The sequence below is a fragment of the Gadus chalcogrammus genome, chromosome 12, assembly GCF_026213295.1.
Source record: "Gadus chalcogrammus isolate NIFS_2021 chromosome 12, NIFS_Gcha_1.0, whole genome shotgun sequence".
Classification (NCBI taxonomy): Eukaryota; Metazoa; Chordata; class Actinopteri; order Gadiformes; family Gadidae; genus Gadus; species Gadus chalcogrammus.
In genome coordinates, this window is record NC_079423.1 from 21,423,097 (window position 1) to 21,490,596 (window position 67,500).

Here is a 67,500-nt window from a genome sequence, read left to right on the forward strand (position 1 = left end):
CGCTGATACCACGGAGCGGCGGCAAACGTCTCCGTGGTAACAGCGGGCTCGCTCAAACAATATCCTTTTCTGAAGAACAGGTTGTTGTGATGATGACGAAAGTGGGGAGAAAGGGAGACATGAAATCTTTTCAGAAATCAGGAGAATTGCGGGAGATTTTTAACAGCGGGAGGAAAACGGGAGAGGATAGTGAATATCGGGAGTCTCCCGGGAAAATCGGGAGGGTTGGCAAGTATGGACACACACACACACACACACACACACACACACACACACACACATAATGCATTTCGCTGCTAAAACAACAACTTGGGCTGCTTCTAGGACATTTGGGTGGATTTGGAACGGTATGTGGGCAGGACGATTTTTGCAGGCAGGACCTGGCAACCCTGCGCTGTTGCCCGAGGTGCAGAAATGCTCTGGAACAGATCTGGATCCACCATGGCCAAAATAATTGTCATGAATAGCATGAATAGATTCATGCATTATCATTCAACTTGAACATGTGTTTTTACAGTTTATAGTGGTGGAGGGATGACGTACGCCAACCCGGAAGTGGGCGTCGACCTGGGTTTCCCTTGACAAAAACTGAAAATAAATAAATAAATAAAAATAACTGTGCTCCAAAGAACGAAATGTAAACCAATGCATTCTGAATGGGAGTGTTTCTCCGATTTTTCCATGCTACACAGAACGAAATGTAAACCCATGCAAATAAAGACTTCATGGTCATAATAATTTAAATATCATTATTCTCCTCAGTGTGTAGGGTGGTATTCTATTTTTTTCAACGGGGTTGCATCCAGTCACTTGACCGTCATGGTTGCTATGGTGGTTGCTATCGACCCGCCCCTCTAATCCTTACATGGCTCTAAAAACCACGCGGCAAAGGAGCTGCCGTCCATTGTGTTGTTTTTGTCGTAAAATAGGGTCCGATGGTTAAAAAATAGACAGATATTCCAAGGTATCCTTAAAAGGCAGCTTGGTTGTTTTTATTTTCTGCAGTTTAGACTTCTTCTATAACCTATTTTTGAAAGCAAAACACCAAGCTCAATGATTTAACGAGGCAGGGTTATTTGAAACAATTTATTAAATATATATTTGTGAGAGGTCATTCCTTCTCCTGAGTTTTCTTCCTATTTATGTCTAGTGTACAACCCTACTGTCCACAAGCATCACCCCCCCCCTCCCCATATGGATTTGGAGAATTGTTGCCACGTCCCAGTGGTGGAGGTATCATATATATGAAGGAGGGCATTCAATTATACTACAATGATCAATTAGGAGGCCGAAGCCCGAAAGGAAGTGATGCAATAGGTGACTGCAGGTCGACAACATTTAAGTAAGCTGCACTTTGAGGTCTCTTATAGATCAAAGGGGGTCTCAAAGGACCCCCTGTCCTAGAAGCAGCCCAAGTTGTTGTTTTAGCAGCGAAATGCATTGTGTGTGTGTGTGTGTGTGTGTGTGTGTGTGTGTGTGTGTGTGTGTGTGTGTGTGTGTGTACGCTTCAACCTGTGGCTCCAGCCCTACAGGAAATGACTCAGCAAGTGCTCCATCTCGTTGCACCTGCACCCAGCGGCTCGCTTGCAAGATTTTGGCCTGAAGTTCTTCCCAGACCTACACCGTAGCCATCCAACCTGCATATCTGAGAATCAGGCCTCTCTTTAATAATGACAAAAAGTTATGAGAGAAATACACATTAACTTTTGTCTCATAAGCGGCGTGGTGCCGGCTCCTTTTGACCTTTTGACCCCAGACTTCTGGGGGAATAGCTGAATCAATTCATTAGTCAATCAGAGGCATGTAAATATCTTCCCGGTGGCGTGATGGGGCAAACAAGGTGTCCTTCAACATCTACGCTTCCAGGCGATTACAACGGTGCCACACATGAGCAGTGGCAATTTTGGTTTGGAAACTCTGGTGGGGCCCATGCAGGAAAATATTATAACGCAATCCAGAAATACCACATATTACTACCATCACAAAAAAAACAGTAGCAAGTGACAGAGGGGACCAAAATTGCAGCTGAATAATGCCATCACTCAAACGCGAATCTTACGACATATTAGCTATTATAGCAATAGCACCACCAAATGGCAGCGTTCAAGATCTCACAATATCAAAACTCAAGAAAACAACAACGTGGCAACAATAAAAACACAACGGCGCACACCCTTTACACAGCAATCAATATACAAAGCCACCACTCACAATATACCAAAAAAAGAAGAAGTATGGTTTAAGTTGCATTAAGTTTGCAGGCCACCATACTGTACAATTAACAATGAATCTAGCCTGATAGAGTGGTTGCCTATTCAGACCTGGATAATCCTGGGTGAAAATTTAAGTAAGTTTGGGCTAAGATGGTAATTACCTGTGCTTTAAGGACAGTGCTGTCTGGTCTCCCTTGTGTGGCTGAGGTGAAACACAAGCATTTTTTTCCGCTTGAACCACTCCTGGTTGAACGATCTATTCTTGTCCTTTCCCTCTTGAATAATGATTAAATCCGTCGGGCGATGTGGTCCCAAACGTTTTATCTCCAACTTCTGTTCAAGTGCTAAATCTCACATGAGACAGATGCTCAACACGATTCATCATTTAATGAATGAAACGTCCATTTGTTGTTATTTACTGTAACAGTAACTGTAACAGTAACTACGTTAGCCAGCTAGCAAGATCTGATCGGCTCCCGCCGTAAACCCCGCCCTTTCTACAAATCAGCCAATGAGAAGAGCTTTGGGGCACTAAACTTCTGGCCCCACCGCCGAAACAGAAGCGGGCGCTGCGCACGCGCTTGCTCGCGCAACAGCACCAGTTTTCTACACTGCAGCAGACGGGGCCATCTCGGCTGTGCCCCACCGAGCGGAACAGACGCGACGGAGCAACAAACTATTTTACACACAACTACTACACTACAACAATTGCGTTCATCAAATTAAAACTGCGGACATGTAATTCATTATTAACAATTAATGTATTATTAACTTATGCTCAATGACATTTTTGAAAAAAAAAGAAAAGTATAATCGTGCCCTGCTCGGCAGCGTTCTATGGTGGGGCCGTGCCCCACTGGCCCCTAATGCAAAGACGCCACTGCACATGAGCATATTCGAACATGTTTAATGGTAGTAATTAGCTGTCGAAATTGGAGGCCTTAATCAATAATGAGCAGCTATTGATTTGCTTCCCGATATAAATTTGTGAAAAATGACATGTCATTTAGCATCTACACGTTGAGCTGAGTCCAATGACACCAAGCATGACACTCTAGCAAATTGTAACATTTATTTGACATGGTACACCTATGGTCTACGACATGATCTCGGTGTGGCAAGAGGGCGAGCTTGATCTCATTGGAGTCAGCTCAACGCGTAGATGCTAAATAACATGTAATTTGTCAAAAATCTCCATCGGGAAGCAAATCTATAGCTGGTCATTATTGATAAAGGCCTCCAAAATCGACAGCTAATTGCTACCCCGAAACATATTCAAATATGATCATGTGTGGCACTCTTGCAATCGCCTCGAAACGTAGATGTCAAAGGACACCTTGTTTGCCCCGTTACGCACCGGGAAGATATCTTCATACTTCTAATGGATTGATTCATATTTTAAGGTTCTCGGAGTGAGACTTGAAGCGGCTGCAGCAGAAGTGTTGAGACGAAAGATGATATCAAGACATTTATAGAATATTCCCATTCACATTATGATTCTTCGTCATAACATCCGACCAAACATCCTTTACAGTCACCGAGCGAGGATTATGAAAGTCCAGGCCCCCCCTTCCTGCACTCGGGGTCCGACTGGGCCAAGTTTCGATGCGGGGGTCCCAGTTAGGCCTTAGAATAAGGTATTCAAATTTCAGGGCGGTAGGACGTTCCTATCTCAAAAACTGTTTTTCCACCACATTCTGAACCATTAGGTCTTGCAGGTAACACTTCTGAGGGGCTTTGTCCAAATGAGAAACTTTTTTGAGGGGCGTGACCTCCAACAGTACAGTAAATGTACATAAGACAGAGGTTAGTTTATAGTCCCCATTTTTTGTGGGATGGAGGTGTACATTTGTGGCTTAAGGTGTGTAGACACAGCTGGCCTGTGGCCACGTTTTTGAAGTCTGGGGTCAAAAGGTCAAAAGGAGCCGGCACCACGCCGCTTATGAGATAACAAAAAGTTAATGTGTATTTCTCTCGTAACTTTTGTCATTATTAAAGAGAAGCCTGATTCTCAGATATGCGTGTTGGATGGCTAGGGTGTAGGCCTGGGAAGAACTTCAGGCCAAAATCTTGCAAGCGAGCCGCTGGGTGCAGGTGCAACGAGATGGAGCACTTGTTGAGTCATTTCCTGTAGGGCTGGAGCCATAGGTTCAAGTTCAAGTTCAAGTGTACTTTATTGTAAAAAATCTATGTAACAGGGTTAGCACAGAAGTTTGAAATTGCGTTTGACCGGTCTCCAATGTGCAGTTTAACCAAAAACATTTAAATAAGACATTGACAATACTCTCACACACACACACACACACACACACACACACACACACACACACACACACACACACACACACACACACACACACACACACAGCAGCAGAAGTACAATCAGTGGTCACAAGGTGCAGCAGTAAAGTAAAGTGCAACAGTAAAGTGCCAGTGGCATGGTGAAGTGACTATGGAATGTTCATGTGGTTTTCTTCAGTGTGTTGATGAGTCTGATGGCTTGTGGAAAGAAGCTGTTACTCAGTCTGCTTGTGCGGGACCGCAGGTTGCGGTACCGCTTCCCTGATGGTAGAAGGGAGAACAGACTGTGTGCTGGATGAGTTGTGTCTTTGATGATGTTCATTGCCCGCTTGGAACAGTGTGAAGTGTACAGTTCCTGAATGGCTGGTAGGGGTGACCTGATGATCTTTTCTGCTGTCCTCACCACCCTCTGCAGTGCCTTCTTGTCTGCAGCTTGACAGCTGCCGTGCCAGACAGAGACGTTGCTGGTCAGGATGCTCTCAATAGCACCTCTGAAGAAGGTGGTGAGGGCAGAAGTGGGGAGGTCAGCTCTTCTCATCCTTCTCAGGAAGTGGAGTCGTGTCTGCGCCTTCTTGACCAGCGCGGTGGTGTTGGTAGTCCATGAGAGGTCATTCGTGATGTGCACTCCCAGGAACTTTGTGCTTTTCACAGACTCTACTGCACTGCCGTTGATGATGAGTGGGATGTGTGTTGGTTGTTTCTTCCTGAAGTCTACAGTAATTTCTTTTGTTTTGTTGACGTTGAGAAGCAGATTGTTCCTCTCACACCAGTTGATGAGTAGCTGTACCTCCTCTCTGTATGCTGAGTCATCATTGTCTTTGATGAGGCCCACCACTGTTGTGTCATCTGCAAATTTGATGATGTGATTCGTTTCAAATTTGGCACAGCAGTCGTGGGTCATCAGCGTGAACAGCAGGGGGGATAGCACACATCCTTGCGGCACCCCCGTGTTTATGATGGTGGTCGCTGAGGAGTTGTTTCCGACTCTGACTGTCTGCAGTCTGTTTGTAAGAAAGTCCAGCAGCCAGTTGCACAGTGAAGTGCTGATGCCTTGTACTCAGCTTGTCCACCAGATGTTAGGGAATGACGGTGTTGAACGCAGAGCTGAAGTCTATGAACAGCATCCGCGCGTGACTGTTTTTGTTCTCCAGATGAGCCAGGCAGAGGTGGAGTGCTGTTGCTATGGCGTCATCAGTGGAGCGCTTGGGGCGGTAGGCAAATTGGTATGGATCCAGAGTAGTGGGGAGGGTGGATGTTAGGTGGAAGCGTATGCGTCCTTTGAGACCCCCTTTGATATATGAGACCTCAAAGTACAGCTTACTTAAATGTCGTCGACCCAGTCACCTATTGCATCACTTCCTAGGGCTTCGGCCTCCTAATTGATCATTGTAGTATAATAGAATGCCCTCTTTCATATATATGATACCTCCACCACTGGGACGTGGCAACAATTCTCCAAATCCATATGGGGAGGGGGGGGGGTGATGCTTGTGGACAGTAGGGTTGTACACTAGACATAAATAGGAAGCAAACTCAGGAGAAGGAATGACCTCTCACAAATATATATTTAATAAATTGTTTCAAATAACCCTGCCTCGTTAAATCATTGAGCTTGGTGTTTTGCTTTCAAAAATAGGTTATAGAAGAAGTCTAAACTGCAGAAAATAAAAACATCCAAGCTGCCTTTTAAGGATACCTTGGAATATCTGTCTATTTTTTAACCATCGGACCCTAGTTTACGACAAAAACAACACAATGGACGGCAGCTCCTTTGCCGCGTGGTTTTTAGAGCCATGTAAGGATTAGAGGGGCTGGTAGATAGCAACCACCATAGCAACCATGACGGTCAAGTGACTGGATGCAACCCCGTTGAAAAAAATAGAATACCACCCTACACACTGAGGAGAATAATGATATTTAAATTATTATGACCATGAAGTCTTTATTTGCATGGGTTTACATTTTGTTCTGTGTAGCATGGAAAAATCTGAGAAACACTCCCATTCAGAATGCATTGGTTTACATTTCGTTCTTTGGAGCACAGTTATTTTTATTTATTTATTTATTTTCAATTTTTGTGGAGGTGCTTCAAAGATGCTAATTTTTCTGCAATAATCCAAAATCCAATGGAAAAACCCGTTGGCTTTTTGTCAAGGGAAACCCAGGTCGACGCTCACTTCCGGGTTGGCGTACGTCATCCCTCCACCACTATATACTGTAAAAACACATGTTCAAGTTGAATGATAATGCATGAATCTATTCATACTATTCATGACAATTATTTTGGCCATGGTGGATCCAGATCTGCTCCGGAGCATTTCTGCACCTCGGGCAACAGCGCAGGGTTGCCAGGTCCTGCCTGCAAAAAACGTCCTGCCCACATACCGTTCAAAATCCACCCAAAATGTCCGAGAAGCAGCCCAAGTTGTTGTTTTAGCAGCGAAAGGCATTGTGTGTGTGTGTGTGTGTGTGTGTGTGTGTGTGTGTGTGTGTGTGTGTGTGTGTGTGTGTGTGTGTGTGTGTTAGCGTGCGTGCGTGTGTGTGTGTGTGTATAGCACGCTATTTTATGTTGAAATGCGACGTAATCCAGTGTTCACAAAAACGTACACTGTCAATGTATGCTTTTGGCGACTGGGTTGGCTCTCAGATAAACGGGTTTCTAACAAGATGATATTTTAGCGTCACAGGGTTTGGGAGGAAGGGGCGGGCCTTCTGAGAGGGGGTTCCGGGCATAGTTCCGGGGGTTTCCTTCCGGGCGGGAGTTTTGGTTGTTGTAGTTTTCCGGTGGAGCTGTGCCTGCCTGTCCGATTGTGGAATCCAATAAACCTGCTATCAAGCTTACTTCGCTCAATACCTCGCCTGTGGTTATTACAATATCATTAAAAGTTACATAAAGTAACGGTTTAATAACACAAACGCAGGAAACACGTGAGCTGCTAGTTTAGCGAAAGCAGCATCCCTAGCAACCTGACGTCGTTGAAACATGCGAGCGAGACGATTCAATCTTCCTGATAACTATAAAACTAAAGATCAGACACAATCACTGACTGAAGATTATGCAAGGAAAATGTACATTTCTCGCTTGAAATGTCATTAGAAACACGTTTAATGGTGAATCGATCCTAAAATATTGCATTTCCCATTCAGATAATAAAGATCATACACATTCACTGACTGAAGATTATGCAAGGAAAATGTACATTTCTCGCTAGAAATGTCATTAGAAACACGTTTAATGGTGTATCTGTCCTAAAATATTGCATTTCCCATTCAGATAATAACGATTAATATGGCTACGCGCGTCCTGAGCAACCACGAGCGTCCACGAGCGGCCCCGAGACTTCAGAATGTCGTTATTTGCATGACCGCTAGAGGCGCTACATTTTGATACGCTCCAGTGGGTCGTAATTTGGGGCGGTACATACGACCTATGCGGTCGTATTTTCTATGAGGACAGGCTGCTGGTGTCACACCATCAGGCCCTGCTGCTTTATTGATTTTCTGATGCCGTAGCAGTCTACGGACATCATGCTCTGGGATGGAAAAGGTAGAGTGCCCATCCAACAGAGAATGTGGGAGAGAACTAGTCTGGGCACCATTGTTCTCAAAACGGCAGAAAAAGTCATTAAGTCGCTCTGGCAGGGAGGAGTCACAGTCAAGAACGTGATGTTTTGTCTTGTAGTCAGCGACCAAATGACAGTCCATTTGGGAAAACTTTTTTTCTCTAAGGGCTAGAACTCCAAATCTCGGATATGTCGTTCTCGGGGCCCCGGGAAATGTGTGTAAACATTTTAGCATCCCTAGCTATCTCGAAAACGTCGGAAAAGGGGCGTGACCTCCAACAGTACAGTAAATGTACATAAGACAGAGGTTAGTTTCTAGTCCCCATTTTTTGTGGGATGGAGGTGTACATTTGTGGCTTAAGGTGTGTAGACACAGCTGGCCTGTGGCCACGTTTTTGAAGTCTGGGGTCAAAAGGTCAAAAGGAGCCGGCACCACGCCGCTTATGAGATAACAAAAAGTTCATGTGCATTTCTCTCATAACTTTTTGTCATCATTAAAGAGAGGCCTAATTCTCAGATATGCATGTTGGATGGCTAGGGTGTAGGTCTGGGAAGAACTTCAGGCCAAAATCTTGCAAGCGAGCCGCTGGGTGAGGTGCAACGAGATGGAGCACTTGCTGAGTCATTTCCTGTAGGGCTGGAGCCACAGGTTGAAGCGTATGCATCCTTTGAGACCCCCTTTGATATATAAGAGACCCAAAGGTACAGCTTACTTAAAGGTTCTCGACTCAGTCACCTATTGCATCACTTCCTTTAGGGCTTCGGCCTCCTAATTGATCATTGTAGTATAATTGAATGCCCTCTTTCATATATATGATACCTCCACCACTGGGACGTGGCAACAATTCTCCAAATCCATATGGCGAGGGGGGGGGGGGGGGGGTGCTTGTGGACAATAGGGGTGTACACTAGCAGGGACGCAGGAAGTGGGGTGCTCCGGGTGCTGCCGCACCCCCTCTAGTGGACAACAGACGCAACTACAACACTGGAACTCAGGCAATGCCGCAGGTTTTTTTTTTTTTTGTCTCATCCGATTACATACAGCACCCCCCACTTCATATGACTTCCTGCGTCCCTGTACACTAGACATAAATAGGAAGAAAACTCAGGAGAAGGAATGACCTCTCACAAATATTTATTTAATAAATTGTTTCAAATAACCCTGCCTCGTTAAATCAATGAGCTTGGTGTTTTGCTTTCAAAAATAGGTTACACAAGAAGTCTAAACTGCAGAAAATATGCCTTTTAAGGATACCTTGGAATATCTGTCTATTTTTTAACCATCGGACCCTAGTTTACGACAAAAACAAGACAATTGACGGCAGCTCCTTTGCCGCGTGGTTTTTAGAGCCATGTAAGGATTAGAGGGGGGCGGTCGATAGCAACAACCATAGCAACCATGACGGTCAAGTGACTGGATGCAGCCCCGTTGAAAAAAATAGAATACCACCCTACACACTCAGGAGATTAATGATATTTAAATTATTATGTCCATGAAGTCTTTATTTGCATGGGTTTACATTTCGTTCTGTGTAGCATGGAAAAATCGGAGAAACACTCCCATTCAGAATGCATTGCTTTACATTTCGTTCTTTGGAGCACGGTTATTTTTATTTATTTATTTATTTTCAGTTTTTGAGGAGGTGCTTCAATGATGCAGATGTTTCTGCAATAATCCAAAATCCAATGGAAAAACCCGTTGGCTTTTTGTTGAGGGAATCCAGGGCGACGCTCATTTCTGGGTTGGCCAACATACGTCATCCCTCCACCACTCTACTGTAAAAACACATGTTCAAGTTTAATGACAATAATAATAATAATTCTGCCATAGTTTTTATTTAAGGGGGGGGGGGGGCATACAAGTCTTTTGGCCATTCGTAGTGTTGATCAGCAGAGAAATAATTTGTCCGCAAAGACGGTGACTTCGCTTAGCAACGGAAGACGCTGGGGTAGACAAGTCACCGGACTACTACCCATGCAAGTGAACGGAGTGTTCCACGGCATTGAGAAGACTCGTGTAATAAAGGCCTATAATATTTCTGTTTATGGCATAGATTTCTCCTCAGATTAGGCCAATAAACCAATGATAAAATAAAAATAAAAACGCTCGATCAAAGGCCCGGCCCGAGTATAGTGGTGGGAAATATCGGCCCGACCCGGCCCGCTTCGGGCTCGGGCTCGGGCAGAGAATCTAAACACTGACTGGAACTACTTAGCAGGTGTCTGTAGGCCTATATCAGGAGTTAATGCACGCCCTGCAGCCAATCAGAATACGAGTATTCCCCCAGACCGTGGTCTAAACAATATTAATCACGAGTTATAATCAACCCCTACATATCAATATTAATGATAACCCATTAAATACGGTCTAATTTCTAGATGTCATGGCAACGTCCGCTCGCGACACTGGACTTGCGAGGCATCGACGCAGACTTTCATTCACATTGCCAAAAACAAGAGAATAGATGGCTAGATAAAATAAACATACAATTCTAAAAAGAACAGATGAAGCAACTACCCTTTTTTCCTTCGCGGTTTGCCTACAGAGCAGCGCACCTGCATTTAATATATCCGTGTATTGTCACAATTTCTCAGAATCAAAGGTGAAAGTAGAAACGGGTGGCCAAAAGCTGTCATATTGTTAGTTATCACAGACAATTTTAAGGAGAAACGGGTGGCCAAAAGCTGTTATTTGTTAGTTATCACAGACAATTTTCAACAATGAATGATCTGTATGGAGCTCCTTAAGGGACCTTAGGGAGAACACTCCCGGACAGAACCTTAGTTTGGAAGTCGTGTTTAGTGAAACGACAAATCCTTCCAATTGAAATACAAAATTTAGAAAATACGTGTCCCTGATCACGTTTCAATAGATTAAATAACGTGACAGTGTCACGTATTTTCGTGAGACCAGGTTCGAGCGTGTGCATGGGTTGAATTGTGTGTGTCTCACGCCGAATGCATGAGACTTGAGAGCCCTGTACTTACGTGACACAAACCAGCACCGCAAACCTTCTCTCCCGCTTGAGATGACGTCTTTCTTTATAGGTTCATGCAGTGGCGGACTCAGACTGTTTGAAGGGCAGGGGCGAAGAAATAAAAAGGGCACATTCTGGACAACATGGGGCCCCACCAGCGGACACAGTGGCTTTTCTAACTTGATGGTGTTTTGTTCCCCCAACGGAGCCTTAAAGGCAGCGCTGCCTGGAAGGTCCTACCCCCTAACCTTAGCAAGCACTGCCTTGAAGGTCCCATTCGGTGCACTTGTTTCATCTCCATGTAGCACTTAAAAGAATAGTTGGGCTCATCATTTAAACGGGGGGTCTGGGGGTCCTCCCCCATAAAAAAATTGCTTCAAAGACACTGTTTCCCCTTATTCTAGCGACTTTATAAACACCAAAATGAGTTGTTCACGTCATTGTGAACTTTCACATTTTTGCCAAAGAAAGGAGGATGCCTTACTGCTTTCATCTTTACTAACATTTAAGTAAAAATTAGACTGGAGAAAATTCAATGTGCCGCTACCATACAATCTTTGACCGCGGACAGCCAGCTACGGAAACATTTAAGGAAGTTTTCCTTCATGTTGAGCTGATAGCTGACCGTTATCGTCTCTCTTGCATGAAATGACCTACACTTAAATGATCTTGAACGCTCAAAAAATGTATATACATTTTAAACGGATTATACAAACTGAAAATATTAAGTTTTTCTAACTTGGCATCTAATTGCGCTTTTCCACTATGGGTACTGACATACTCTTAATCGCTTTTTGCTTCGTTATCAAGTGGAGATTTAAGTACCACTCGATGTAGCTGTTTGTCATGGCGACGCCACATGAAAGCAACGCCTCGCATTCCCCGTTCGTCAGCTACCAAAGAGAGGAACGTCTGCACCTCAATAGCTAACCACAACATGTTTTTTTCGGTTTGCCATATTCTTGCTCCAGAGGGCACATCATCATCATCAGGGGCAACCTAGGGCACTCATTAATTTTCGTTCACGTGTAAAGGGCAGCCAATAAGGCACTTTCTCCACCATAGAGGGCACTTAAGCACACTTTTTCAACCATGGGGGCACCAGACGGGCAGAAGGGCACTAGAAGGGCACCAGACGGGCAGAAGAGCACTAGAAGGGCACTATAAGGACCAGACGAGCAGTAGGGCACCATCAGGGCACTAGAAGGGCACTAGAAGGGCACTGGAAGGGCACTGGAAGGGCACTAGAAGGACCAGACGGGCAGAAGGGCACTATCAGGGTACTAGAAGGGCACTAGAAGGGCACTAGAAGGACCAGACGGGCAGAAGGGCACTATCAGGGTACTAGAAGGGCACTGGAAGGGCACTAGAAGGACCAGACGGGCAGAAGGGCACTATCAGGGTACTAGAAGGGCACCAGATGGGCAGAAGGGCACTTGAAGGACCAGACGGGCAGAAGGGGACTATCAGGGCACTAGAAGGGCACCAGACTGGCAGAAGGGCACTATCAGGGTACTAAAGGGGGCACTAAAAGGGCACAAGACGGGCAGAAGGGGACTATAAGGGCACTTATTAAGGCACGTCATTGAATTTTCTTGTTCTAGAGGGCATAATTTATTGTATGAAGGAGCACCCTAGCGGGCACCTAATCATGTTTTGCACGTGAAAAGGGCAGCCAATAAGGCATTTTCTCTCGTTTTCGACACTCTTGAAGGGTGTCGAAAACTGCCCCCCCCCTGAGTCTGCCACTGGTAGCAATGCTATAATTACCTGCCTATTTGGTTTATTTAGGTAAAGCATTATGAAAAAAAATGTGCATGCGCAATAAAGTATACAACAAAATTTGCCGCGCGCGGACTGTCCAATTCCCTCTTGGGCTAAGCCCGGATATTTCATAAACCTAGAAACGCCCCTGCACTGGTGGTCCTTAGGTTGAGAGTTAGAATCCTGACTAGAGCATTATGAACAAGCTGAACTTGACATTCTTTCATTGCCACTCATTTAAGAAACACAACTTTGAACAGCACCTGAAATTCATCAGGCAATCAACATTCCGGCTCATAAGTTTCCAAGATTCGGACTGCAAAGACACAGTATGGCATTAAGGGGAACTTCTTCATTAACCATTTTTCCTTCATAATTAACTCTGTCATGTTTATATTTCTTCCGGTTGTGTTCTTGACTGCAAATGTTTAATTTCACATAATGTTGTGTGCTTATCAATATACATTTTGACCATGTGAATGAGGCTGCAGTTCAGGTTAACTGAAACATCTTTCTTTAAACATGACAATTGTTATATTTATATATCTTCCATTAGTGTGTTCTTGACTTTTAATTTTGCTCGGACCCCGTTAATCACCACTTGCGGATATATTTTGTATTTGAAATGCAACAGTGTTTTTGGGGAGACTACACTCAGAGCAGCTGGAACTGAACCTCAGCAAGAGGAAGAAGGAAAACGGGCTATGAAACAAAATTATTATATATTTTTTTGCTATCGCCCATGTTTGATTGTGTTGTGTTGGTTATTGAACTGTGTGCAGGACCGATCCGCGCTGTATGACCACTGTTACAATGAGCATAGGCTATTTATTTCAGGAAGCCTATTTATGCAACCGAAAAGATTTGAAAACCATGAAAGTTTGAAATCCCCCCCCAAAAAAGAAACTTTCCCAGCGCCCCCCTAGGATGTGCGAACGCCCTCGTTGAGAAACCATGTTCTAAGGAAGGGAGATGTTATTGTGTTATGCAAGCCGACTGCTCCCTCTGGTGGGCTTGGGTGTGTATGCACTTTGGTAGCCAACCCGCGTCAGTCCTGTTGTGCGCAAGCTCGGTAATAAATGTTACTAACTACTACGAGAGGCACAGCCTGACTCCGTGTATTATTCTATGCTCCTTTACTTGCAACAAATAGCGGTAGGCGAGCTTCAAAAACTTGTTTTCTAGACTAGAACTCAAATACTATGTTTGCTTGTTGGGAAAACACCATAATATGTCTCCTTTAACAATCAGAGTAAGCCTGAAAAATAATAATAATAATACAAAATAAAATACTTAAGAAATGACTCTGTAGATGTTTGGTCATACAAATTAATAATACAGTAATTAATTGTATTATAACTTATGAGCTTTTTCCTTTACGTTATTATCATAATATATTGAAGAGGCTCGGTCTGTCAAGAAGAACGCGCCGTAATTGGCTTATACGTGGCGTAAGGCCCGCCCACTCCACTTTCGGTGTAAACAAACACACACTGGGCATGCGTACGACACTGAATAATGGAGGACTATCTTTTTTACCCAGACTGATTTTTTATATTTACATGATACTAGCTTTAACTAGAAACCAATACTATTCATGCTCGTATATATAGGTAAGTCTCATTTTAGAACGGATATGTTCTTATGTATTGGCACTACTAGGGTAGATCTAAGTTTGCGAGTAATAAGTGTGGACGATATGCAACAAGGCATGTTTGCTGTAGCTTCCCAATGTTGGGTAGCTCAAGCCTCTCCGATTCCTGGCCGTTCTTACTGTTAGTTTTTGCTACAACAGTTGATCTAATACAAAGAGATCCTACTTCTATTTAGTTTAGTCACTGTTTAATGTAACTCTCGCCACATATTGGTGGTTTGCTACACTGCGTTAGCCCCGGCAGGACATGTCAACCAGTACTAGCATGTTAGCTACCTAGCTCGCTTTATTTATCATAGTACAGTGTTGTCTCTGGAGCTTACTTTTAAAAGATTGCGTTCAGTCAACATAATGTACTCATCATTTTGCTGACAATGGTAACTACGTTATCATACGGCTAATGAATTTGCTGACGTGCAGTTAATAGATCTTACTTGGTAGTCTGTTAAAAGTTAACTAATGAACCCCTTACTACCAACATAGGACTAGCCTTCGCTTGGTGTTGCCCTCTGTGTGGATCTTTTAATGAATCCTGATCTTAAATTACCGTTAACTTCAAGGAATGTCTTGCATTTTTTCTCCTATTGCTTCATGGGGGGGGGGGGGGGGGGGGGGGTAATGAAACTGTCAGTAAACCCGATTCATCAATACCAAGTTACTGCCATGGACGTTTTTGACTATAATTCCGTATAATTGAATTACTTTCTCTCTTATTTTAATTATATAAATATGTGTATATTTCTTAAAGAGTTTCCTCCTTGTGCATGCTAAAGTCACCCAAGATGACCACGGACCCAGCTCAGACAGATGGCAGCGGGATAATGACCTTTAGCCCCTCGAAGGAGGAATTTAAATACTTTAGTCGGTACATTGCCTATATGGAGTCTCAAGGGGCACACAAAGCTGGCATGGCAAGAGTAAGTATTATTTATTTTGTTTAAAACAAGATGATTTTATCAATTAATATATTAATTATTACGGCGCAGTAATTCATACATGAACTGTTGAAAGCACCACAGGACATTAGCGCATTAGTATGAAATCGCTATGGAAAATATCTTTTCCATTTTTTCCAATATTTTATTCTTACTAGGTATCAACTAGATTTTTTACAATTGTAGATTTTCACTCCATATATACAACAAGATAAACTGTTGTCATATAAGCCTTATGCATATGAATTGTGTGCAGTGTTATTGGCTGTGGATACTCTTGAGGTAACGGGGTGTAATAGATGGGTAGGACTATCCAGGTAGTATTTAAAGACTCATATTTATGTAATTAATCATGCAAACAATATACTGATTCCACAAAGTATATATTACCCAGTTGTTAAATATTGCAGAAGGTTTATTCGTTTTTTTTGTAATAAAGTGAATGAGAGCACAACATTTTCTTCATTCTCAGGTTATCCCACCGAAAGATTGGAAGCCAAGGCGGAGTTATGATGACATCGATGATTTGGTGATCCCTGCCCCCATTCAGCAGGTTGTGACAGGACAGTCGGGTCTCTTCACACAGTACAACATCCAGAAAAAGCCCATGACGGTCCGAGAGTTTCGCAAAACTTCCAATCTAGACAAGTAAGCCATGCAGCATTATTACGGTGTTAACAATAGATAATATGCCTTCATTATGCTTTTCAAGACCTCACCATGTGGATGTTTTGAAGCTCTAAATGCAGCCATGGGAAGAAGGTTGACCTTGAACAGGTCACATTTTTATATTTGAGGTTCCCAAAGTTGGCACATTCGGCAGAGTGAAAGCGCTTGGCATGGTCTGGAAGCAAGTCTATCTATCTATTCAAGGTTTAAGGGAGATGTCATTTTCTGAACTCTGCACCCTCGCTGGTTATTTTGGCGAGACATGCTTCTGGAGTAAAAATCGGCCAAGATCACTCTTCATCAGTCTATTCGTAAGGGCAGTTACAGTTGTCTTCCTATGGATGGTGTACTCTAACTGTTATCTTCTTCCTAGAGGCGTTGTGTTTGTTTTAGGATAAAAACTTGAACATTGTCTTTCCCTCTAGGTTTTGTAATCCTCGGTATGTTGACTTTGAGGAACTGGAGAGGAAGTTCTGGAAGAATCTGACTTTTAATCCCCCACTCTATGGAGCTGATGTATCTGGGACACTGTACGACCTTGTATGTAAACAAATTATTTATATGGTGGAATGTATTGTTGAAGTCTTGTATGGCATTTCATGATGCCTGATAAGCATTTGTATCTTGTTAATGATGTTGGCATTTTAAATAACAATGAAGATGACACACGACATAGTTGGAACAAGGTTATGGTAATTTTCTTATAAATGTCATTCAATAAAAAAGATGGCAAGAAAAACATAAGATGGGCTACCTACAAATATTCTGCCTACCCCTTAAATCAAGTTTGTAGTATCCTTCTTTGGTAGTGTACATAGTAAAAGTACTTGGTTGGTACTTGGTTATCTCACACATGCATTGCTAACCCAGCCAATCACCTTTTCTTTCCTTCACCATCCTTTCCTACTAAGGATGTAAGTGAGTGGAACATTGGCCATTTGAACACAATCCTAGACACGGTCGAACATGAGAGTGGTATCAAGATCAAGGGAGTCAATACACCATACCTATACTTTGGGATGTGGAAGAGTACATTTGCCTGGCACACAGAGGACATGGATCTCTACAGCATAAACTATCTCCATTTTGGAGAGCCCAAATCTTGGTAAGGTCTCCGTTTAACCTTCCCCTCCGATTTGTGCATAGCTGTCATTACCATCACTTAAACATTTTATTTGATTGATCACCCAACCTGCATGTGTGTTGGTGTATAGCTTATTGGTTAGGAATGCTCATAGGTCTTCGATTTAGGTTAATTCTTGAGATTTACTTGTCAATCTTGTTCAGTTGCCAACGTTTTTACTATCTATTGACAATTGACTGTGTTTAAAATATTGTTCGAGAATGTTGATGTATTTCTGAAATATCTGTGGGTCTTTACCGTGCACAGGTATGTTGTCCCTCCAGAACATGGCAAACGTCTAGAGCGGCTTGCAAAGGGTTTGTATATAAAATACTTTCATTAATTATTTCAGTTACCAAGGTTACTTTTACGACGACGAGTCAATTTGGTTTAATAATTGGGTCATAGTCTACATGGTCAATTTTTGTTTTGTTATATTTGTCATCACTTTGGATTAATGCGTCTGCTAAATGCCCTAAATGTAAATGTAAATGTGAATCACCGGCCACTTTATGGAAACTGATGGTCATGAAAAGAAAAAATAAGATGCAAAATTATTGATAATTATTTTTGCTTTTTTACAGGATTCTTTCCAGGAAGTGCTCAGAGCTGCGAAGCTTTTTTGCGACACAAAATGACCCTTATCTCACCATCAATCCTGAAAAAGTATGGCATACCTTTTGAGAAGGTGAGCTTGTCATCTATTATGAACAGATGTTCAACATTTATATTAATTGACATTCATTTTTGTATTATTTGTATTTAAATGGTCCATCTTTGATGTTTAGGTTACGCAAGAGGCTGGGCAGTTTATCGTGACCTTTCCGTTTGCTTATCACGCTGGTTTCAATCATGGGTTCAACTGTGCAGAGTCAACCAACTTTGCCACGCAGCGGTGGATTGATTACGGCAAACAAGCAACCCTGGTACTGTTCGCTTCACACTAAGTCCCACCACAACTTTACTCAGGGGTTGATTGCAACCAGCCACACTGAATATTCAGAATTCAGATATACATCGTCTCATTCATCAGTATGATTGTACTTTTTCAATAATAGCAGACTAATGTCAACTTGATGCCTCATAATAATTAATATAGGTCAACAATCAAAGGAACAGGCTGGCACTAAACTAGCTAGACTTTCCACAGGTTACCTCAGGTACCCCAAATAACTCAATTTTGAATAGGCAAGATAAGGAATATAATGAATGAAACAGATTTAAACGTGTACAGCATCAAGGCTTCTTCATCAACCTTTCTAGTTATTTGCAAGGTTGATAGTAGAATAACACAAGTTACAAGGGCCTCTGCCACCCATGACTTTTTTTTCAAGAATGGCTACCAAGGATTCACACACATGGACACAGTTAGACTTGCAATGCATCTGTGCTATTTTTATCAACTAGCCTAGAAAAGAATCAAGCATTACGAATTGAATAATGAAAGTAAATTCCATTGTTTTTTAATTTACCTTTCAGTGCTCCTGTAGTCAAGACATGGTGAAGATATCAATGGATGTCTTCGTGCGCAAGTATCAACCGGAGCGCTACGCGCAGTGGTTGGCCGGAAAGGACAACGCGCCGATCGATCACTCCAAACCAACACCCGAAGCAGCAGAGTTCATCCCGGGACATGAGACCCTCCAGCTGCTAGACCCCAACGCGAGTGACCTTCAAGAAGCTACAAGCACCATCCAAGAGGACAAAAGGTTGGTTTTCATGCTCACAGAAGGGAGGCATTTGCATGGCATCAGAGCCACTTCATATAGGCGGCAGTCACTCTGGAGGTTGAGCGGGTTGACTGGCAACCGGAAGGTTGCTAGTTCGATCCCTGGCTCCCTCTAGCGAGTGTCGAGGTGTCCCTGAGCAAGACACCTAACCCTAACTGCTCCAGACGAGCTGGTTGTCACCCTGCATTGTTGAAACCGCTGTCATTGTATGAATGTGTGTGTGGTTGGGTGAATGTAAGGCAATAATTGTTAAGCGTTTTGATTGGCCACCGGCAAAAGAAAAAGAAAAGAAGTGTGTGTGTGTGTGTGTATATATATACTGTATATATATATATATGCAGTCCATTTACCATCCAATGTAATGTTTTGTTCCTCAAGTTGTGTGTTAACATGCCATAGCACTTTTTTTAAGTAGCGATTTCATTTATGTCTGAAACATTAACAGTTATTTTAATGGAATTGCAATTTCATGCCTTTCATTTCCAGTTAAGTTGTTTTTTTAGGTATAGATCCCATGTGTTGTGTATCTATTCAGGTCTGTGATGTCTGGATTTCTGTTTGTTGTGGTTTTCACTTGCATAGCTTATACCCAAGGAGGACAATAACCATTAAATTCTTCCTTTCAATGCATGAGTTTTGGTTGAAAGACATGTAGGTACTACATACGTACTAGGGCTTGGTATTGCCAGGTACCTCACAATTCAATTCAATTTGATTCTTTAGGTCTTCATTCGATTCGATTTCGATATTGATCCAATTGCTTCGATATCGATTCAATAATACCTGCAGATGACAAAAATACCTAAATATTAATTATGAATTAACCATTTCATAATGAATTAACCATTTCATTGTGCTTTAACTAGCAAAAAGGGAATACACCATTGTATAGCAATGTTCCTGAGCTAAACTTGCAGCATAAAAGTAATAATCGTAACATGGACAAATGTAAAAGGGCATGTACATTTAGGCATTCTCGCTTCTAGATTACAATGACTGAGTATGCTTTTTTTTTATGGAAATAATCGATTTAAAAAAAATCAGAATCTAGAACACATAAATTGCAGTGCATTGATGAATCGATATTTTTACCCAGCCCTAATACGTACTGTATGTTCTCTCTGTACAAACACATGAATATGATGGCAATAATTAATTTTTTGCTTCAGTGCCAAGCAGGGGACAAAGCGTTTCTATGTGGACTTGGTAGTGGCTGAGGATGGCAGCTCGCCACCGATGGAAGACGACAAGAGAGAGGATGAGGTTGCCGCGGTCAAAGCATACAAGGAGGAGGAACCAGATAAAGGTACTGCACAATGCACATTTATATTTGTCTAATCGGGGGGCATATTTTGTTATTATTTATGGAATGAAAATTACCAAACATATCCTTTAAATGTATAAATGATGCCACTTTTTTGTCTGTTATCTCATCTTTAGAGGGTAGGTCTAAAATATATGGTTCATATTGGTCCTCTTGATGTATGGGAAAACGGGAAAAAAACCATTTAAGTATTTGTTGGTAAATATTGATTTTATATCTGAGTTTATTTAATAAAATAGAAATACCTTTTGTGTGCTGCTATTGGAAATGTGTTTATGAGCCGAAAAGATGCTTGTGAATTTTGAGGCAAATCTAACTATACATCATCTCTGTTCTCCTCCCGCAGACATCCAGGGCCCCAAGGACAAAGGCGTCAAATCCAAGCCCAAAGCCCAGTCTAAAGCCCATGCCAAAAAATCAGCCAGAAGAGGAAGTCCTGGGAAAAACTACAGCAACAACGGCACCCTAGACACGGACGAATCCCCAGAAAACCACCATGAGGCCGGTGAGCTCACCCTGGCCCTGAAGTCTGAGACGCTGGACGAGGAGCCCAAGCTAGCAGGCAGCTCCAGCCCGGCTCCCAGGCTCTTTCAGATGGCCCTGAGTCCAGCCGATGTCCTCCATGTCCACAGCTACGCCAAGGGGGACTACGGGGATGACGAGGTCCAGGTCAGGGAGAAGGAGGAAGGCATGAACTACAGCACAGACACAGAGACGGATGCACAGGATAAAGGGGTGAGCAGCTAAAGCGTCAATACTTTGCTTTGTGTGCTACAAATGCTGATTTATGATAAACCATCCTCGCTATTATTTGTACATAAATGCGGATTAAAAACTGCAGTTTGTTCTCTTTTTATATTGCAAGGAGCAAACTAAGTGGTTAAGTGGATTATACTGATCTAAATTTAACTTTGATTGTTTTACTACTCTAATGAGGCACCACTTCCCTGAGTAGGAAAATAACACATTTTAATTATTAATTAACCAAGCCACTTAATCTACCTTTCTCTCTCCAAGTCAGTCGTTTGTGTCATCTATCAACCATGAGGATTCTTCTTCCTTTGATTGCATTGTATTAACACATAAAGGGGGGTGATGTGCATGAAATTGAGAATTGTGAAAAAATTGGGAGTAAATAAGCAAACGAATGTCAAAAACCTAAATCAAACAAAACACAAATAACTTAAAGGTGTATGTAGAATACAGTGGCATCTAGTGATGAGGTTGCAGAGATGCAACCAACTGAATACGTATTGTTGTATAAGGCCATGGTGTTGATGTGTTGTCCTCCGTCTGGGCAGCAGTTGATTTTGATGCATGCTAGAAGGTTAAGAAGTCTGTGTGGTATGGATACTAGAGGATAACACATAAACCCCTCCTTTCTAGACGCTTTTGCTCAAAACGTATTATTAACCAAACTAAACCCTAGCTTGATTGACCCTATTAGAACTTAACCTTAGTAGCATCTAGCTATATTAAATTCTGAATCTCTCTCTCTCGATCATGGTTCACCACACTCACACTGACGACATGTTCTCCTGCAGGATGCAGATGAGATGGCAACAGATGAAGAGTATGAAAGCCACCTTGGAAAGCTGCCAAGACACCATCCACTGATCAAAGATGGCATCAGTGATGAGGGTATGGAATAACCGGACACAATACAAAATGAGAATAGAATAAGACAATTAAAAAACAGACTCGTGGATAGCTGTGTTTTATTCTTGAGAAACGTTCTAGTTATGTCGACATTTTGTTATGGAGTAAATAGGCAAGGCAAGGCAAGGCAACTTTATTTATATAGCACTTTTCATACACAAGGCAGACTCAAAGTGCAAAATAGCCGCTGTCAAAGTTATGTAGTGCAGATTTGACCCGTACCTCTTTGAAACATGAACATCCCTGTGCTTATCTGTTTTATTCTGAATGATGGATTCCAGAGGTGGCCGAGGACATGCCTCTAGAGGACGAAAGCCACGATGTGGGGGAGAGCTGGACCAAACCCTTGGCTCAGCTGTGGCAGAACAGACCTCCCAACATGAAGAAGGAGAGGGAGTACAACCGCCGCATGGGCCTGCAGCCCCCCTACTGCTCCGTCTGTACACTGTTCAGGACCTACCAGCGGGTGAGCCCTCCAACATGGGATGCACAGGGGCGCATACATATTTATGTCACATTGCAAGCACACCTCCATTACAAAAGTATAGGAGCACAGGAATTTTATTGGTAGTAATGTTGTTTTGCTCAAGCTTTAGTAATTAATCGTTAAATTATTTTTCATAATGGGGAGACATGCTGTGCTTTGAAATGGCCACGGTTTGTCATGTGAGATGTATGGCCAAGTTTTGATTGGCCTAGGGCCCTAGGCTATGCTACTATTTAAGTTTTATTAAGGATTTAATACATTTTAATATACTTACTAAAACTCTAGTGAGTCAAGCACCATACAGTGTAATCAATGAGGCGACATGGTGGGACAAATGCAGGTCATAACAGTTATAACAGGTTTAATCCTATTAATAGCAGGTCACGTAGCAGGTCACGGAGACTAAGGCCTCGTCCACAAATTTCTGAAAATGTATTTTCCTTTCCTCTCTAATGGTGTCATTGCAACTATCTCTGTCCACAAGAGAACCCAAAAACGCCGCCCTTACAATGCTAGGCAAGTAGGGGGCGATACAACTTGATGTCAAACCCAAAGGAACATGAGCAGCAAGCGCTGGGCTATGCTGCTCATAGCCCAGCTACTTCTTGAACGGCAAATAAAACAACACCTAATGAGGAAGTTAAGCTCTGTTGACCTGTAAACCTGTATTGCTCGTAGGTTTCTGGCACATGCGCAATGTGTGAAACAACAGTTGCCAATGCTTAAAATCGAGGTCACGATACCATCATTGTTTTTTTGTGTAAAACAAATTAAATGTATCCACAGTATCGAAGGGCAAGCCTGCTGGAAGAACTAAAGATTGGTGTTCTTTAACAGCCTGGGGGGAAACCTTCATTCCTCCTTCTTCTCCTCTCCAGACGGAGTGTGCCAGCGGCGGAGAGAGCCCCGTCATGGCGTCCGGCAGCCGCATGCGCACCAAGCCGCTGATCCCCGAGGCATGCTTCACCACCATCACCGAGGAGGACGCCGAGTCGGAGGAGCAGACACCCACGCCCCATCTCCACGACGACGGGACCAGCCTGCTCATCAGCTGCTCCCAGTGCAGCGTCCGCGTTCACACAAGTCAGTGCAGCAGAACACACTCCTTGTTGGATGGGGGTTTTCCATCGCACAGGTCGTAGTTTGGTTTGGTTCAGGGTCAGGGCAAACATACGAAACAGGCATGTGTCTCAATAGGAAGAGATGATTGGAGCGGATTAGAACGTCTTGCTCATCTCCATCCGTGGGACCAGGGCAGGTACACATCACGTTGTATTAAACAGGTTAGAGTACAAAATATTTTCGCTCGCACGGACACACACACACAATTGCAATCTTATGGTATTATATATCTGAACATAACTCCTTAAAGGCCGACGTGCAGGTTAACCGGAAGTTTTGATTAATGGGTACATAAAGCACTCAAAATATGTGTATAATTTATAAAATTTAAAAGCCATTCGGCGATGACGTCACGTTGGGAAGACGTGGTGGAAGGTAGCCTCAGCCTAGTACTAGAACTATGGCGTCTTAAGAGGTGGCAAGAACCACAAATAAAATGTATGACATCCATATAATTTCGAACCTGTCAGACGTGAGAGGGCGAATGAGGAATTGCCAAGAACTGATGGCGGTCAAAGTCAATTAAATGCATGGTCAGTGGAGAATGAGTGGAGAGTTGCTATCATTTAGCAACGCAGCAACGAGCGCTGGAGCTAGTCAATGAACAGCAGTACATACCAGTGTTTCCGCTAGAAGAAATTGGTGCCGGTCATATGACCGGGAAGGTTTCATTTTACCGGTCAAATTGGAAAAGAATTGGTCGGATATAATGTCCGTGTTTATTGCACTTAAAAAATTTGATAGGCAGGCTATATAAAGAATAATATCATCAAGGCATGTCGATTTATAGCCTGGTGTTTTTAATTAAAAGGTTGGCAGGTGACAGAACAATTAAACATTGCATTTTAAAGTGCAGACGAACAAAAATTATTTAGGTCTATAATGCAAGGCAAGGCATAAATAATAATAGCCTAAAACAATACAAAGTAGGCTACCTACAGTAAAACAAACTGGCGCGTAACATAAAATGCAGACTGTAATGAAAATAATTACGCTACAGTGTAACAAGAGACGGGAGTATTTTAAAGTGGATAAGAAACAGTGAATTTCCGGCCGCGACTTGAACTAGGTCTACAGCATAAAATAAATAAAAACGATATTTTACTTATTTCGATATTTGGCAGCTGTGAAGCGTGCCGCTGCTGAATTAAAGTCAAATGTATCTAGTGTGTCTCTGCTGCTTGCAATGCGCATAAGCCTTGTGACTCTTCCTTCCCCAAGGCGGCTCCGCTGAGCAGTCTTTATGCGGTTCTGCAGGGAGAAGCCTCTCTCCGCTGGCAAACTGGAGACGGGGATAACACAGGCTACCTTTGCCAGTTTGACCCACTCTGGGAAGATTTCCGCGTAATCTCTTATGAGCATCTCGCAGGCCGATGAAAAATGCAAGCCCCCGTAACTGCGGAGGGCTGTCATCATTGGGATGGCATCTCGCTTCGCGCTTGCGGCATCGATGAATGTGGTGGCTGTGGTCGAATCGTCCTCGCTTGCAATTTCTTGGCCAAAATGACCCAGCATGGTTTGGATGGCTGGTTCTGCATACTCCCGAAGTGCTGTGTCTCCAACGTTCATGTAACACTGTACAAATCAGTTTTGTTAGGCCTACATTAGCCTACTGTCTTGCTTTTCATTATTGTCTGTCAACAGCCTATTATGGCAGCACGGACGATTTTTACCACAATTTTGACGGTTACAGCATAGCCTAAAGCAGGGGTTTTCAAAGTGTGAGAGAGTGAGCCCCCCCTCAGAGAAAAAAATTCAGCTGAGCCCTCCCCCCCCCAATTTTTATTTCTAAATACCCGTGTTTTGAAAGCTATTTTAATTATTTTACACATTTCAAACATCTCCGATCATAATTTTAAAACATTTGGAACATATTTTCTAAACATATTTCTGAAACATTACAACATCTTTTTGCGTTTTTAAACGACACAATTTAACAACTTTATCTAAGCATGTTTTAGCTTAACCTTTTTTAAATACATTTGAACATCTTAATCTGTGTAAACTGCCAGTTTACAGATTCATTCAGGGTCCCAGACTCTGAATTTCGAATCAGATCTGCCTTTTCAGTCCAGAGATTCGACTATTCGGCGGGGTTTGTTTACCGGCGTTGCTATGGTGACCTAAATTATTATAAGCAACTGATAACGACGCCGGTTTGAAACTAAAACTGTGATTCTGAAAAAAGTATAAATGCTATCAAAATTCCGTGGATAGTATTGGATAGTATTGAAGATACAAGTGTGTAGATTTGTTTAATGGTTTGAACGATGGTAAACGGTTGAAAAAGGAATTAGTTACGATGTCTAGAAGTAGGTGTATCAGAATGGGCTGACGTCTTCAATGAAAACAGCTGAAAAAGAAGCGGTATGAAACTAAAACTGTGATTCTGAAGACATTTTAAATGATATCGAAATTCTGTTCTGTACAAGTGTGTAGATTTGTTAAATGGTTTGCACGAAGATAAACGGTTGAAAATTGATTTAGTTATGTTACTTCTAAAGTTGAAGTACGACTGATGATTTGAATCATCGTCTTTCAGGGGTTTTTTCGGGTTAATTTTTTTCTCACGTCGCGGCCCCCCTGAAGAACTCTGGCGCCCCCCAGGGGGGGGGCGCGCCCCACAGTTTGAAAACCACTGGCCTAAAGAACCCATTAAACTCACAACATTTGCGTATCAGACTAGCATTTAGCGGAAGTAGGCCTATAGCTCTCGATGTGCCCTTATAGTTTGCATTATGGCTCTTATTAGGCTATTGTTAGGCCTGTATTATTAGTAGTAGGCCTATGCCTATTGGTCCTATTATTATTATTGACCAGAATATGCGAGCATTGGTCATTTAAAAATAATATTCTACTTAGGCTATATGTTTTACATCATACGTAATCAAATAGGCTAGCCTACTTACTAGCTGTCTGTGGGTATCGGGAGGGATTAAGAAGGACGTCGAAGCAGATCCAGGGAATCGTCAGGGAAACGGGCGTGTAAAGCATCGATCAGGTGTTGAATGTATCTTGTTCGGGCATTTTTGAAGGCTTGAACGGACCGGTCGCCTGCATGGGTCACTCGAATGCCTTTGTACATGCCTTCTTGGGAGTCTGTTTGGTACCTCTGTTCTTCTGGACCGGGTGCATCTCGTAGATGTGTGAGGGCCGAGACGGATGCTTGAACCATTGGTCGGATTGTGGCCAGATTCACATCCTCTTTCTGGAAAACCAAATTCAGTTTGGTCATCACGGGGAGAACATCAGCCGGTGTGTGCGTCAAGGCGATGAAGCTGTATGGCTGGATTTGTCCCAGGAGGCCTTGGGCTTGGGCATTTCCTCCCACAGCTTCTTAATTTAGCTCCATCACCAAAGCAGGCCAGTTTGTTTTTAATACTCTCCACTGCCCTATGCAATGACAGCCAGCGGACAGCGCATGGCTGCTTCAGACTCGTCATGTCCTCTTCGCTCAGAGTTGCTGTTAGTTGACGGAGGCGATTGGTCCTGCTAGCTGAGTGTTTGTAGAAGGAGTACACAGCGGAAATTGTGCGCTTGTAGGCTCCTACTCGGTCCACAGCTTTAGCGGCATCTATCGCGGCCAGCGCAGTACGATGGGCAACACAGTGCACCTGGATGGAAAACACACTCTTTTTTCAGGAGAGCGCCAACTCCAGCATGCCTCCCCATCATTACGCTGGCTCCATCCGAGCCCAGTCCGATTACGCGGGACAGCTCCACATTCCTGCCGCGGAGAATCTCCGCTACTTTATCGAAAATACACTGTGCCGTCCCGGAGTGTACGTCGTAGTTTCCCACAAAGCACGTCTCCACTCTTCCACTCACTTGCAATTTTACATACAGGATCAACTTTTTGCCAACCGTTATGTTGACGGTCTCGTCAATTATGATCCCGATGTAATCACTGGCTCGTATTTTCTCATCCAATCCCTTCAACACCACATCCTCGAGAGCCATTTCCATGTCACAGATGGATTCGCTGTGCCGGTAAAGCCCCTCAGATGTGGTGAAATCCGGGGCCTGAACTGTCGGTGGCTTTCTCACATTGGCCTTTCATGGCCATTTGTAGCTGTTTTAGGTTGGCAGCCGAAATGTGATCATTGCACTGACTGCTGCTGCTACTTGGTTTGAAGAAGTGGGTGATCATATTTTGATTCGCCATGTTTAATAGATACCGGTACTCCGCAAAGCTTGCCGCCGGCTTTCGCTAGATTGCCGCCGTTTAGTTCATAAACCTACGGTAGTCTATAGCGATCTTATTTATTTTATCACACAGGCTACGCTACAATCAAAACCCTCATTGTTTTACATGAATTGGCTAAACAAATGACCACTGTAGCATATTTAAACACAATTCAAATTAACACATTCAAAAGTATTTCGGCTCAATTTAAAAGGTTGAATCTCCTCGTGACTGAATGTTCGTATAAAGCGTGCATGCTGTATGTGCGCAGGGTTGATGCGCGCATACAGCATGCATGCTTTTTTCTGTGGAGAACCAGCGCCTTGAATATTCCGCATAAAACGAAACCGGATCGTTTTCGAACGTTTCGGCTCCGCGTGGACGGGGCCTTATTTCCAATCGGTCATTCTGACCGGAGACATTTGGAATTTTCGGTCCTCCTCATTTTTTTCCGGTCAAAGGCCGGTAATTACCGGTCAACGGGAACTCTGGTGCATACAATAACTACACTTTTATTTATTTTTACTGTAGTGAATAGCACCGAGTGAAAGTAAACGTTTTCTTTTTATCTAGTGACAGCGATTATGTCGTTCAGATTAGTACAGGTAAACTTAGTCAGAAGATCTAGAAATATAAGGCATAATGCTAGCTATGGGCTAACTTAGTCTATCGGACACGCAATCAGTGCACTTGCAAATGAGTGCCTGCAAGTATAACCGATCGTGGTGTGACATTATTTAACCAGCAATCTACCGCAAATACGACCAAACAGATGTACAACACGTACACAAAGCCCATCGTCCAACCCGGCAGATGCTGACAGACAGCCCACAACAAGCCAAACATCACCATGGCGGGTGTGCTCACTCTCGCACAAAATCACTCCAACTTATCCAACTCCAAGGGTAGGCTGCTTCACTAAGACCACAACTAACTACAAGGCCTTCATAACCATGCAGTGTGCCTAAGCCGGAAAGGACACAGAACAGTCACACACACTCATCTTATGCAAAACAATCAGTTTTATCATCAACATTCAGTCACTGCAAAGATTTATAGACTAGCCTCTTACCATAAGTTAGAATGGAACCAAATTATGTGATTGATAGAGTCTGGTTTAGCTTTCGCTTGCTTTCCGTTTTAAGTATGACTTCGCAACATTACCGGCCCTATCTTGCATCCGGCGCAATTGACTTAATCACTGGCGCATGTGTCGCTGCTAGTTTGCAACTGGCGCAGAGCGTTCTTTTCCCTCCTGCGCCATGCGCCGGTAAATTAGGGAATGATCTTGTCTCCAGCGTAGCTACAACCGGCAAGCTCCACTCCTCTGCCTCCGCTGTGCTGGCTCTGTGGCTTCACCATAATCGCCTGGATCTACCGCTGGCTTACGCCGCTGCCGACTTCACAGCCTGTGGATTTTTAATCTGTTGCTCTGGATTGCGCTATGTTTGACTCTCGCATCACGAGCGCATCTCTGCCGCTCCGTTACTCGGAGATGTTACGTCTCCGGATCTCCTCAAGGACCCCCCCACCTCAGCTTGCATCCCACCATGACATTCTCAAACGACCAAAATACATCCACCGAGGCTCTGGACGGAATTTTCAGTACACTCACAACAGCAACAAAAACATCCGCTCCTTCTGGTCCACTGGGCCCCGCCCCCCTCTTCGCACAGCCCGTACGGTCAGTCCTGTCAATCACAGTGTACTGTCCCCTCTGCTCAAAGCAACCTGCTACACTCCACTCACCTGTCTGAAACTCTGCCTGCTGAACACCAGATCCCTCAGTAATAAGGCCCTTTTGATAAATGACTTTATTGTTGACCAGAGCCTAGACATCCTCTGCCTCACTGAGACCTGGCAACACCCAAATGACTTCTCCCATCTAAATGAGGCTGTCCCACCGGGTTTTTCTTTTATTAGTAAACCCCGGGTTAATGGGAGGGAGGGTGGCCTCGCTCTCCTCCACCGTGATAACATCAAAGTCATCACTGTCACAGTCCCCCATCACTCCTCCTTTGAATGTCTAGCTGTAAAACTCACAGGCCCCAAACCCACTATCATTGTCACCATTTACAGACCACCAAAACCCTCTGCTGTTTTCCTCAATGAATTCTCATCACTACTTACATCTGTATGTGCAATGTCCCCCACTGTCCTCCTTGGTGATTTCAACATCCACATTGACAACCCATCCTGTACTTTTGCTAATGACTTCACATCACTTCTGGACTGTCTTGGCATCACACAACATGTCACCCTCCCAACCCATAACAAAGGTCACATTCTGGATTGAATCTGCTGCACTGACGTCACTCCCACTAATCTTGATGTCATTGATTTCCCCATCTCCGACCACAAAGCTGTACTTTTTGACATTCATACCCAACTACACAAAACCAAGGAACAACAGACCATCTCCTTCAGAAACATCAAACATATCAACACCACAGACCTCTCCACCCTGATCAGCTCCTACCCCAACCCTCCCCCAGCTTCCTCCCTGACTGACCTGGTGACTCACTACAATAACTGCCTCTCCTCTTCCCTCACAACCCTGGCCCCCCTGAAAACCTGCTCAGTGTCATTCACCCACACTGCTCCCTGGTTCACTTCTCATCTGCGCCAGCTCAAAGCCACTGGTCGTCGACTGGAGCGACTCCAAAATAAGACTCAACTCACTGTGCACCGCCAAATGTATTCGGACCACCTCCATCACTACAAGAATGCCTCATCAACACTGGTACAGGCAACAGCAGAGTCCTCTTCTCAACAGTCAGCCACTTACTTCAGCCTCCTAAAACCCTCCCTCCAGACATTCCCACCACCCAATGCACTGCGTTCCTGGACTTCTTCAGCTCTAAAATCAACACCATTCACCAACAACTGGCCTCATCTCGCACCCCACCCTGGATGATCACCTCTGGCCAACCTCTCATCAGCTCCCTCTCTGACTTCACCCCAGTAACAGAACAGACCGTTTCAGAACTCATCCGCAAAGCCAAAACCACCACCTGTCAGCTCGATCCTCTTCCCACCTCCCTTGTCAAAGCATGTCTTCCGTCCATCTCCCCCATGATCACCAACATAATTAACTCCTCCCTCACTACTGGTACCGTACCCCCAACTCTCAAGCTGGCTGCCATCACTCCCATCCTGAAAAAACCTGGTGCTGACCCAACGGACCTTAACCATTACCGGCCCATCTCTAAAACACTTGAAAGGGTGGTTGCCGCACAACTATAGTCCCACCTTCACACAAACAATCTCCACGAACCGTTCCAATCTGGCTTCCGTCCAAAACACAGCACTGAAACAGCCCTAGTCAAAATCACCAACGACCTCCTCCGTGCAGCCGACTCTGGATTACTCACCATTCTCATCCTCCTCGATCTCAGCGCAGCATTCGACACCATCTCCCACCCTCTGCTCCTGGACCGCCTGGCTGGCATTGGGATCACTGGTGCTGCACTCTCCTGGTTTACATCCTACCTCACCGGCCGTCAACAATTTGTTCAACTAAGCAACCACAAGTCTGGGTGTTCAGGTGTCTCACTGGGAGTCCCCTAGGGGTCAGTCTTGGGTCCACTCTTGTTCACCACTTACCTTCTCCCGCTGGGCACACTCCTCCGTCACCATGGGGTCCATTTTCACTGCTACGCTGACGACACACAGGTCTACATCTCCACCAAACCCACCGCTGCCATCCCCCCCACCTCCCTCATCACGTGCCAGGAAGAGATCCGGAGCTGGTTGAGCAGGAACTTCCTGAAACTCAATGGAAACAAGACCGAGGCCCTGCTCATCGGCTCCAAATCCACCCTCACCAAATCACAACACACCCCAGCTCCACTCATAATCATCGATGGATTCCCAGTACCCTTCTCCGCCAAAGTCAAGAGCCTCGGCGTCATCCTGGACAACACCCTCTCATTCGCACCCCATATTCACAACATCACCCGGACTGCAAATTCCACCTCCGCAACATCGCCAGACTCCGCCCATCACTGACCCAATCCAGCACTGAAATCCTAGTTCACTCATTTGTCACATCACGCATAGACTACTGCAACGCCCTACTCACCGGACTCCCCACCAAACTCATCAGAACTCAGCCGCCCGGATCATCAACCGCACCAAATCATCTGACCACATCACCCCTGTCCTCATCCAACTTCACTGGCTCCCAGTACACTACCGCATCCAATACAAAACCCTACTCCTCACCTACAAAGCTCTCCACAACCTAGCCCCCAGTTACCTCTGCGACCTCCTCCAAGAATACACTCCCTCCCGCTCCCTCCGCTCAACCTCTGCTGGACTACTATGTATCCCCACATCACGACTCATTACAATGGGTGCCCGGTCATTCAGCTGTTCAGCACCCAGGCTCTGGAACTCCCTCCCCCCACACATAAAACAGTCAGACACCATTACAACCTTCAAGTCACAACTCAAAACTCACCTGTTCAAACTCGCACACAACGTCTAACTGATCACCGTCTTGATTGTTTGTTTTGTCTTGTTTTTGTTTTATTTATTTATTTATTTATTATTATTATTTTTCCACAATGTCTTGTTTTTAAACGATTTATGATAACTTTATGCTCTGTAAGGTGACCTTGGGTGACTTGAAAGGCGCCCTTTAAATTAAATTTATTATTATTATTATTATAATACAGTCCATGGCAATGTATATTAGGGGGACACATGCATATTAGGAACACAAGTCGATAACGATAATGCATACAATACTGATAAGAAACGATGTTTATAATGTATTGCGTATCATTAAATAGAACCACAGTTACTGCATATCATATGTTATATCATATAGGTTTTCTTTGCCAAAATGTATTTGAGGACTCAGTATTTCTGAAGTTGTGGAAGAAAACCTTATTCCATGTGTGAATAAGGCCATATTATTTGGCCATAAACTGAGCCATTTGCAGTTTGAAATTCATGTGCATCGGTCTCATCGGAGACTGCAGACGCAATGTCAAAATATCAACTCGTCAGATTCAAATGCGCTCATGGCTCTTAAAGGGGATGGGAGCTGGCACTCTCATTGGTTTGTTGCACGTTACGCCCAAACCACACCTACGGGTAATTAGGATACTTCAGACCAACCCTTTTTAGATATGCGCCGGGCGCAAGAGTAATTTTTTGCGCCGGTAAACTAGCGACATCGCCGTGAAACCGCCCACAAAGCTACTTGCGCTTGGCGCTTCTCACTTGCGTTTCAGACCGTTAAAAAAGGGCCCGACGTCTTCCTTGTGTTAGGCGCACATGGCTAATTTGCATTCGCGCACAGTATTGGCTGGCTCCGCAAGGCAAATAATAGAACATATTTAATTATCTTTCTATCTATTGATCAATGCATGCTTCTAGTTTTAATGTGATGTTTTTTGTGTATGTCCAGTCAGACTTGTTGTCTCCCTTGTTCTGCGTGGTCTTGTAGATTATACTGTGTGAGCTGAATCACCTAAATGAATTCCCGACGATTTGTGTCGTTTGGTATTCATAAAGACTTGACTAGGTTATCTATCTATCTATCTAGGCTACTAATCAACAATTATTTGCCGAAGGCGTAGTAAATAGTTGGGAATTCACTTCGCCTTCGGCGAATAATTGTTAATTAAATGTTTTAGTATATACTACCCGTGAACACTCCAAAAATAAACAAGATAATACTTTTTGCCGGGATTTATTTGTTTTTATTAGCGGTTTATTTGTTGTTATTAGCGTACATTTTGCGATGAAAACAATATTGAGTTTGAGATGTCAATCATGGGATATTGCCATCTTAAGAAGCGCCATCTTAAGAGGTTCACGTGTAGCATATACTAACTATATATCTATGTATTTATCTATGTATCTGTATAATCAGCTGAACACTTTCTTACTAGTCTCTACTCTCAAAGGTCTCAATGCGGCTTTGGTCTGTGTGTTTCCCCAACGTGACGTCATGCAAAGCAGTCTGGGGGAAATGAGAAACGATAGCAAACCGCTAAAATAGTACCTACTTTTTCGTATTGCATTCCGTTTTGTGATACCTAACAACATTAAATACAAAAAATAACAGTTTAAATCTTTATTACCAACAAGCAAATTGTGCAAATTTAAAAAAAGGACAACTTGAAGTTGGTTGTATGTAGGGCTGCAACTAACGATTATTTTAATAATCGATTAATCAGTCGATTATTTTATCGATTCATCTATGGATCGGATAAAAAAAGAAACATTTGTAATTGCCGCATCTTTATTCAAAAACTGAACATAACTTAATGATAACTGGGATAACCAAAAAAAACATACAATGTATGATATACATTTATATATATGCAGTATATAAGGGATGTCCATGGTTAACCGGTTAACCGATAAGATCTTTAACCGGTAAATACTAACGATTAAAAATAAATTAAATCATCTTAATTTCTCTCAGATGACATGAGATCGTTAATTTTTATTGATATTGGATCGTTAAGGAGACTCCTTAACGATCCAAGTCTTTATTGATACCACTATTGATGCTTTTCTATTATTTTGTTGAAATATAACTTGTACTATTGCTTTAATTGCCGATAAGATGACCATAGCTCAAGATGGGACGTTAAACAGGTCATAATACCATCTTTACTATCTTATATTGCTGGGAAAAATGGTTTTCGCCAAAATCTAATTTTTTTTTTTTTTGTGTTGCATTTGAACACATCAATCATATTACTGAGCCGACCTAAACACATCACATTTGACACTGTTTGCTACTTTTTTTAAGCTAACTAGCTCTATATCCTGCCGATTTGAACATGGATTAAAAAAACTGGATTACTATTTTTAACTGACGGGAATTTCTACACCGTCCAGTTGTGTGATTACTACCGCTGCTTTTGAATGTTGATGTACGCGGTTTCGACTCCGGGCCCGTCTGCACACCGTCTGCAGCAACAGCAGCTGAAAGAGTTTTTGGTTGCACTAGACGGATACTATTTTTTTTTTAACCCAAAGACAGTGAAGGTACAATACTTTTATATAGGCCCAATGTTAAGATATAACCAAAATACAAGCTGTGGTCGCTCTCATTAAAGCTCGCTGTGGGCGTGCATAGAACCATGAAACAACCTGTCGGCGGCTGGCTGTAAACAGTGCCGCGCCTACGAGTGATGTATTAATCGCGCGAGACTCAACGAATCGATGACTAAATTCGATGCCAACGCTTTTAGTAACCGATTTTTAGCGATTTTATCGATTTGTTGTTGCAGCCCTAGTTGTATGCTATGTCACCTTTTCCGAGGAAAGTTCGCAAATGTCTTGATGTATGATTTTATCACTCATGCTAGGTCATTTCAGATGTATTTTCTTTAACCTTTATCCATAATGCTTGACTTTCTACTTGGTGGCAACCATTTTGAGAGGATTTGAGAGGAAGTACAAATTTGTCTTGCGTTTTCTTTTCAAATCAAAGCAATAATGATTTCTTGGTGTACATCTTGTGTTTGTTTGCTGCAGGTTGCTACGGCGTAGATCCAGCCAATGTGAGCAAGGACTGGAAGTGTGCACGCTGCAGGGCCAATGCCATGACTGAGGTCAGAACATGTCATTGGTTGTTTGTGCAAATAAGCTGTTACAGTGATGTATGATCAGGGGTTGGTTGTGCTTGGATTGCTGCATGATGGTTAGCTAGTTGAGACCTGAATTTCGATTGTATTTCCCTGTTTCAAAGGGATATTTCTGGTGCAGGTTTTGCATGTGGGCTCGTCTCAATTAGATGGCTCTCCCTTTTAAATCGGTTGAAAGCCGAAATGTTCCCAAACTGGCTAAACGGTTTGGTTCTGTGACCAGAGCAGCTGCTGTCTCGAATAACAATCCTTTGGGGCTCTGCAGCAAAGGATGCTAACATAGGAATTCAGTTAACTCATGCGCATCAAAGTTTACATATAACAATATCGTGCCAGCCCTCATTTATGCATTTATAATTTATCGATTTGTTTGAAAATACCAGTCCCAAATTTCAAAAAGAGTATTTGTGTTGTCTTCAATGTGTTTATTCTTTCCCTCTAGAACTGCTGTTTGTGCTCTTTAAGGGGCGGGGCCCTCCAGAAAGCCAACAACAACAAGTGAGCGGAACCACACCACCTCCACTAGCATGTGTTTAATGTCAAGGTAGTTATCATTGAGCTTACTTCTGAGATCTGACCAGCGGCCTGTTTGTGTTTCAGGTGGGTACACGTGTTGTGTGCAGTGGCCGTGCTCGAAGCACGCTTTGTCAACATCACTGAGAGAAGTCCTGTGGACCTGAGCGGAATACCGTTGCAGAGATTTAAACTTGTGAGTTACTGTAAATAATGTCTTTATTTGCTTTGGTTTTTTTGTTGGATATTGTCCGTGGTTTTATCCGTGAACAAAAGGGACGATTATAAAACAGTGGGAACAACGGAACACTTTCGACTTTGCTGGATGTTTTTCCTGCAGTTTGTGACTTGTGGAATGGAGGTCTGTATTTGTCCCTAAATGAGCTGTATATAATTAAAGGTGGTTGTTAGATTATTTTCTAGCCAACTGTTAGTCAATTAAATGGAAGACACTACTTATGAGACATCCTCAAAACATCCACGTGCTTGAGTACAACATTTTGTAGTTGTCTGTCTGTACAATTCTTTAAACACATATATTTTCTGTTGATCTCGTGATCCCTTACTGCTTGCTAGAACATGCAATGTTTACATTTCATATTAGGTACCACAACCTATAAACCTTTTCTTCCGTTCCCCACCCCCCTGCCCCTTCTCTTTTAACCCTGTGTCGGTCATGTCGTTCAGAAATGCTACTACTGCAAGAAGCGCATGAAGAAGGCGTCTGGGTGCTGCGTGCAGTGCTCACACGGCCGCTGTCCCACCGCCTACCACCCCACCTGCGCCCAGGCCGCCGGGGTGCTGATGCAGCCCGACGAGTGGCCCTTCGTGGTCTATGTCACCTGCTGCCGGCATAAAGGCCCCACACAGATAGAGGTAAGCCCCCGTTTCCAGCCCGTCCGCAGTAACAGGGCGGTTGTCGTGTTTCTTCAGTCAGTGCGAGTAAGTCCACGCAGTTCCTTGTCACAGAGGGGACTAATTTCCAGGTTGTACAAATGATTTATACGTTCACCTCCGCTCTGCACGACGTAGCGCACCAACCCACAGTTATGCAGTACCCAAAAAGCTAGATGGTTTTGAGCTCTATCTTATTGTGTTTGTTTGAGAACACATCACCCGACCTGGTAAAACGCACAATGTCCCATCACATCTCAAAAGAACGCACCTTCAAGGCATACGCCAAGATGTCATTAAATTGCCATTTGCCTGTCTTACCCAGATTCAGAGTTGTGTGATTCCGGAATCATCAGTGTGTGTCCAAGGGGAGGTTGCTGGGTTGACATTTACTTTCCCTGAGCCACTTCCCTAGACCTGCAGAGTTGCAGAAGCCTAGCTCCTGTTCATGTGAGGGAATACACTTAATATTAGCATGTTCAGCTTATTCAAAACGAATGCCAGGAACCAAACAATACAATTTTAGTTTGTGTTCAAACACACTGTTATTTTCGGTGCTGTTATTTTTAGGCTACTTCTGATGTTCCAGGTTTGGGTTTGTCTGCAAATATTTTGATTTGGTCATGGCCGTCCCGTAAAAGATCTGCTTCTTTTAAGGTATGCCAGCCCATGAAAGTGTAAAAAGTGAATGTGTTGTTGCTCATCTCACGGCATGCCCCTCCCAGCGTAACAAAGCAGCGATGCTGGAGCTGATGGTGGGACAGAAGGTCATATGCAAACACAAAAACGGCCGCTACTACCAGTGTGACGTGGTGCAGCTGTCCAAGGAGACCTTCTACGAAGTCAACTTCGACGACGGCTCCTTTAGCGACAACCTTTTCCCAGAGGACATTGTGGTAGGTTTGTTGGTGCTTTGGTGTTGTTGATTGTCTACTTAGAGATTAAAATGTATATTATAGGTGTATAATATATCATATTCATATTTGAAATATGAATACTAATTTTTCTTCAGAAGTATTGCTAAAAAGAACAGGCAGAAATATGCTACAGATATAATATCACTACCCTAAAACGTGACTTGAATAATATATTTGCGTTCTTGGGAAATATCTGCTGAATCGTTTATCCACATTAAGAGGTCTCACACCGTATTATTAAACACAGACCTGTTATTTGTCAGTGAATCAAACAAGGGCCCGTGTCTCCTCCTTCACTGAGTTCTTGTGCAACCCCTCAGAGTCGGGACTGCGCCCAGCTGGGGCCCCCCCCGCCCGGGGAGGTGGTCCAGGTGCGCTGGACAGACGGACTCGTCTACGGGGCTAAATTTGTTGCGACTCATGTGACTCAGATGTACCTGGTAAGAATTAAGTTGATCTGGCAGAAAAGTTCTGAGTTCGCCAATTATAAATAATTCATGTTCTGTAACGCGACAACACAACAACAACAACCGTCGTGTCTCTTCAGGTGGAGTTTGAGGACGGATCACAACTAACGGCCAAGAGAGATGATGTCTATTCCCTGGATGAGGAGCTGCCCAAGAGGGTCAAGTCTAGACTGGTTAGTGACACTTGAGTTCAGTGATTGTTGTTTTTTTGTGTTATAAGTCTGTCCAGATTTGATGATTTATTAAGCTGTGTCCATACTAGACATTTTCAATCCAAACGATTGCAAAGCAACGCACCAGCACACATTTAACGATTGACTTGCCGATTTTCCAATCTTGTCTGGGCACGCACATAACCGCTGTCTTTGGGGAACACAAATCTTGGACCGACGTCCTACGGACAAGTTTTCCTGAGAGTGTGTTCATCCACAATGTTTTTCCCCAATGAAAAAGTGAACACAAATCGTGGACGACATATATTTTGCTCCATTTGTGGAGCTATATGCATGGGAAGAAAAGTAAAAGAAGGCAACTTTTTTTTTTCCATCTTTTAAGCTTTCACCTGCTCCTCCTTGTGAATACACACTTTTCTTTAGCTGGTGAAAATTCCCCTTCAAATATCTGTCCTTGACCCCAAACATCTACATATCTAGAGTTTAGATAAAGTCAAACTTGTTTGAGGTAAAAGACAGATCCATGGTCTAGATTCAAGACCCCAAGCAAGTTTGTCAAGAGAAAGATGAGCGTCTTTCACTTACACTTACACACGCATAACGTTGAGTGGGTCAGACTCTACCACGACCCCCTTGGCCTTAAAGAGAATGTAGTGGGGGCCCAGTTTTAGGAAACGGTAGCAGTCCAAACGAGCATGGCCCGTCAGGGTGGTTTAATTCCTCTCAAACTGTTCTCTAATCACTGTGGACTTTGGCTCTGTCTCCAGTCCAAGGCGTCGGACATGCGCTTCGACGGCATCTTCGAGGATAAGGACATCATCCGCGAGTCAAAGCGCCAGAGAGTGATTAACTCCCGGTACCGGGGGGACTACATCGAGCCGGTCATCTACAGAGCCATCATGGAGTAGCCGCCGAATCCCGAATGAACTTGGCGTCCGCCCAGCCACAGATCCACCAGCACATGTAAACCTGTTGCCGCAGTTTCACTAGAGTGACCTTAATGTCGTCTGCCACACAGAAAATACCACTGGACAGACCTTTTTTGTTATTGTTGTTCATAATTAATCCATTTTCAATAAGTTATATGAGGAATATTGAGTATTTGCTTTTAACGGTGAGAAATACGATGTCATTGTAGAGAGACAAAAATACAGTGCAACATGTTGAAGTGCAACCCTTTTTTATTTTTTTATATTAATAGCTGGATGGCAACCTCAATGCAAAGCAATACAGGACCACAGCACTTCTACCACCAGAGCAGTGGTATGTTGGTTGAATACATCAATTGAAATCCATCCCATGCATTGGGAAAAACACTGGTAACTCAAAATATTTTAACGTTGCTTCTAAGGGCATGGCACCCATGACTCCATTCCAAATACAATATTTGTAGAGATAAAATAATAGTTTTGAGGTTTTATACCATTTATTGTATGTATTTATTGTTATGGTGCTCATACGTCTGTGTATGTATGTTTATATGTATGTATGTATATATATATATATATATATATGTATGTATGTTTATATGTATGTATATATATATGTGTGTGTGTGTGTGTGTGTGTGTGTGTGTGTGTGTGTGTGTGTGTGTGTGTGTGTGTGTGTGTGTGTGTGTGTGTGTGTGTGTGTGTGTGTGTGTGTGTGTGTGTGTGTATATATATATATATATATATATATATATATATATATATATATATATATATATATATATATATATATATATATATATATATATATATATATATACATACATACACACACAAATATATGAGCTCATGTATACAATCTAAATTAATCCCTGTATGACAATTCAGAGTAGTTGCAGTGGCGTTTCTATTTGCTGAATGAAGGCCTGCTCTGAAAGGTTTAATTGTACATTTGCTAGGTTACATACTCTAGTAAGTGCAGACTTCTCTGCAATGCCAAGCACATCGAAAGCATCGGCATCCTCTCACTGGTGCCTTCAGCTGTCTGCCATTTGCTTTCGCTGTCACACTTCATCGGTTCAGTGAAGAGGAATTTTATGTTATTCTCATTATTGAATGGGGGTGGGGGAGGGAGGGGGGGGGGATTTATTGCAATGTTCAAATGTATTTTTCATCGAAGACGAGGTCTGTGGATACTTTGTCATTTAAATGTCTTAAGTTGTCCGCTGTTCATAACACAGGAAGCAGTCATGGTGCGGCAGTCCTGCCTTTCGCTCTGGTTGCACATTGTGCAACAAATGGCTTGCAAGCCCCAGATCCACTTTGTAGCCCTTCCATTGTATAAGACATTGTATATGTACAGTATGCTAGAGTTCTGGATTATTACTAAAGCATTTTATAAAAATTGTTTGATTTTAGTAAAGATATAGACTTCCACTTCTTTGTCCTTTTTTGTTGTGTTTTGAATAGAGCTTTTACGAGTCAGACAGGATTTTGACTCTGTACTCCAGGGTCATGTTTTCAACGCCTCTTTCCTGTAAGTGTGCAGACAGCTTTTTAACGGCTGCCATGCACCACCTAGGTTGGTGCTTCACATTCTAGCAGCGATTTTTTTTCATCTGTCTTAGCCGATAACCGATACGCCGATATCGATTTTCTTGAGCCGATATTTGTAGCCGATAATACCCTGGAAATCCAGAGTTCTCGAGAGAGCACAATTTGAATTTGCTCAGCGAGTGACTCTGGGACCGAGCAATATACTCGGGTATATTCTTGGCCTCCCCTGGCCCAGAACATTAATCAATCACATCGATGTATCAATATAGGAGGGTCAAAAGCGTTGCTGTTTTACCGACCGGATACTTTATTTTATTTTATTGGTTTAGTCAGGGACATTGCACACTAATCAACATTCAAAATGTAAGTGAGCCAGAGTTAGTCTAAGAGGCTAGTTTTCATCTGTTGTCCCCTGCCAGATATTCAAAAGGCAACCTAAAATTACAGAAATAAAATGCATATAAACAAAGATTAAAAAACAACATAGTCGTAAGAATGAATTGACAGACTATGGCAAACAAACAATAAAATAAGCAGACAATAAAACAGTGTACATTAAACATTTAAGGAAAGTGCACAAAACAGTAGATTAGAGCAGGACAAACGCACCTACAATAAAAACACATTCAGCAGCATCGAACACAAACATGCAGCACAAACATATATAGCAGCATAAAGCACAAACATGCAGCACAGATATACAGCAGCCTAAAGCGTAAACATGCAGCACAAACACATACAGCAGCATAAATCACAAACATGCAGCACAATTAACTTAGACACTAACATGACCATCACAGGACAGGAGCACACAAGAGACAAGCAAGCAGGACACAGCATTTACCAGGAAGTCGGCAGGACCATACGGCATAAGTCTTATCTATTGGTTAGCTCCACTGGTCTGGATACGTCACCCCTTGTATTCTTCTGATTGGTCATAGTGTTATCCAATGTGTGTCATCCAGTGATATTTTCAAATGCATGCTTGGTGCCGCCCCTCGAGTTGGGCCATTTTCATTACTCGTTGCCTGCCCCTACAGCTTTCTAAATGTGGGTCTGGATTTCCAGGCTAAGCCTCCCTCAATTTACATCCTAAAAATGACACAATGATGATAACAAATGTAACAATGTGTCATTTTAAAAAAAATGAACATTTATTGAACTGTAAATCACGGCAAAAAAAGTTAATTGGCCGATACTGAAAAAAATAACGGCCGATACTATACATGTAAAAAACACAAATATCGGTCGGCCACTAGTTCTCTGCAGCTACAGCAAACGCAGTAATGTCAAACGTACTGCCAAACACCCTTGCTTTATCCTCATCGATTCGTCCATTGGTCAACCACCAATTACCTACTGTCATTCCATTCTTGATCATTATCTAAATTTAAGTCAGTGTTAAAGAGTTTAAAACAGGATTTTGTGTTCACACCTACTACTGCCGCAGCCGTAGCCCTGAGGCCAATACTCAGCGGTGCCACAACCGTTATAACCCAATGAAGAATATGAACCAAACCAGGTTCCACATCATCTCCGCTCTTAGATCAGGCCTTCAGTTGAAATGTAACATTGACCATCCAGTGAATAATGGTCTTTGGGCTTTTCACTCAACAGATCAGCACGTCTATACTTGGGTTTCAGCCTTAGTTGTCGGCAACAACGAAAAACAACACTGGACAGATCACTGGCTTGTTCATGAGGGCCAACGGAATTTTCCTGAAAGTGGTCATGTGGTTCTCACTGAGCTAAGAGGTGCGTGATCTGAAACAGCCCATTTTCAGCTCTGCATTATTGAAGAGCAGAGTCTTCTCCCAGTGTACCATAAAAGCCCTATATACAGCAGAGCTGCTGCTGCAGAGTGCTTTATTCCAAACGTGCCCAGACACAAACCAACAAGAGTTGGCCAGTGGGCTGTCTACTCTGCCTGCCTTTCTCCCTCATGCACTCAGAAATACATGAGGAAGTTGTGGCTCTGTCTGCCCATCTGTTCTGGTTAAGAGCAGAATGACACGCAATCCTCCATTCATTTCTTTATCAATTCCCTTTGGGCATTTGCAGTATTTTTTCACAAGATAGGATGTGATGTGCTGTTTTTTTAAATGGCTTTCTAATGTATTACAGTTAGCGTCTATATGTTTCTAAAATAATATTGTATCTTTATTAAGTTTAGATTCCCCAACCAAATCTATGATTCAGGTATACTTTTTTAACAGTAGTTAAAAATGTGATCTATAGTGTCACCCCAATAAAAATAGAAACCATGATTGTGATTGTTTGTGCAGTTGGTTACAACCAGGCCTCTGATTTGACACTCCATACGTTATTTACTCTTCCTCAATCTCAATCAATAATTCCAATTTCCATTTTATGACTCAAAATACATTTTTGACATATTTCACAATTTTCAAACAATTTCAACATCCATGTATGTTTAGATAATTTATTGTGCATTTATTTGTACTACCATGACTGTTTCAAGTTACTGCTGTTGCATGCACACATACTGGCCAATATTTAAAACGGGGGGACACTACTTGTTGCATGTCGGACGTTATCCGCATCTCTAACTTTGAACTTTGCACCTTTTATTATTGTTTAATGAGCAGATCATTTCATGGCTACAAGTCTTAAATGCGCTTAAGTAAAGACAGATGTACATGAAATGGGCCATTTTATTTTAATTAACGTAATGAACTTAACTCCACAATTTCAAATGTTATAGTTAAACAGTCACGTAGCTCAGGTGGCGTTCAGCCAGTAAACTGAACGGTTCACGTAGAATAAATAGTTGGGTTGAAGAATGCCAGTTGGTCACATAGTTTGTTCAAGCTGAATTAACAAGCTTATAAATGACCCCCTGGTTTCCTTTCTTATTCAAGCTAATTTGGCTCCATGGCTTCTTATAACTTCTATGATTCTTCCTTAGAGAAATTTAAATGTTTTTTTGCAGGGTTTGTGTTGTTAGAATAACAAAAGAATTCAAGACATTCAATATTTGATATGTTTTAAAGGTGCTGTGTGTAGAATCAGGGCCGTTGCACCAAATCCTGGGCCCTGTATACAAGAGGTACTGATGCCCCCCCCCCCCCCCCCCCCCCCCCGAATTCCCCCTACCAGCCCCCTGCGCTGAATTGTTGACGGGGGGGCGGGGGGGGGGGTAGATAAAACATTTTTTATTGCCATGGGCCCCCCCTCTGCCTTGGGCCCCCCCAGGACTGCCTCACTTTCCCCCGCAGTCCGTCGGCCCTGTGTAGAATTGAGGGGAATCTAGCTCAACTAACTTGGCAGTAATATTCATTAGTATATTTTAATTGTGTATAAAACAATGAAAATTAGAATTGTTGTGTTTTGGTTACCTTAGAATGAGATCTTATATCCCATAAGGGAGTGGTTCCCCTGCAACGGAGCCCGCCATGTTGCAACGCCATGTTTCTTAAAGGTTGGGTATGGAATTCGCTTTTTTGGCAATTTTTGCAAAATTACTTGAAATCCTTATCATAACCCACTTACAGCCACTGAGTTAGAAGTACTGACATGAAAATTAAACAAGTCAATCATCTGTGGAACGGGCCGGGCTCGAAAAACTCCAGCCAATGATTTCCAGAGCCACCGAGTTGCATTGGACAGTAAGTACGTCAATCAAACGGTCGTACTGCACTCCCCCTCCCCCGCGCCCCGCGCGCGACCCCTTCGTGCACGTACTCAAACCTCTTGACCCAGAGCAAGCTTCTGTTTGTTGTTATCCTGCGTTAGCTACTGGAGCTAGCTAACTAGCAAATGACTCGCTCTCGCGCATCTGTGTTCGCTCGTGCATGATTGCGCGTCCATGTACTTGGAATGGGTGGAGTCAGAGTTGAAGGAGAGGGGGTAGGACCATTTGAGTTGTGTATTTTCAAAATCTGCTGGCATTTCGCAAATCCCATACCCAACCTTTAAGTAGCTCAGAACCGAGAAACATTTTAAATATCTTCTTTAAGCTATGACTTACAGCTTTACATACTTAATAACTAAATACAATTTATAAATCTATCAAGTAAGCTCATGACTCGACACTTTACTACTAATTGATGTCATAGACAATGACATAAATTATTGAAGTACAGGCCACCATAGCTTCTTCAAGGTCATTGGAAGGAGGGGTCTGGGGTATTAAATAGGTTGCAATCTATAACCTCACCGCTAGATGCCACTTAATCCTACACACTTGAACTTTAAGGTTCATGTGGATGCTTAAATTATAAATGAAAACAAGGGTCAAATAAATAGTAATAGTGTAGAAGGAGCTTATGTAGAACAATACTTTAGCTTTGGGAAAGTTGACCTCTGGCACACGTCACCTACCTTTCTGAGTTATTCCGACAAACAGGTCACCGGCAAATGGTTTAAACCATTTTCTTAGAAAGTTAGCATAATGCTGTAATAAAAGCTGGTGTTACCCCCTGACATGTTTTAGTGTGTTGATGGCTGGTGTTTCCTGTGTACCCTGATTATTCAATGCACCATGGAGATGCAGCCTCACCCAGCCCAAGAGTCCAATGTCTCTGACTCGGGCCAGGTGAGGCGGCTTGAACCAGCCATCTACCACAGACACGGCACAAAACTTCTATATGTGTTTTATACATTATTCACATAATAAATGGAAATGACTGCATCTAGTAGCACCATTTGGATCAACGAAGGCCCATCAAAACATTTAGTATCTCCTAGACTTCCATTCATTGTTGTTGATCATAGCAAAGTAAAGTCATGAAGGGAATGAATTAGCTGAACCCATAAAAACGTTATAATCCCTTTAGGGCATTCTCCATTTTCGAGACTCACTGTTATCGATCTGTGTTGAGTTTAATAGGGGCTTTGTAGTTTTCACTCCACAGATTTTCACTGTCCGCACTTTAGGTGACTTGCATATCACGAGGGTCAGCACATTGCTTCTAATCTCCCTTGATAAAGATTATTATTCTCCAAGAACCCCCCTCTTTCATCCTTCCCATAATTGGCTTGGATAATTTAATAGAATGTAAACAGTCAATGCAAGGCAATATTATATAAGTAGTATGGCTCTAGTTAATTTTTGTAGAATGAGAATAAATCATTTTGTAAATCAAGGATTTAAAAAAAATAGTTGAGTACCTCCTCACCCTCCTCATCGTCTTCTGCTTATCGGGGTCCCCAGACCACCCTTTCCCGGGCCACATTGACCAGCTCTGATGGGGGGATCTTGAGGAGTTCCTAGGAACTGAATATGGAACCATCTGCCAGGATCCACATCCCAGATGTAGTTATCTCAATACATGCCTTCTCAGTCTGCTGACAAGGCCTTTCGGTGCAAGTTGACTAAGGAAACACGTTGATGAGTATATATACTTTAAAAGTCCATTTTTGTTATTAAGCTCTCCCCCTCCAAATGTCAGTCAACCACACTGTGGCACTACCTTTAAATCTATTCTCAATCCCATCGGTTCTACTCAGCCTACTCAGTCTAAACTCATTTACATTTCCACATATCTGTTCCCCTGCCCTCATGTCTCCATGCCCCTTCTACTTTTTATTTAATTCCTTTCAATTTTAACTATTGTCTTGTTTCATAGCTTTACATTATGCATCATATATAGTTTGATATTATTCATCATTGCATTGTATTTAGTTATTATATATATTTTTTAGTGCTGTCAAGCGATTAAAATATTTAATCGCGATTAATCACATTAATGGCATAGTTAACTGACGTTTAATCGCAATTATTTTTCTATGCTAAATATCCCTTGATTTCTTTGTCCCATTAATTTTTCTCATTTTAATGCTCTTATCAACATGGAGAAGTGCATTGGCTTGCCTTGTGCAAATATTTTTTCTAACAACATTGGCATATACTGATCAAAACAGGACGATATTAAAAAAAAGCCTATAGTGCAATTAAACGATGAACATACAAACATACTGCCTTGAACATAGCAGTCAGGCTACTGCTTCTTTGTTTTGAGCCAAAGAAAAAAAAAAAAAGTTAACGCCGTTAAAATTGGTTTGCGTTGATGCCGTTAATAACGCGTTTAACTGACAGCACTTATATTTTTACTTATTATTTGTGAAAGCGTTGATCAATTCTTTGTTGCACGTCTAAACCAACCCCCAGTTCCAGGCTACCAGATTGACTCATAATAAAACCATGAGAACCATGTGAAATGCCTTACCTGAAGCAAGAGCATTATGATCAAGAATTACTCTTTATTCTGTCGCTTTCGAATATCCTCGAATACGTCCCACATTTTATGTAATTAGAACCTGCTTTTAGGTTTCAAGGATGTTCTCAGTTTGTCACATGCTGTTAGTTTAACACATTCTATGGCTAAGTAAAGGAAAAACTGTCTAACTATGATGTATCATAATGCAACCTTTGTAACCAGACACAGCCTCCCTTAAGATATGCAGGTATAGTGGACCAGGATTGGAGGGAGCCAATCAGCAGAGTAAGATGACAACCCACAAGGTCAAATGGAGGAGATCACCCAACAATCATCATGAAAAAAAAAAAATCTGGATACATTTTTGTGGTATAACACAAATCAATGCAAGGTTATCTTTTTGTGATATGCCACATGCCTTTTCTGATCTGCATATAAGGTTTATCACTTCTTACTTGGCACATAACCAAACCACCCACAAAATAGTATTCCAATCCCTCATCTCATCTTTTGGAGATATTCCGCTCACAGTCACAGACACTAATGGACGGACACATAAACAGTGCAAAAACATCATAACATTACGAACCTCATAACAATTTTTTTCCCCAGTATTTTCCCCAACAGTACTTAGTGCTAGGTCCAATATAGCCCCAGATGTATTTGCTTCACTTGCCTCACAACAGGTCTTACTGATCAGATCATCATCTGTGCTTACTCTGTCCATGTGGAAGTTCCATACCATCGCTTCCCCACAGCACAGCAGCTCCAGCATGCCTAAAGCGTTGAAAATGTCTGGTTGGCCTGTATCCTGGTAACTGGCAATGGGTAATTAGTGTAATGGCTCTGTGGTATATAATATTGATACAGGGTCTTCCCTTCTCAGGCCGTCCTTTGTTTGCTCCTCTTGTTTTTGTCAGTGTTTTTTAGCACTCATGACCTCCCCTTTCAACTCTTCATGTAGGGTATCAGTTTCACTGGGCTGTTAAACTGCTGTCATATTTTCCACTCCCCTTCAACCTTGCATTCCTTTTTACAGTACCATGCACATTTCAGTAGATGGCATTTTGTTTTATTTAAAATGTTTTTAGCCGTGTGACTAAGTGTGCATGGCAGTGTTTTCAGTCTCAGACCAGAGAGCATAATTCTTCTAGAAACATTTAAAGTCAATTTTGATGGGTTGGGAATGGGAATAAGATAAACAAAATGATGATTTTGGTCATAGGACATAAATGTCAGAAAAGTCAGTGATAACACTAATTTTAACCCTAACCCTAACTTGATTGGAAATACTTTGTAATGTAACCAACTATTAATGCAGATACCTTGACAACCATGTTATGTAACCAACTGCTAATGCAGATACCTGGACAAACATGTAATTTAACCAACTGTTAAGGGAGATACCTGGACAACCATGTGATGTAACCAACTGTTAATGCAGATACCTGGGCACCCATGTGATGTAACCAACTGTTAATCGAGATACCATGTTTTTGGGACAACCATGTTATCTGGCGATTCATATTCATGTCAACATTTTTAATGATTGGGTAACTTTTGACCCAGGGGTCTGGTAACCCCTGCACTAGCAGAAACAAGTCAAAACCTGTTAACGAGCTGTGTGCCCCCAAAAGATAATAATTTCAAAAAAGGATATAGTGCTACAGTTTGTGTTGTGAACACAATAGATCAAATCTTGGTAAAATTGTTATTTGTAATTTGTATTTCTTTACCGGTCCCTTTGGCCTAGTTTTGCAAAAAATGTATGGTTTCTATTGATATTGGAGGACATATTTTTTGCCGGTTGCTGATCAAATAAGGCACAACATTGTCTTTTGAGCTAATAACAAAAACTCATTCCATGTGATCCTATCCCAAATCCACAGTGTGTTGCAATGCACGGCTCTGCTTGTATCTGATCTATCCATTCAGCCCATCCCCTGATGGCCCTGGTGAGATAAAGGCATCAGGTGGGGGGACTTGTGCCTGGTCCTTTTGGTTTACCCACAGAAAGAACAACGGAGCTGGACAATTCTGACATAACAATAAAAAAAGAAAGTGTATGTTGTCTGTAAATTGTATATTTTCACAGCTGTATATTTAAATATATAGGAAACAATGGAGGTATGTTGAAATATGCTTTCTTTGTTACTTCATCATTTTGACACCACTAGAATAATTATTACGAATAAATGAAATGAGGTCAGCAAAAATTCAAGTTATTAACAACCATTTTTTAAAGGTAATCTAAAGTCGGTTCAAGCAAGCAATGAACACTTCCATATTTTGCCAGCAACATTTGTTATCTTAAACTAATCCATACATAACATGATTTACAAATATTTACTCATGCGATAACACTTTAAGGTAATCATTTGAAGTTTGACCTGGATAAAACCCACACAAGATGACACCTTTCAAGGTATTTAGTTACGCGAGAGTGCTGCCAACGGGCCTTCGTGTTAGCGCAGTGCGGCTGACAGCACCCGTAGTAAATAGCAGACCGATTTAGAAAGTGGACGAGATGGTAGACAAGTCAAGAGGACTTGGAGGCACAGGTGGCCACTATTTCAAGTGAATCCTTGACCTTGATGTGCTGGGGGACAGGGTGGGGGTGAGGTGGGTGCACACAAAAACAGAAGCTTCTACTATGTAGGTGGCCCTCAGAATGCCAGGATGGGAATGTTCAGGACAAAAGGATATGGCACCACAGTGGCCTTCCATTAACTGGTAGAGGACTGCTTCAGTGGCCGCAGTTTTTTATTTCAAACAGCTGTTCTTTGCCTGCTTGGCTGAGTGAAACTCTAGCCCATGCAGTAATTTGGTTTAATTAAACCCCGAGCAAAAAGAGACACTTCTGCTGGGAAGGATCAGCTCCTTACCTCGGCCGGGAACATGCAACTCTGTTTTTCCACAACTATGTAGACATCTGCATGGGGATGCTTCGGACAGCGATGTCTTAAGGCTGGAGTCTTAAATGAAGTATTGTTTGGAGAAAGGGAAACAACCTCATCCTTTTAATTTGCCCAAAACATATCCAGCCCCTGGGCGGGGGGTACTCATGGAATTTTGGGGTACTAATGGAACAGGTTAATGCGATGGGCTGGGAAATGCATCATTCTGTCAGCGGCCAAATTGAGTTTTAATTGGTGTTGAAATTGAATTACCTAAAGACCAATCTCTATTTTAAGCTATAAACCATAGTTTTAAAGAACAATGTTAATGTTCAGCAATTCCAGAGTTCCAGATCTACTGCTGTTTCAGGAGGCCATGTGTGACCGTAATGAGCGACCAGAGGGTAGTTGGCGTGCCGTGCACACAGTGGTTTAAGCTGTGTAAATGTGTAATAGGACATATACACATTTTCCTGAATGCGCAACTCATTTAATGTTGCTTTTTTGGATTACATTTTCAAATCTATGGGTTAGTCACTTTGTTTTCTTTGAGGCAATAGGCCAAAGTTTCAATATGTGGGCTGTGCCAAAGAGTGGTGAAGACAGGACTCCCTGCGTCACAGCCTCGCATACAGTATGTTTAGTTGACTGATAAAAGCAGACGAACCTGCCTTTGTTTATTCAAGATAACCTTTACCTCCATCATAACCTTGCCTTTATTAATCGGTGCTAATCCAAATGAAACTAGTTTTGACTTTTATTCCCCTAAAAAAAATGCCAAAACACTGAGTTCTCAAACAGTCCACTAAATGCAATGTTTATTTACTAAGATATTAACATAACACTAGTAAAATAATTATTAAATAAATATGACTGTTGACATCCTAACAGCTAGCTAAAGGAAAAGTCTTATAGCCCTATACCACTTATATTACTCCTAAGGAGAATGCCTTCTTAGGCACGAGACAATCATCTTATCTGGCTCCTGTGATAATATCTTGTGAGGTGTCCAGTAGCCTACCTTGGCTAGCTCCTCTGACCCTTGACTCACATCTGCTGCCCTCTTCCTACAGAAGCAATAGAGAGTAAATGTTGAACCCCTGTGCTATCTCACAAACTACTCGCTCTCTTTAGAAACCTCTGAAGTTATAACACACAGAGGGGCACCTCCACCAATCTGTGTCCATAGGCCTAACTCTAAACTCTGAACAGCTGTTGACGTGAATTGAATGTGACTCACGGCTGTCTTAATTCATTTTATTTTGTGCTGGGCAATGGCAAGACGAAGCTGTACTTTTGAGTGTAGATTGGTTTTCTTCATGACGGATGTAAGGTATGAGTTTGATACAGGTTTTAACTACACAGCAATCTGGTTGGGGTTGGCCAGGCCTCTGGCCAACCCCAACCAGATAGTTGCAAGGCTGCAAGGGATCGTGATGGATCCTTCGAAGAGGGCCAATTCCTCCGGGTGGTTGCGGAGGATAGACAGGTCACAGGCCAAGCCAAGGTGGTCCCAGTAAAACAAATCGTTGCTTGGCAGTGAAGGGCCATTATGCCCAAGGCCATGCTGCAATAGCCGCTCCCACACGTTGGTTCCGAGATGAGCATCGCTGCAGAGGATAACCGAAAGACAACGCGTCCATGTGACGCTTTAAGAGAAAACATAAAGTCCGGTTCACTTTTGATTATTAACTTTTTAGCCGCACATTGGCATGGAAAACAGTTATGTCTAAAAGTATTTACGGCGTCATATGATAGGCATGGATGTCGTAATGTAATGCCGCCCGCTTTAAAAATTAAAACAAATAAAAGGATCGGGAGCCAGCAGGCACATGTGTGTTTGGACCTTCTTGTACACACGCACACGCGCACGCACGCACGCACGCACGCACGCACACACACACACACACACACACACACACACACACACACACACACACACACACACACACACACACACACACACACACACACACACACACACACACACACACACACACCTGCCTCACTGGAGGAGCTGTTCGGTGGGAGCCGCTGGTCCGTTGTTCCACCTAGGACCAGATCTCCAGAACAGATCCATCTTCTATAGGCTCTACACTTCTGTCTTAAGATGAATCGAATTACTCCAGTTTACTATTTTGTACATCTTGGTTAATATTAGGAATCACACAACGGGTTGAAACGTGGAGAATGGAAGCACGCAACGATGCGCAGTCGTGGAATCAACTCGAAGATCAGACCGAAATATAAAGTTTGGTCCGCCGGTGGATTAGTTGAAATCAGGGACCTTTGCTCACCTTTCGTCGACGTGATCGGACGCCTCAACATATTCCACAAAGGTGGGTTCGTTAACATTTGGAGGGGGGGGGTTGGGACGCAGTAATGGCACCTTGCAAACATTGAAGTGAGGCAAAATAGATTCAACAGCCAATAGTTTAGAGTTCACCACTAGTGTTTATCCTGACTTATCTCTTTTTTATTTATTTTTACTAACTGTGAAAGGTTATGGTCTCCTTAAGACGTGAATGTGGATCCACCTTCTTTCTCCTCATTAAGAAAAACGGACAGTAAGCCTAATTTGAGATTATAAAACACGATCAAAGCATTTTAGAAAGGCCATTGCATCTGTTGCATGTTTTACTGTCGATAATGTTATGCTGTCTATAAGACAAATAGCTCGGTTCTGCCTATGTTATAAATTATGAAATAATTTAGAATACACAGTAGACCTATACCTAATAAATGCCTACCTATAAATAACTTATTATACCTAATAAACAACCACCTAACTCATTCTATAACAACATTTCAATATCAAAAGTGTGACAATATTGTTATTTAATTTGGTCATTCACTGCGCAATGATTGATGGCAACATATAAATGAGGACCAAGCCAACATAGAATTCGGTTGTTTGTTTAGTTTGTTAATTTTAACATAGTCCATTGAGGAAATGTGAACCTTAACTCAACATAAAATGACTCTTGAACATAAGATATAGGCTTAGATGATCTCCGTGAGTCAATGTATAATTTCAGCAAGATTAATACACAGAGTCTATCTGTGAGCATCCTTTAGGAAGAGGCTTTATCTGCCTCTTTATAACCCCTTTGCAGTCGTCTCATTGGATAAAAGCGCCTACAAAATACATGGTCAACCAATGGTGAATATAACCACCATATGGTTAGTCTATATACAATGTGTACATTAGTAAACACCGTTGATATTGACTATTTCTTAGTATTTCTAAGTAGTGACTATTTCAAAGTCAAAAGCTTTTAAAGAAAACATACAGAAAAATGCACACAGAGGAATAAAGCTTTTAAAAGCAATATGCGTGTTCAGCCTTTAATATTATTGGATTTTACTCGACGTTTTATAGGTAATTTATCTGAGGAATATAGGTATAACTCTCATTGACCCTTTCATCTGATTTCTAAATGTTGATTATGAAATGATGCACCTTTCTGGAGAGGGGATGAACGAGCTGGTTTTAAGACTGGCCAAATTGTAATCCAACTTGGCCAGTTTAAAATCAGAAAAATGTTTTGGCATGGAAGGCATACATTGGGCATACATTGTTCGATGTGAGTGTCAACACTGCATGTTGAGAAAGCTCTTCAGTTACAGACGAGGCTCCAGTACAATAAGACAGTCAAGCCAGCAGGAGCCCAGGGTTAAGCCAGCAACCTTAAGCTGCCAGGCGACCATGTCTCTGAACTAGCGGTTCACTGTGCCAGCCCTGCATGACAAGTCATTGCAAATACCGTCAGCATGTTTCACCGATGAGGTGGCATGCTTTGTAGTGTACATGAGCCATTCTCTTTGTATCCCAAATATATATCCCAAGGTATATTTTTGTAAATCCATTTGTATTCAAATGAAGGACGGTCGCGTATTTATTCATTATTATATCAATGTATATTAGTTCAGTCTTCTTCATTTCATGTTCAGTTTATGCTATTGAAATTATGAGCAGATAGTGTGAAGCCTAAGATATGGAACAAAGTATTTTAATTTTCATTATGGCAAATAATTGACCTTATTGCAATTGTTTTGGAGTTTTGTAAAACAGTAAAAATGGGCGAAACCAGAATAGATCAATGAGAACATTACGAGGTACTAGACTGTAGGATGCTAAAGCGTGCCGCTTCCTCAGGGCACCTGTTTATCAAGTACAGATATGTTTCTGCATTTTCTTGTTTCCATAACATCACATACATCTGATCCGGGCCCTTTACACACTGCAGGTGGCAACGACAGACAGTCATTTTTGCAAGTGCCCCTAAAATATTAACCTCATCAGCATTGCAGAGATAAGTATCGCATGTCAGTTTAGTAATTAAAGACGCTGAGGTGTTGGCTGCCGTCTTCCCAATAGACATGTAGTCATGACGGAGATCGCCCCTCCTTTAAAGCTGGTTAGCATAGAGGCTGAACAGTATCAATGTAAAAGCAGAGATTATTTTACCCCCAGACAGTATTTCTTGATCACAGTTCCAAAACTTCAGAGGGCAGTGGATGACCAAATCAACTACAATAGTATGTACACGTTTTCATTCATTTAAACCACAAACAGGAATCAGTTAATAGATCACTTTAAATATATTTAATTTGTATTAGTGGCAGTGACAGTTTCTAAATGCATCCCTAGTGTGATCATATCACAAATCAACACGCAATTGGTGCAAGGTTAATTTGTCTTGCTCAAAGATTCATACTTTAACGGCCCGACAATCCAAAACACAAGTGGAATGTAGATGGAAAAAGTGTGTAGTTCAAAAGTAAAAGTTCAGCTTTTACTTCTTCACCACTTACAGAATTTGTCACGTACGACCATTCAAAACCCCCATGCAGTGGGGTAGCATAGTTGTGCTAGGCCTCGGGGCAAGATCGCGCTGCCCCTGACCCCCCACCAAATCCCCCCCCCCCCCCACAGACAAACACACACCCACACACACACACACACACACGCGAATGCATCCTCTCCCCCATAGGGCCTAGGCCAACAGCAAAACGCAAAATCATCATCAGAACCATGAACAGAGACTTAGCATCCCTAGATCACACGTCAAAATCGCGGAAAAATTATTAGGACCACGTACACCGTATTTGAAACACACTGCCTACTTGGGGTGTGAATCTTTGGCTTCAGACGATTCGATTCGATTAACGATTCAGTAGTTGGCGATTCGATTCAAGGACAATTATTTTTTTTTGGAACGATTCGATTCTGTAAACCACGATTCGATTCAGTAACTTTGAACCAAAATTCTATATCCGTGAAATAAACATGCAATAATGTGACACCCCTTGTCAATTTTACCATTATTCTTTGCGAAGCCAAAATGCTTCCACACTTTGGATTTCAAGTTTGCTGGTGCATTATCAATCTCGCTGCCGCTCTCTGCCATGTTTGAAATGCACCAGTAGAGGGTGAGGGAGAAAAAAAACTCTTGTGGCACTTCCTTGCAAGCTTACTAGCTGATGACAGAGTTACGGATTACCGAGCTGCACTTCACAAAATAAACGTGTAAACTAAGTCTTAAAACATTACCGTATTTTCCGCACTATAAGGCGCACCGGAGTATAAGCCGCAGCAGCTAAATTGAAAATGTGTACGTATATAAGCCGCACTGGACTATAAGCCGCAGGTGTTTTAATGTTTAATTACCATTAGGGCTGGCCCGAATGCCATTTTTCTGGCTTCGAATACTCGTTGGTTTTTCCAAGCGAATATTCGAATACTCGTTCCAGAAAAAAACACCATCAAAAACAACATTAATAATCCCTATATACTCCCTGGAACCAATTTTGACAGTATCTGCATATTTTGGTTGAATATTTAATAGCTTTTGAACGTTAATTAGTAGGCCCAAGTAGGTTGAAGTTCCTTCGTTTTTTCCCGTGAAAGCGAACAGCTGTTGTTCCGTTCCAAATCAGCTGTCCTCTGCCATCTCAGCCCTTACGGGAGCTTTTCAATTCATCCTGGAACGTGCATCTTTTCAGGGAATTTGTACAATAAATCCATAACAAATACCGAATATTGATTGTCCATATTCAATTCATCCTGGAACGTGCATCTTTTCAGGGAATTTGTACAATAAATCCATAACAAATACCGAATATTGATTGTCCATATTATATCCATTATATTGTCCGGGTATTCCCAAGGCGCTCACGCTCTGCAGCAAGCCGGTCACAGTTGATGGGCGTGGCGCTGTACAGCGAACGGAAACAAACAACTAAGCTAAGGTTAGCATTTCGTGGGAGCGTGTCTATGTTCCCCGGGACCTATGTTCCCGGGTCCTATGTTCCCCTCTTCATATGAGACTGGGGAACATAGGACCCTTTTTTTAAAAAAGGGTCCTATGTTCCCCGCTTTTCCCAAAGAGGGTCCTATGTTCTCCGATATGTATGTGACCAGGGAACATAGGACCCTTATTCAAAAAAAGTGTTTCCCGGTCTGTTACTTTTTCCACCATTACTGCCAATTTCCGGCCGAGATAACTACCATTGCATGTCTTTACCTTTTGTGGAAGAGGGAGAGACGTCGGAGAACCTGACGCAGTCTATTCATACGCCGGTAAACAAACCCCGAGAAGCCCAATCCCTACGAGAGCTCCCCGCGCTAGGGCCATCCGGAGGCGCAGAGCTTTTGGCCGTGATATTATTATACAATTATATTATATTATATAGGCCTACTATTATATAAAGAGCTCCGGGAGTCGCAAACGGCTACAATCAGTTTCTCCTCCATGCTGCAGTTCACCCCGGACTGCACTGCACTGAGTTGGCCGGTTGAACGATGATTGGCTGTTACGTTACACATGTCACTCAGTGGCCACGCTGTTGAACGTCGATTGGCTGTCATCACGCGAATGTCGCGTCAAAGTTTAAATATTTTTAAAGATCAAAAAATGGGAAAAAAGGCGCGGCTTATAGTCCGAAAATCCGATTCATACGACTTAAAGCATTTATATCGATTATTGGTGAAGCCAAAGCGATTCATTCTATTTATTTATTTTAGCAGATCGATTTAGTTGAATCGGTAGGAGTGACAATCGATTCATCGCATGAATCGTTACACCCCTACTGCCTACTATCAAAAACAAAACATAAATACTCCATTCAGCTGACCACACAACTACATTTCCCAAACAGCAAAACTATGGCCTAATCAAAATTGCCAATGGTAACATACTCCTACATGGCACAGCGGCCATAACCAATAATAAAATAACAACTGCTCTTATCCGTTCAGAAGTTAACTCTGCGTGCCTTCTGTTCAGCAAACTCGTTGATAATAGAGGTTAAATCCAATTTTCTGGCTCTTTCATTCTCGATGGAGAGTATGGCCAATGCACTCAATCGCTACTGTGCCACGGCGCACCTTAGGGAAGTCTTTATCAATTTGAGCTTGGAAAATGACCGCTCTGCCGTGGCTACTGTCACTGGTATGGTGAGTGCAAACATTTCGAATTGCACGCATCCAGGTCTTTCTTCTCTTTACCTTTTTTAGCACCACTTTTTAGCTTGCTAAACATTGCAATGGTATGGCTTAGCTTTTAACAATATGTTAGAGTTGGAGACACTAGCTGTGTTCGAAATCGTTCCCTATACACTCACTCACTATTCCCTATATAGTGTTCATGATATAGTGCACTATATAGGCAACGAACAAACGAGAATTCGGACACTACGCTGAACATTTCTAAACCTCATGTGCGTCAGTAAATGCGCCGGGTATTTGTGTGACGCAGACAGATGCGCCCACATCATGTAAAGAATCCGGGCACTCACGAGGAAAGCTGGAGGTTGGATTGATGTTGAATGTTACATTTCCTTGCTCAAGTTTTTTTCAATTAATTTTGAATGTTAAATTTTCTATGTTAGATTCCAAATCAATTGTTGACATTTCTAAACAAAGACGGAGACTCCATCATTAAAAGTATTTGTTTTCGCGGTTAATCAGCTTCTTCTTCCCCTTCGGAAAAACACGACCGCATTGCATTGTGGTATACGGGAGTAACATGTAGGGTACATCGTATGCACACTCAAAACATCACGTTGATTGGTCGAACAGATTTCCCAGTAGGCCCTATTCTTTTGTAAATGTTGAAAATAAAATAAAATAAATGAAGTAGCCTAAGTGCGATTGTATATACTTTTTTATTTGTGGCCAAAATATCACTACTGTAACCAAATTACATACATTAAGGAAGAGAAAATATATGAACCACCCTGACTGTGATGTTATGAGAGAAGAGAGTCTATATAAAGCGGTCAGTTCCTTTCTACAATCACTTGTAGATATTTTAAGCGGCCTTGGCCGTGCGGGGGCCCGATGGGCCCCCCCGGAAGCCCCGGCCCAAGCTATGCCCCTGCCCCCATGCTATTTTCCATAGACATTTAAACATGGAACCAAGAGCCTCGGAGGCGGGACTTATTCTTCAGAGGTCTATGTCGCAGGGCAACATCAAGGAGAGATTTGCTTCCGCATCCTGGGAGCCTAGTCACGTTCATGACGTACCGGATGCAGAAATATTCTTGTTTTCTAGCATTAGCCGAGTTTCAGATGAGGCATGCAGCTTTGTTTGCCATGCGTCAGAATGCATTCTGGGATGAAAAACAGAAATACCTGTGATTACTTCCGATGCGACGAGTCACCAGGCTTTCAAAACTCGCGGTAGTTTCAGGAAAACAACTTCCGGGCATTTACTCTTGAATAAGAGCGGACATAAGACGCTCCCCTCAACATATCAAAACGTTGCCCTGGTTGGTTGGAATTACCACGTGGAATTTCCCAGGTGAGAAATGACGTAACTCTTTTCAAAGAGGCATGCCCTCTCCCAAATTATGCTTGCTCAAATCATGGTTCAAACAACGAGAAGTACACCCATGGACATATTATAGAATGGACAGCGGATTCCAAAATGGCGCCCATTCATTCCTATGAACACTGCTCAATGTTGCAGTGCAACATCATGGAGAGATTTGCTTTCACATCATTGGAGCCTAGCCACTCCCTATTTCATGACATACCGAATGCAGAAATATACATTGTTTCTAGCATTGTTAGCATTGTAGCATCATAGGCGAGAGGTCTGAGCGATCGCAGTCGCATTGTCGCAAAAAATACAGTTCAATGTTATTGCTTAAAGGGACACTGTAATATTTTAAGTAATTTATTACCTCAAATCAGCGTATTCATTCATAAATAAGTCCTCATTGGTGTAAAATTATCTCTGCCAAAAATGTCACTTATCCTCCTGAGCGAAGAATAATTAATATGTAGTTACATAGGACGGGTAGGCTTCATGGAGGCTTCCATGTTCTTCCGGTCTATGAACTGCCGAGAAGGACAAAAAGCACTACGTAGTACAGGAAATGCAAACGCGTTTTCACTCTGAGCCAGCATGAATGATGACTGAAATAATTCACTATCTTGCTCGAGGAATAATTACTCATACATCATTAGCTTACACTAATGATTAAATGCAGTTTAAAATTTGTTTGATATAACGAACCTCATCATCACTCGAATGACTCGATGAGGTAGTATTGGATGTCATGACACAGCTTCTTGGCACATACTGCCCATCGTCGTTTTTGAACATGCAAACACTATTAGTTTTAATGCAATATACAATTGTACCACTAGATTCGAGTAATTTTTACAGTGTCCCTTTAAGAAACAGATTCCTTCAAACTTTTAATAAAAAATGCAATCAATAATTTATATACAATTAAATGATTACATATCGATCAGCAACAAGGTTGGAGTAGCCTACCCACATAAATAATTGTAATACACCAACATTGTTAACTGTCACAAGCAAATGAAAAATTGAAATGTTTATTAGGCTATTAAAAATATTATGAAAATTATACCGTAATGCACCCGTTCTTTGTCTTTGGATCTTTTGAATAAATGGATCAATACCTGGTGAATCGCAATGATCGCAAGCAGAGGAACGTGAGTCATTGAGCAGCAGCTGAACCAGTCTAAAAATCCCTTTATCACTTTTAGTGATAAAAAGTCACCACAGTGACTAAAAACCATCAATGTCATTCATGTTAAGTAAAAGGAAAAACCTCGGACACGGGAAGTTAACGGAGCCGTGCACTAGGCCCTCTCGAATGCCGGGCCGAAACAACATTTGTTTCACTACGACTCCTTTCAGCTGCCCAACCCTCATTCTCCAGCAAAAAATAATAACATAAAACGGCTAATAAAACGCTTGAGGTGGCGTTTTGAAAAGAGAAAACTTATTTTTTTTTAGTACATAGCATAAAGATAATTAGGATTAATTGTTTGATATTCAGACATTTTTTGCGGAGACAAATTCCTGTTCCCCACTTGTACTGGAGTAGTCTCGCAAAGCCAGACCAAACTACAGCAAGTACAATGGACTGGATAGTACTGGAGTGAACGGAGATATCTACTTCTGGGCCCCTTGAATCGAGGGACCCGTCCACAGCCCGCTTAAACAGCTGCAATACCAAGCTTGGCCGCTGAGCACTGGTGGATTGCGGTAGCATGCACTGTTCCTTGGGGCTTCCTGCTGCCATGAACTCAATTCATTACCACCATGTTTTCAATTTGATTAATGGAAAGTTAGAGAGTTGTTGTAAGAGCTGTGGAGGAAATTAGCTCTACATGTTGAAAAATATGTTGATATAGAATATATTATAAAGAATATATACAAATTGTAACTTTGCCTATTCTTCCGTTTTCCAAATATTTTTTGCCCCTAATCAAATGTTTTATGTTCACGACTAGCCTGACGAACGATTGGCTTGGTTCCAGCCTAAAACTCTTTATATAACGATTGTACGAAAAGCCAATGGAGAAATTAATGGGAAATTTACTCCCGGGACTAGAGCTGTTCAAAAAGAGGGCTATCACTGTTAAGCTCTACTGCGCTCTGTAAAGCAACCGTATCTTCTTGCATCTTGTAACGCATGTCATTACTATATTGTTTATATTACAAGTATATTTATATGTATACAAGTTGTGTCATATATTCTGTGTGTATGTGTATGTATACTGTAGTGTGTTTCATATAGTGTATTTGTCATCGACTTGGTACGTTCCTGACTGCAATCACCACGTTCTGACGTTACTCGTTATGAAGAATTGTGAATTCAGTCTCATAATCAAGTTATTCAACATTATGTATTCCTAGCTTTTATACTACCAAAGAGCACTCTTAGTGCTATATCATATATTTGTACTTTTATTTTTATCATATATTCTATATCAACATATTGCGTGTACCCCGTAAATAAGGCGAAGAACGGGGTATGACGCCCTTGACAGGCTACCAAATTGAACATCCCTAGCTTGATAAAAAGTATTTCCCTGGCTTTGAAAATTTCATTTTTTGTTATTTGAAGGCAGAAATGTTACATATTATACCTTTGAGCTGCCTAGTTAAACTGTCCTGCTCAATGATATCTACATGCTGGAAACCACTGTTCCTAGCACTATTCCTACACAGCCAATCCCCTGCCTCAATGATACATATTTTTGTTTTAAAGGCCTGTAGCTTACCTGAAATAACCTTAAAGGTGGGGGCTTGTTAAGACCCTAGGTCATTTTTTTTGCATTTTCAGTGTCCAGATGTAAATCAGCCATAATTTTTGTTCAACACATTCGTATATTGGGCAGTTGTTCATGAATTGACCTCCATTATATTCAAAAGAAGTGTTTAGCACATCCCATAGCTTTATTTTGCTTTTTCAAACCCAAATAAGTGCATACAAACAGTCCTGGCTAGGTAGCTTTCTCCAATAGTGGCCACAAACAAAGAAGTCCACGCCTCTTTTCAATTCTGTTTTTAATTCTGTGTTTACTCGCACATGCTCACAGACTTAGAGACCGAGGCGTGCCTTTAAAACTCAAGAGTCAAGAGAGTAGGTTAGATTTGGGCATAGATGTACATCTGGGCATAGACCATGTCAACCATTAACCTGGGGTCTTAACAAACTGACCAAAATATTTAAGAACAAGTACGCCACTTTAGGTAGATTTCTGTGCAGCGATGACTGTAAATGAATGCTCATCTTCAGTCAGACCTGGAAGATGTACTAACTGTACAGTACAGCACTGACTCTTGTTCTGACTGTGATGTACCTCGTTGCTGCTAGGTGATGCTCTGGCTTGTGGCCTTTCTGCTCACACTAGCAGAGGACGTGTTTTCGCAAGGGAAGAAGGAGACACCTGCAGAGCTCCTCCACATCTACAGAAAACTCAGTTGGTCCGATGGCCACAACGCCCTGGTGGAGGAGCTGACGGCAGACATGAACAACGGGGCCAATGACCCATGGCCGGCTCTGGGTAAGAGCTGCTTCAGTTCAAATTGAAATTGAATTAAATTAAATTAAATTAGATTAAATTCCATTTAGTAGCGTGCGGTGACCCTAAAATTCATCCTAAAACCACACCCACAATTTATGTTTTTTTAATATGTATATATTATACGTATACAATATTGTATTATATATTATGTATTATATATATATATATATATATATATATATATATATATATATATATATATATATATATATATATATATATATATATTAGTGCTGTCAAGGGATTAAAATATTTAATCGTGATTAATCGCCTTAATGTCATAGTTAACTCACGATCATTTTTTTTCTATTTCTTCGTCCCATTAATTGTTCTCATTTTAATGCTCTAATCAACATGGAGAAGTCCATCGGCTTGCCTTGTGCAAATGTTTTTTTAATGATAACAACATTGGCATATACTGATCAAAACAGGATGATACAAAAAAAGAGCCTATAGTGCCTTGAACATAGCAGTCAGGCTATTGCTTCTTTGTTTTGAGCCAAAAAATAAAATAATTAACGCCGTTAAAATCGGTAACTGACAGCACTAATATATATATATGCTTCACACCACTCACACCCTTGGTCTATATTGTCCTGTGCACACACTTGCTCGAAAAAGTACACATGGGAAACTAAACTAGTGTTTCTCTTTGAGCAACCACCTAGCCATTTTTCCTTTTCATACCATGCTTGGGAGAAAGTTCTGTTGTAATGTGTCCCACTATCCTTTGTTTCACTGGAAAAAGGGTTTTAAGCCGTACTTCATCTGATTATTATTTTGTAATTCAATTCAAATAAACATTTTTTGTTTTATTTTTAAAATAACTTTTTTTTATTTCAAAATACTGTGAAATATAGATATTTTTAATTAGGAGCTCAATTAAAAAATATCCATTTTGACAAATGTAAAATTTTAAGGTTGTGTATGAACTGATTAATAATTTTGTCATTCAATCCAAATAAAAATAAATTGTTTTCTTCCTAAAACACTGTTATATTTGATTAGGAGCTCAATTTAGAAATATTTGTTCAGGCAAATGTACAATTTCAAGGTTACGTACAAGCCTGCGCATGCGCATTAAATACAAAGACGCTTACGACTACTGGACCAAACCGCAGTGTTGCCAACTTAGCGATTTTGTCGCTATATTTAGCTACTTTTCAGACCCCTTTGGCGACTTTTTTTCAAAACAGCGACAAGCGACAAATCTAGCTTATTTTTCAGCTGCTATTGGTGACTTTTGGCGACTTTTTGAGGTGAAAGCACTAGCCTTGACCAGAGTGACGATGACTCACTGGTTCTGTGAGCTAGGACAGTCTGTCTGTGTCTGGAGGGAGGTCTGGAGTAGGTCTAACTCTGCCATTTAGATTGTTAATATATATTGTATATTGTGTGGCGGCAGTAGCTCAGGTGGTAGAGTGGGTTGGCTGGTAACCTCAAGGTTGTTGGTTCAATCCTCGGCTTCACCAAGCAGAGTATCGAGGTGTCTTTGACACTGCTGATGCTGGAACAGAGATTTCCAACTCTCCAGCAGAAGCGCCCCAAGGCCATGAAGCGGAGAGCGCTGAGCGGGAAAAAATGATGATTTCATGTTTGAATGAGAAACAATTGTTTGATTAAATTGTAATCTTTTTGACTGGATAAAACAAATTATTTCTGATAGATATTTCTTAAATGAGAAACAATTGTTGGAATGAATCAATATTTTTTTGTTTAGGATTTAACATACGATTTAAATGTATTAACTTCATTCAAAGAATAGAATTATACTTGGTGCCAAGTTGTATTATTTTGTTTTTATGAACATAGGAAATATTGTTTGAGGCAAGCTATATATTTGTCATTGGCTCAAGTTATGTAATATAGATGTGAACCATTACCCTTGTTTTTTTTAATTGGTTCAACAGAAGGCTTTTTCCAGTGTTGTTGGATAATGTTAATGTCCGGTCTGTCTGGGCCAAGTTGTTTGATGGCTATCTTCTCTTCCAATTTTAACCTCTCAAATGTTTTTTTTAACACAAACTCAACACTTTTAATCACCAGCAAGGCAAGGCAAGGCAACTTTATTTATACTAGAGTTTTGACGTGCACGTTACGCTCGCTCAACCTCTAGTTGTAATTAACAGGGGGAATCGTTCAATGGAAAGCGTAGTATACTATGCATGCAATTCAATTATTAAATAGCTTTTACTGTTATTCAGGGCTGGTAAGTGCATTGACATTTTAAAATGCAAGGCAGCTACTATTGGTTAGTTGAAATAATAATCATCATTGAGATTAAACATCTCTTCCAGTGTCCTGGCCAAGAAAGGCCAAGAAAGCCTACAGTCAAACATGGCATACACACACAACATAAGAAAAATAAAAACAGAAAACAGAAACAGAAAAAAAACTAAAACAGTCCACAGGGGGGAAGGGGGATATCAATATCGCAAGACATTTCGGGAGGCTCAAGGAGGGGAGTAAGATTAAGTTTGAGCAACAAAGTGTAAAGACATTTCGGGAGGCTCAAGGAGGAGATTAAAGTGTAGTCTTGTGGTGGACTCTATAGACATAATTCACCATACCGTGTTATTGACATCTTTTCGTTCTGTTATAGGGACACTGTCTCTCAAGATCACGTCACTGTGTGTTGATATGCCGGTCGGCGCAATGTTTGAATTTAACGGTTTTTGTATGTGAAAATGAATGACCTGCCTCTGTCTAGGTGAGAAATTGTCTCTTCCCTTATTTTATCGCAATTTCTATAGTCTATAGACAGAACGTCTTACCTGGGAGTTTGTCGACGGCGGAGCCGTTATGTTTAATAACATAACGTCTTACCTGGGTGAGTCTCGCTGCGGTGTATGCACTGTGTGTGTTCTTACCTGCGCGTGTGTCGATGGTGGAGCTTTTATGTTTAAAAACCTAATGCCTTACCGAGGCGAGTGTCGTTGCGGTGTGTGCCCGTGCGTGTGTGTTCTTACCTTCGTGTGTGTCGATGGCGGATCCGTTATGCTTAAAAATATAACGTCTTACCTGGGCGAGTGTCGCTGCGGTGTGTGCGCGTGCGTGTGTGTTCTTACCTGCGCGTGTGTTGATGGCGAAGCCGTTATGTTTAAGGGCGAGTGCGCTGCGGTGTGTGCGCGTGCGTGTGTGTTCTTACCTGCGCGTGTGTCGATGGTGGTTATGTTTAAAAACATAATGTCTTACGTCAGCGAATGTGTCGCTGCCTTTGTCTTGACGTGCGGTGTGTGTGCGTGTGCGCATGTGTCCGTTTCCATGTATGTTCGTGCGCATGTGCTTGTGTGTGCGGTGTGTGTATGTGGTGTGTATGTGCATGCTTGCTGTGTGTGTGTGTGTGTTTATGAGCTGCAGGCTACTTGGCACATGCGCACATGAGTAACTTGAGTCACTGGTGCGACAGGCCTGCTATTATAGTAGTAAGATAGCACTTTTAACATACACAAGGCCGACTCATGTGCTTACAGGTGCAACACCACTCGCCATATCTGTATCTGATGTAGAAATGACGAAAGACACTGGCGGAATAATTTAATAATTCATAACCCTGCAGCCTGCAGGGTTATGCGATAAACATACGGAGGAACACGGTCACTGAGCTGCCCTGCCCCAACATTGCATGACAATTTAAACTCAACTAGAATCGCCACCATCATCCAAAATTCGGAAAGCCTACAGAAACTATAGATAGTTATGTGACAATCACATTATTAAAAAATTATTTGGAGCAATGATTTACTGAGGAACTATCTTTTTGGGAGCATGCTTTGGCAAGTAGTTTGCAGCCCCACCTGCCCATATAGACAGCACGCGCCTGATTCCATTCCATATATTCTAATTCAATTAAATTATTTCAATCTTTCATTGCATTGCCCAATGTAACAGAGACAACATACGCATAAGTACAGGACAGCAAACAAGTGCAAATTAAAGCAGTGTAAAGGCAGTGCATCTCCACCCGTGGGCCCTTTGAGTGGGTCGCAGAGCGTATGTCAAACCTCAATCTTTGGAAAGAAGCCCTTTAATTAACTAATGTTTCCATGTGAATTCATGTTTCAATGGCTGACTATTGAATTGAGTTGAGCCCAAGTTGTTGAAGCTTTTTTTTGGCTCAATGTTTGTAACACAACATGAAGGCCTGGATGATTACCGTTATATTGGCAAATACAGATATTCTTTGGGTCGTCATTGACTAATGACACATGGGGGCCCTGAGGCGAGACCAGCTGACAACTAGCGGTCAAAGGGGTCCAGTACAAGGCATCCGCTAAAAGCTTTTTAATTTATGCATTGGCCTTACATATGTTGAACATTTATTTAGACAGGAAAACACACAACTTAAAAATATTTTTTGTGACATTTGTTGCATTGTATCGTATCGTGTAACATACCCTTAAAGCATAGATGTTTTTAATTATCGATTAAGATGGCGACATTCAGAATCAGAATCAGAAAGGATTTAATTGCCAAGAAGGGATTTACACCAACCAGGAATTTGGCTTGGTGAATAAGGTGCATACATTGAGACAATAACAATGAACAAACAGTGATATATATATAACACAATATAAACAAGCAGGGACATAAGTGATCAATTAAAAATAGGATAAAATAGAATAAATTAAAAACTAAAGTAAAAGATACTTAAAAATGTATAAGAATTTACAAATTGGTGATGGGTATGAGTGCCAGAGTCAGTCATTCAGTACATTCTTAAATTGAATCATAATAATTTTGTAACAGTGCTTGTTCTATGAACAAATTTCAACTGGTAGTGATCATTAAATAGTCCCTCCCCCATGACTAATATAACCTCAGCAAATATGCCTTGTAACTGTTGTCATAATGCATAACACATGTATAGCCTTGGTCAACATAGAATGGACCCCCAGGTATGACAAGTTAAAAATAACCTGTCCAGTGTGATGATTGCCGTCATTCATCATTGTCTTGTCTACTTGACAGCCAGGGGCATGACATTTACATTTAATGTTGTACTGTATCCACCATGACCTGTTCGTCAATGGTGGATTATATCACTGAACTTGTTTGATGTAACAAAAAAAAAGTCTTGTGCAGAGTATAAAGCATGTCCACAAAGACAATACATGTGGAAAAGCATGTAATAAATGTAGTCCAATGGGTCCAATGTAATACAAAAGGATCTGATTGAAATAAAACATTCAGATTTCAATAGAAGTGATTGTGATATTAACCTTTTGAATACGAATGAAGTACCAAGGATTGAAAGGAAACATCAATTCATAA

General features: G+C 41.9%; 1 protein-coding gene across 2 annotated transcripts; it reads left to right on the forward strand.

Annotated features, from left to right (window-relative positions):
- The first annotated feature begins 14,279 nt into the window (after nucleotides 1–14,279).
- On the forward strand, nucleotides 14,280–39,993 carry LOC130393798 (lysine-specific demethylase 4A-like). 2 transcript variants are annotated; one of them, XM_056604531.1, is made up of 22 exons: nucleotides 14,280–14,432; nucleotides 15,222–15,390; nucleotides 15,881–16,056; nucleotides 16,503–16,617; nucleotides 16,989–17,182; nucleotides 17,468–17,517; nucleotides 17,785–17,888; nucleotides 17,989–18,126; nucleotides 18,680–18,909; nucleotides 20,100–20,236; nucleotides 20,601–20,989; nucleotides 21,799–21,895; nucleotides 22,195–22,379; nucleotides 23,279–23,483; nucleotides 35,221–35,297; nucleotides 35,773–35,828; nucleotides 35,931–36,039; nucleotides 36,531–36,719; nucleotides 37,463–37,633; nucleotides 37,975–38,094; nucleotides 38,202–38,294; nucleotides 39,062–39,993. In XM_056604531.1, exons 2-22 carry the CDS (start codon nucleotides 15,238–15,240, stop codon nucleotides 39,200–39,202), a joined length of 3,129 nt encoding a protein of 1,042 aa, XP_056460506.1. In that variant the 5' UTR covers nucleotides 14,280–14,432; nucleotides 15,222–15,237; the 3' UTR covers nucleotides 39,203–39,993. The 2 variants fall into 2 exon arrangements, with proteins under 2 accessions (XP_056460506.1, XP_056460507.1); XM_056604532.1 differs by having other exon boundaries at nucleotides 15,247–15,390.
- Nucleotides 39,994–67,500: the final 27,507 nt, after the last annotated feature.

Coding starts and splice junctions, on each gene's coding strand:
- LOC130393798 (XM_056604531.1), top strand. CDS start 15,238: ATGCTAAAGTCACCCAAGATGACCACGGACCCAGCTCAGACAGATGGC. Junction 16,057..16,502: donor AAAACTTCCAATCTAGACAA/GTAAGCCATGCA, acceptor CTTTCCCTCTAG/GTTTTGTAATCCTCGGTATG. Junction 17,889..17,988: donor ATGGCATACCTTTTGAGAAG/GTGAGCTTGTCA, acceptor TTTGATGTTTAG/GTTACGCAAGAGGCTGGGCA.